Below are 72,089 nucleotides of genomic sequence, written 5' to 3' on the forward strand. Positions count from 1 at the left end.
CTGCTTGGAACACCTAGCTTCATTTGGGACATATTTCATACCAAGATCAGAGAAAACAGCCTGCTGTTAAGAAGGAAGAAAATTTATCCTGTAGAATGAGGTCAGTGTCCTAGGGCTAGCTACTCTGGGTGAAGAACAGAAGGTTGGCACAGCCATATCTGAATGGAATGGCAGAAGTCACAAAGCCAGCACAGCTGATTGACAAAGACCCAGTGAAGCTGAGCCACATGATGGCAGCCATGCCACCTTTGGTTTTCATCTCTACCTGTTACATACTTGGGGCACTTTTAATGTTTGTACAATTTGAGGATGTTGGATTGATGGAAAATTCCCTATGAATCATTTATGCCTTCTCCGAGGAATGCTGCTTCTAAGCTTATCCAGTAAAGTCCTGAACATACTATCCCCCACACACACACTTTGAGGGAGATATCCTTATCTACTTGAAGTTCTTCCTTACGCCTTGGAGGTTGTGACACATAAAGAAGAAGCCAGAGGTCTCTTTATGAGGCTATGAGACATTCTTGAAACATCTGTCCCTGTACTTACACTGGAACAAGATATTCAAAACAAAGTAAATTAAAAAAGGTCAACAAGTTGGCCACAGCTCAGATTACAAGCCTCTTCCCACTGTACACTCAGACAATTACATGACATACAACCCTGCCCCGCATAGAAACATATTGATAAGCAAAGTACAGAGTGAAAAGGTGATAAAAGTATGAGGTGTCAGGACCTCCCTCTTTTAGAAGTTAGCTCATGCAGAGCCACTATAATGTCATATGACCAAGGAACAATGGAATGCCAGGATTAGACATGTAGACCAATTCTATAAAGATATAAATATAAACATTGATTGTATTATGCCAGGATTTGAATAAAAGCAGTAGTTTTAGCCTGAGGATTTTCCCTGAGTACTCTGACCACTAAGAGTTAGTAATACACTGCCTGAGACATGGCAAAATGTCCAGGGTGACTTGAAGACTTTGTTTTGGTCTAATGTCCTTGAAGCAACCAAAACAACCAGCCTGAGCACAGGCTGTCATATGCCTCTAGATTCTCAAAAATTGGGTTATGGTTTTATGAGTAAGAATGATAATTCTGTTTATTAATGATGTCAATACTTGAGGGAAAATGATGAAATGATTAACTCTGTTCTGTCATAGTTTATTAATGATGACTAAAAGATGAGCAAAAGGAAGTGAAACACATGATCAAAAAATGGTATGATTTATGTTTTGGAACATCATGAATGTATCCCTGCTTACTAAATTCTATATAAATAAACACTCTGGCTGCTAGTCAGTCAGGCTGCAAGATTCTCCTGACCACCATGGCCTGGCTCACTTTCTTCTCCTGCTGACTCCTTACACCCTCTGTAGGACCCATCCACCGCCGGGGAATGGCTCCTGGCAGGTGATGGGATAAAACAACCTTTTAAATGTATCTATTGCTATTTCCATATTCCATATGGATCTTGAGAGAAATTATGTAATTTTTCTGAGTTCATACAGGAATTCAAGCCTGGCTCTGCTGCCTCAGCTCCTACTCATAAGGGGTGTGTCTTGTCCCCACTGCTATCCTGGCCTGGATGATAAGCTGATAGTGCTGGCTCAGTTGTCTCCACAGCATGAACTAAGCCCACCTGGGATCTGCAGCCTTTCCCCTGGCTATAGCTGGTAATCAGGAAAAGGCCCAAGATACACAGTGCTAACATCCTCCACCACTTACAGACTCAGTAGAAATAGACCATAGCTTTGGTTCCTTAACTGCCATTCAAAGGGAGCAGATAAACACCCAGAAGTGGCTCCTGTGGGACTTTACCTTCCTATTAGAGACAGAGCCTGACAATTTCCCTTCCCTCCTCTCCCAAGGACTCCCCGGGGCTGTCTCATCCTCCCTGAAGAGTCCTATGTGGTGGGGCAGATGATGCCCCATTTATCAGCCTTCTCTCTCCAATGTTTTCTGTGAGGAAATGCTAAAGCAGCCCTAGACACTGATTCCTGACTCCCACCTCACCCTACTTTGTAGCTGGAAGTTTTCCTGGTCCCATCCAGCTCACAGCTGCTCAGATCCAAATAAACACACAGATGCTTATATTAATTAAAACTGTTTGGCCTAATGGCTCAGCTTCTTGCTAGCTAGATCTTACACTTAAATTAATCCATAATTCTTATTTATGTTTAGACACGTGGCTTGGTACCTTTTCCCAGTTCTGCCTTCACGTCTTGCTTCTCATGGTGGTGGCGGCTGGCAGCATCTCCTGACTCAGCCGTCCACTTCCCAGAATTCTCTTCTCTGCTTGTCCCGCCTATACTATACTTCCTGCCTGGCTAGTGGCCAATCAGCGTTTTATTTATCAATCAACCAGAGCAACACACATTCACAGCACACAGAAAGACATCCCCAGTACCACGCGTCACTCGCTGTCTCTGCTCTGAGTGTGCATAGTCCCAACGAAGCAACAGCTTCAGGTTCCTCCAGAATGCAAGCTATTTACACTTGTAGGATTTTACATCATTGTTCTTAATATTTTCTAAGTGCCTGTGAACCTAGCATACAAAAAAAAAACTATATCTTCAATATACCCTTCATTTAGCCATATGGCCCTACATCTTATTTTCTACCCAAGGAAACCATCATCTGGAATTCCTTCACTTTAAAAAATATATAGTATTGCATTTATATGCATTCCTAAAATGTATCCTTTTTATATTCATTGTTTAAAATCTATGAATTTGGGATATTTACTTTTTTCACTTAGTGTTTACTTCTTAATTGCTAAGCACAGCCACACTTGTGAATTAGTGCAATTCATTTATTTTACTGCCATGTAATACTCAGTTGTACAAATGTAGCACAGTGTACCCTTTTTCCTGCTTATGGGCATTTTCTTTGTTTTCAGGTTTTTGTAGCATGGATGGTATAGCTGTAGCCATTCTTTTACATCTCTCCTTTTCACATCTGTCACTCTCTCTTAGGCCCACCCTCCCATTGTTGGGTCTCCATTCTCACATCTGTCACTCTCTCTTAGGCCCACCTCTCATTTTTGAGTCACATGTAAATGAATGCTTGGCTTTAGGAGATAATGACTAACTATTCTCCAAATTGTTTACACAAATCCATGCCTTTTCTATCACACTGAGTGTTCTCTAAAGTCCAATTGCATTGTCCCACTTGTTCTGACAACTGCCAAAATTGAGAACTGTTGGTTAAAAACTAAATATGTCACATTTCCTCTGGAGGTCTGGACAGGTAGTACTGAGGTTCTTGGGCTGAATCTATGTAGGCCATCTGACTTCCAGAGCTGCACCAGGCCTGAAGGTGCAGGAGGAGGGAACTGGCCCATGCCTTAGAAAAGAACACCATGTGCAACCTGAGTAGTCTCAGGCTTCCAGTTTCTTTTCTTTTCTTTTTTTTTTTTTTAAAAAAAAAAAAGATCTATTTCTTTTTATTTTATGTATATTGTATTGTTGCAAGGTAAGCCCACCAGAGACCACATGGACACTCTTAAAGCCAAGAAGAAAGTGTTCATTGCCAGCTGGCAGCTTCATGGGGAACTTATCCTAATCATGCAGCCCTGAGCCTTAAAGCCCTTTTGTCTCTTATGCACGAACACCACACCCTGGCTGTCACACTTCAGTTAGCAAGAAACAGAACAACAGAGGCAAAAAAGAAAGGTTGGTAGTACATTTAGGGACTGTCCTGGAACTGTGGACTAGGTCTCTGATGGGTTAGGTTTTGCTCCTGCCTTGTCAGGTGCTTGGGCCTGTGTGCTGCGTTCTAAGGTCAGAACAGTGCCTCTAAGATGGCGTCTGTTACAGCAGGAGTGTTTGGTCTGCATATCCGGTGTGTGCACCACCACATGCATGCCCATCATCAGACCCCCTGAAGCTAATGTTATATGTTCTGGAATATTATTTTAAAATGTGTTACATTTGTTTATGCTGTGGAATATTTGTTTAATGATGCAAAGATATGTTGCATTCTTTTATGTTGCATTTGTTTAACTTTGTAAAGCTGTGTTGCTTTGCCTGTCTAAAACACCTGATTGGTCTAATAAAGGGCTGAATAGCCAACAGCAAGGCAGGAGAGAGAAACAGGCAGGGCTGGCAGGCAGAGAGAATGAATAGGAGCAGAAATCTAGGGAAAAGAGAGAAGAGGGAGGGGCGAGAAAAGGAGAAGGAGAGGAGGACACCAAGGGCCAGCCACTCAGCCATCCAGCCATCCACAGAGTAAGAAGGAAAGAAAGATATGTAGAATAAAGAAAGGTAAAAAGCCCAGAGGCAAAACATAGTTAAAGAGAAATGGGATAATTTAAGTTAGAAAAGCTGGCTAGAAACAAGCCAAGCTAAGGCCAAGCATTCATAAATAAGAATAAGTCTCCAGGTATTTATTCAAGAGCTGGGTGGTAGGTCCTCAAAGAGATTAAAAAAAAAATCAACTACAGTTACAGATGGTTGAATCAACATGTGGATGCTGGGAATTGAACCAGGTCCTCTGCAAGAACAACAAGGGCTCAAGGGCTCTTAACCACTAAGCCATCTCTCTACCTGATTCATACACACACACACACACACACACACACACACACACACACACACACACACATATATACACACACACACATATTTCCCCTGCAGGTGAACTAGATAACTCAGGCTAACATTAGAAAACATAAGAAGGCTTCAGAAAGATGGACAGGCATATACCAATCTTGAAGTTAATCAAAGGTACATCATTTCAAGTCCCAACCCCACCGTCACCCCCCAGTATCAGTCTACTATCTCTGTAAATGTTCTGAGAAGCTCAGGCTCTCCTGACTAGGACATTCATTCTTTGGTGAGTCACAGACACATACACCTTTTCCAAAGGCAGGTGCCCTGTCTTCCAAACAAAGCTCTCTTACAATGGATAAAAGTGTCTGTGGAGAGCCTTTCCTCACTCAGCCCTTATCCTTTCCAGTACTGCTGACCTCTACTTGGCTTCATCTCCAAGTTGGCTCCTCTTACAAGCAGCAAGATTGCTTCTAGCTGTTTCAGATCTCTACAGATTGACTATGAGCCCACAGAAAAGGGTACTTTTCTGAAGAGCTAATAAAAACCCAAATATTTCTGTCAGCTCAACTCATTTACATGACCTTCCATAAACCAACCCGTGTTCCCAGTGGGACAAAATATACAGATTAACTGAGCATACCACATACTCAAGCCTAAACCAGAGCACACAAGTAGGAATACTTTGGGATGTGAGGAGAAGGGAATATGTTGCCCTCAAAGGGATGCTGGGCAGACATAAAACTGTGTGCTACTAACAGACCAGAGAACAGTCTTATCTTCCTTTATTTCTCTTTTCGCTAGCAGATAGAAGCCAAAACATATTTTATACTGATTCTCAGTATTCTATTTCTAGTATAACTATCCTTGTAATAGATACAAGTCACACCAAGTGTGGTATCATTTGCCTGTAATCCTAGCACTAGGGAAATAAAGCAAGATCCTGAGTTCAAGGCCAGCCTGGGCTATATAAGGAGGCCAATACTCAATAACTGGACCTCAAATCCAATAAAACAAACAAAAACTGTTAAGTTATCTATCTGACTTCATCTTGTAAGGTTTAGTAATCACATGCTTTCATAAAAGGATGTTTGGGGCAGTGTTTTCAGCCAATCACAGTACACATGCACTGTTCCTTAACACCAAATAGCATCACATCTTAAGGGCATAGTTTACAGTTTTGTGTACTGGCTTCCCACACTCTAGCCATCCTGGCAAGAGAAGAGTATTTTAAAGAGAGACATTATGCTATCAAAACTTCAAATAATTCAAATTTCCCCAGGAAACTTGTAGTAGGCTGAAGTTATTGTACCAGCCAGAGGACAAACTTGCCTCCCCACGTAAGCCTTTTACGTAGTTCTGACAACATATGAGATGCCATTAGGATAGACACAGTCAGGGATGGGTTAGTAATGGGAGGAACCATACCTTGACCAGGACCACTTAGTTCCCCATACCTCTTGCCCTTATTTACATCTAAACCTTCAGTCAAGAGTCTGAAGATCAACTAGATGTTGGATGTGTCAGAGAACCTCTTTCTTTGTTCCTCTTTTCAGTGTGGCCACATTAAAGAATCCCCTTTATTTTCCGAATTACTTGTCTTTTTAGTTAGCATATTGGAGACAACTGGTGGCTGAGTCTCCAGAGCCCAGGCTTTAACCCTAAAAACTCAGATAATAGCACTTCACTCTTATCTTGGGAGCCATTCTGGACTTTTCCCCTCACTTGAGTTATTGATCAACAGCTGATGAAGCTTTCCAATTTGTTTTCTTGTTAATTTTCTTCCCAGGGCCTGGTCATATTCCTTCTGCCTCTCCCTCCTTGTCACTAGTGCTCCATAACCAACTACTTTTCTTTCTTTACCTAGAGTTCTTGATGCCGAAATGTTGGAAAATGTAGCAGAAGCATAGGCATGGTGCTAGGTTGAGAATGACAAACAGAAGTCAGGTCTCAAAATCAAACCACACAGGCAGCTCCATGTGGAGGACGTAGAGTCTGTAGAATTTCAAAGGGCCTGAAAAGTCACAGGATTATTTCTAAGAACCTCCCAAGTCATAGCATTGGATCACATCCATTGTGAAGACTGCAGCCCTCATTAATTCAACTGTTTTACCACAGATTTGTTGAGGATGATCAAATATAGATCAGGAAACAGTGTTTTCTATTCTCCCTTGTAGTCATCACTACTTGACAATATGTTTTCATCGTTTTTTATTACTATTATTGGCCCACTTCTTCCTTTTGGACATAAACTCTTGGAGAGCAAGGATGATGTGGTGTTTCTCCTTGTAGGATCAGGGCTCGTGGTGCCTGGTGCACATGAACGGTTACAAATACTGTAAGGCAGGTCTGCGGCATCCAGTCTCTTCACAGATGGCTGACAACCACTTTCACTACCTGTGCTAATTTGTCTTAGTTTTGCTGTTCTCCTTCCTCAGCACCGAACAGACTCTACCAAGTTCCTAGGAATTCAGCAGCTCTCATGTCGTTTCAAGGCAGCCCAAAGCTTTGCCCTGTAGTTAAACCTACCTTCCTTGGACTGTGCCCCAGACTCTAAGATTCTACTTCAGACTCTTCGTAAAATCACATGAAAGCTTCCATTAGCCTCACTACCAAAAAAAGAAAATCATATGGTTTCCTGTCATACTGTAATAGACCATTTAATGTAATAAACCTCCAAGGTGTTTGTATTTTAAAACATGGGGCTGTTAGCCTGTGATGGCATTTCAGGGTTTAAGTGACAATACAGTACAATAGATAGATGATAAATGGATGTATGAAGGGAGGGAGGGAGGGGGGAGGGAGAGAGACAGACGAGAGAGGAGAGAGAGAGAGAGAATTGCCACAGATGGGTGGTGGTGTGCTCCAACCTTTCCTTATTCTTCCAGGCTTCATCATAAAGATGCCCACCTGCTTTGATCATAAAGTCAAGGTCATGTTAGAAGACTGAGAACAACAGTGAGAGAAACAAGAACCCAGAGAAGTTTAAATACAAAGGATGAAAACCCTGCTTTCTACCCAAGGGAAAATAACACAAACCAAACTAACTGCTTAAAAAAACCGAAGACCAATTCACTTAGCTTATAAGAAAATTACAAATGATTATTGCTTTAAAGACAGACTGAGGGGAGGCTGCCAAGTGTGGTGTCAAATGCTGTAATCAGAGCACTCAGGAAACTAAAACAAGAAGACTGAGTTTAAGGCCAGGCTAGGCCACACTGGAACCCTGCCTCAAAATTGTAGAGCACATGCTTAGCATGGAGGTGCCCTGGGTTAGATCCTGAACACCACAAAACAAAGCAAAAGGTTGAAGTGTAAAAGACGTACAGCTACAAACACAACAAATGTTCAGAGCAGGTTACCCTGAGGGGTCCTTTAAATGGCCATCTCAAGCACATTTATAATTAAATCTAATTGATTTATAATTAGCTTTCTAGAAACCCAGCTAGTATGTGGAGTATTTTCGTCTGCTGCCTAAAGCAATTACATACAAACTTCCACTGTATTCTGTCATTGGTATTTGTATTTTCCTGGTTAGTTTCTGCATTGTCATTTCTATATGTCCCCTCTTCACGTGTTCCAAGAGGATTCTTCTTCTTCTTCTTCTTCTTCTTCTTCTTCTTCTTCTTCTTCTTCTTCTTCTTCTTCTTCTGCTGCTGCTGCTGAGATTATAGACATTTGTGGCTGAAGAAGCCAACATGGAAAGTGATCACTTTTGTGGTCTATTCTTAGTAAATGCTGTGATACCTTTCTGAAGATCATGATGATTCTAATACAAATTCTACAGAGTCAGAATCAGGAGGGCAGGCTATTCTCCAGTCCCATCTGCAGACACAGAAGTCGGGATCCTAAGGCTATCCTGTCCCGCAGGCTTAAAACAAAGGACTTTGTCCACCCAATTCACTGTCCTGGAAAGCTATTCGACTCCATGTTCTCCCTGGCAGAAATCCTGTTCTTTGTGGAATGGCAAACAGGAGAAGCACACCATTCTTAAAAACTGGTTCATGCTGCTTCTCCCCTAATTTCAGAGAAAGCCTTCCATATAGTGCAATATTAAACTTGAAAACTGTTGAAGCCTTCAGGGGCAATTCTGTCTAAAAGAATAAAATGTGGAAGTCCTCTAATAATGATTTCTCAGATAAGTTGCTTCAAACTGGTTTCTACACTCTTCATACTGTTGCATCTTACCAGTGCAGGGAGCCTGCTGAGCTCACTGCCCTGGAGAATGGTTCTGGGAGCAGCCCAGACATTTGTCTTCATTCTCTGGTCCTGATTTATTATCAGAAATATTCAATCGGTGTTAATTGATATATGCAAAATTGGTGGGAAACAAATACCCTCATTACATAGACAATATAAGCCAAAGAAAATTAAATAGTAATGTTCTGGGAAAGCCTGCACAAGTGACAAATGCAGTCAGGACCCAACGGTTTCTGCATTTCAACCCCATGCTTTTGCTGTGTGTAATATCATGCTGCTGTTGCTAACTTGGCTGTCTGCTCTTGGCCATTGTTACCACACTGGGGCCTGAGAGCTCTTTACCAACAGGTTCAGAACACTCTGGTTACTGTGCACATACCAACTAAGCATCTTTCCCTTTCATGTTCTATACTCCTGTCCCAGTGATCTTCCAAACTAAGAGCTCCCCATGTTACTCAGCACTGTTAGAACCTAACCTAACCTTCTGTCTAGTAACACTGCAGACATGTACACTGGTGTGTATGGCCGGTCCTCTAACAATGTTCCCTATCCCCGCCTGCCACACATGGACGACTCTGAGGCTGTATAAGATGTTCCTCTTTCAATCACTATGCTCTATCATGGCCTCCTACCTAGGGAAGCCCTGCACATCTCTGATCAAGCTTTAGTGCTACGTCACTTCTTGTGTGAATCCTTTTCTGAGATTCTTTCTTCCCTTTGAGCCTTGGTTTCCAGATCATCAAGACATGAATCATAATTCTTATCCTTTTTTTAAACTCAATTGTCACATGAAACATGACTGAAAGTTCTCCAAAATGTGTAAAATACTATACAAAAGCCAACTTTTATTTATACAATAAACCCTTTCTCTTTAGAAACTTTAATATTTGTGATTATAAAATTAGCACCTACAAATTAGAACAGTTCCCCTACTTATTCATTGCTTCAGTATAACCCAAGCTTGAAACGTGCTAGGAACTAAGCTCAATTCCAACACAAATAGAAGGAATAGAACTGGATCCATACAGAAACTATTAGAATGACTTTGCTCTGTATGATGTTCAGTCATGGAAAATTTTATTTTCTTTGCCTCCTAAAATTCTAGTCTCAAGTTTTATATTTCTCTCATCAAAAGAAGAGTCTTCTTTATAACTCCCTCTGCCTAATAAAGTATGATCGCCTCACATAGCCTTTTGTTTTAACATTAAGTCTTTGTTGCTTTTTGGCTATCCAATTTGCACATTGATACACCTACTCTTTCTGGGACACAGTGACAGTAAGAGGCTACATTTGCTCAATTCTTTTGCAGTACCAGGAACTCCTTTATCATCATCATCATCATCATCATCATCATCATCATTACATTTATTTATTTGGGGAGGGGCTCAAGTGCCACAACCCTGTGGAGGTCAGAAGACAGCCTCTGGGAGCTGTTTTCTTCTTCTAGCACTTGGTTCCCAGAGATCTAACTCAGGCTATCAGGTTGTCACTGAGCCATCCCACCAGCAACCCTCTCACACACTCCTTTAACTGATCTCTGATTATGAAATTCAAACCTTACTACAACTCTCATTTCCTTTCTGTCAAGTAGGAATGAGGCCATGGAAACCTCGAAGCTCCAACTGACGGGCATGACAGAGTTTAGAGGCAGAGCTTAACCACTCAATTGTACCACTGTTCTAGAGGACCAAAGAAATTTAGAGGACTCTCCAGAGGCCCACAATTAAAGATTGGGGGAGAGGCAGAAAGAGGCAAGGCTGTGCGAGCATATGTCAAATTGTAGAAACAGATCATAACACAATATTGGAACCAGAAACAGGTCCGAGAAGGGTTGGTGCTGGGAAACAGAGGCAGGAAAATCGGCAGTTCAAGGCCAACCTAGACTACTCAATTAAGTTAACGTCCATTAGCTGGTGGCTACAGGGGTCAGGGTAATCTGCCGTGCACTGCATTCTTCTCGTGCACTTTGTTTTGTTTGCAACAGAATGGAAAATAATTTTGTCTTACACACTTCCCTACGCTACTGAACATACCTTTAAAAAAAATCTCCTAAGATTAAATGTGGTTTCCTGGCTTGATCAGAGCAGTAAAACAACATTAGTGGACTACTGATGAAGTTTAAAGATTTCTATAGTTTAGTCAACAATAATATATCAATATTAAATTTATTTTTAATTAATTTTTTCCTGAGACAGAATCTCCTGTAGTACAGGCTGATATTGAACTCCTAATCTTCCCACTTCCATCTCCCAAGTGTTTGGAGTGCAGGTGTGCCACCATGCTCAGCTAATTAAAAACATTTTTTTGGACAAATGTATGGTGGTTACAGAAAGTGTTAACATTAGAGGAAACTGGTTAAAATGTATATAGAACTGTATTTTGTAACTTTTCTGTATGCCAACTATTACTTTAAAATTTGAAGTTTATGGAGCAGGAGAGATGGCTCTGTGGTTAAGAGCACTTAGTGCTGGGGGCCTGGGTTGGGTTCCCAGCTTCCATGTGTAAGTTCACAACCATCTGTAACTCCAGTTCCAATGATGGGAAGAAGGAAGACAGAGTCAGGAGACACCAGCCAGAGGATCTGACACCCTCTTCTGACCTCCATGGGCACCAAGCATGTGCATGGTGTACATACATTCATCCAGGCAAAACACTCACACAAACAAAATCAAACAAAATAAATCTAAAAGAAATATTAAATTTTACAAATTAAAATGTAAATTTAAAATTGCAAGTTTATTTTAAAAAGGCTTTAATTTAATTATTTTGAGATTTACCAAGTTGCCTCAGTTAGGGTTTGTATTGCTGGGAGAAGACACTATGACCAAAATCAACTATGAGAGGCAAAGGTTTATTTCACTTACAGTTCTACAGTATAGTTTATCATTAGAGGAAGTCAGGACAGGATGTCAAATGGCAGAAACCTAGAGGCAGGAGTTGATGTAGGGGCCATGGAGGAGTGCTGTTTATCCCGGCTTGCCCATGGCTTGCTCTGCTTGCTTTCTTACAGTGCCCAGGACCACCAGCCCTGGGATGGCACTGCCAATAGGAAGCACAATCAAGAAAACAGAAGTCGCCGGGCGGTGGTGGCGCACGCCTTTAATCCCAGAACTTGGGAGGCAAAGGCAGGAGGATCTCTTTAAGTTTGAGGCCAGCCTGGTCTACATATCCTGAGTTCCAGGAGACCCTGTCTCATTCTTCATCCCAAGCCCCCCAAAAGAAAAGAAAATGCATCATAGGCTTGTTCTTAGGCCAATCTAGCTTCTTAACTGAGGTTTCTTTTCCAAATGACTCCAGCTTGTGTCAAGCTGACATAAAACTATCCAGAATATAAGCCTACTTAATCAATTTATTGCACAATTAAATGCATGCAGTTATTTTTTCTAAAATTATTGTGGAATCCACTAAAGGAAAAAGTATTTGTATACATAAACAAAACTCGGGTGGGTTTTGAACTTGATGCTAATGCACTCAAAGCTGCTATGGAACAATTTTTTTTGGAACAATCTTTTTCTACACTATGAATGTGTATTACTCTCATTGGTCAATAAAAAGCTGACAGGCTGGTAGCTGGGCAGGAAGGTAGTCAGGAAAGCCAAACTGAGAATGATAGGAAGAAGGAAGACAGAGTCAGGAGACACCAGCCAGCCAGCCACTGAGCAAGCAGGACATGTTAAAAAAAAAAAAAAAAAAAAAAAGGAATAAGCCACGAGCCACATGGCAATACATAGATTAATAGAAATGGGTTAATTTAAATGTAAGAGTTAACTAGTAAGAAGCCTGAGCTATCGGCCGAGCATTTGCAATTAATATAATCCTGAGTGATTATTTGGAACTGGGAGGTTGGGACAGGGAAACACCCATTCACACAAAATACTTTTTTAGGGAAAAAAAAAAGTATTAGTTGGGAATTAATTACAAAGACTCATTTTGCCAATAAGGTACCAGAAATTTTGTATACCCATCAAGAAAAACAAAAGTATATTCTAGCTACCCAATTTCTGTCTAAATGTACCATCCTTTCTGGCCTCTGAACATCTCTAAATCCCAGTGTCACCGTCTGGCAAATGTTTTGTAAACAGCGTAGAGAAGGTAAAACAGTGACAAGTTATTTAGCATCTATATAGATCTATGACACTACTTCAGAGAGGGCAATTCGGCATTACAAGCATTATTTCTATAACTGCCCCCATACAGGAGAAATGGGCCAGTAGCTAAGAGCTCTTACTGCTCTTGCAAGAGACTTAGGTTTGGTTCTTAGCACCCATGTGGCAACTCACAGCCATCTGTATCCCCAGTTCCAAGGGATCTAACTTTTGACACCCTCTTCTGGTTTCCACAGGATCCTGAGCTCATGTGGTACACATATACAATGCAGGCTCATATAATACAAATAAATAAGAGAAATAAATCTTTTTCAAAAAATAAATGAAGAGGAATACACTGTGCACAGAGTTCCTGGCCCTTCCTCTGATCTGAGGAAATGCAGTTGCAGCCAGTGTAGAGTCACCGGCATCTGCAACAGTCCTCCCAGATTTTGAACAGTTATGCTCTCAACAAAATGCTATGCTTACCACTTCTGCTGTGTGCTGTGGGATGGTCTGTATGTCAAGTGTGTTGCTGATTGGTCAATAAATAAATCACTGATTGGCCAGTGGCCAAGCAGGAAGTGTAGGCGGGACAAGGAGGAGAATAAAGCTGGGAAGTGGAAGGCTGAGTCAGAGACATTGCCAGTCACCACGATGACAAACAGCATGTGAAGATGCTGGTAAGCCACGAGCCATGTGGCAAGGTATAGATTTATAGAAATGGATTAATTTAAGCTGTAAGAACAGTTAGCAAGAAGCCTGCCACGGCCATACAGTTTGTAAGCAATATAAGTCTCTGTGTTTACTTGGTCGGGTCTGAGCGGCTGTGGGACTGGCAGGTGATAGAGATTTGTCCTGACTGTGGGCAAGGCAGGAAAACTCTAGCTGCAGCTGTGGGAGCATTCAACGACTCCTACAGCTATCTTTTTAACCACTCAGATATCACTGTCTCTGCCAGCTACTGTCAACTTCGTCCCAGGCAGCAGTACCAGGCCCTATGTGACCAGAGGCTTATGCTTCATTGTGGTTCTGTTCAGTGAGAGCCTGCAAATGAATCCTGACAAGTGATCTGACGGTTCTGCTCACCCTATGTGGTCTCTATATTTAAAAACTAATGGCACAGGACCAATAAAGGGACCCTCTTAAAATTCAAGGACTACATTCTAGCACTATAGATCTCCTAAGAAGCTGTAATAAGATCTTCCTCTGGTGCGTATGAATAAGCAGGAGAGAAAGGAGACAAAAGTAGGAGAGAGGAAATATAATTACAGCTCACAAGTTGATTAAGGCCCAGCCTATCTTAATTCCTGAGACTATAGTAAGTGGAAAAAACAAACAACTGCAACAAAAAAAACCCCAGAGAACTACAAAAGACTGACTTACTAGTTTATGCAATAAATTAATAAAAAAATAGCCAGGGCTGGTGGTGCACACCTTTAATCCCAGCACTTAGGAGGCAGAGGCAGGTGGACCTCTGCATTCAAGGCTAGCCAGAGCAAAAACATAGTGAGATCCTGTCTCAAAACAAAGTAAGAAACAGGGTCTGACTATGTAACCCAGGCTAGACTTCAACCCCTGGACTCAACCTCCATCCTAAACCTGAATAGCTGGGACTAAGACAGATATAGGAACCACTACAACACTTGTACAATTATGTTCATTAAGTTTATATTTTAAAATACTCCTTCCGATGTTCATTCTCCTATAAATTAGCATAGACACTGAGAATGGAGCAATTTGGCTCCCTTCATGAGAGCAAGTGTCTGTTTAATAACCAACAGAACTATTCTCATGCCAGCACTGGGCATCTTGAACAGCCCATGGACAAAGTATGCAAAGATTGCAGCTGACTGCTCTGGTTCTTGGAGGCACACAGCAGGGCTGTTTGAAACAGTTGATATCAGATTTTTTGTTACCTCAAGCCTCAGTGAACTCTAGATGGTCCTGCAATCATCCCTACCATGACCAGACAGGGAGAAATTCCTTGGGGGTCTAGAGAAGAGACCACCTGACTGGTGCTAAGAGACAAATCTGTGTGATTGGCCCAAAGTGCTTTATTTAAAACAAGCACTTGTGGTTGGTCCAAACCGGCTGGACTGGAGGACATAGTCCTCAGGCTGCATAAGAAGGATGTTCAGGCTCACTCGGTTAGCTGAGTCAGAGCTACTCCAGTGTGTTAACTCCTCTCTGAAGTGGCCCTGACCACTTCCAGAGGTGACACAGAGAGGAAGCAGCAGAGACAGAAGCAGTGGCTGCACGACCGACCCCAGCAGCAGTAGCAGGTACCCTGTGTCGACCTACAGTGGCAGAGGTGTAGCAGTCCAGGTGACTGAGTCACTGAAGGGGTTAATAGCCAGCTACATCACAGCCGGAGCAGCTGAGACGTTCAAGACACATCAGGCAGGAAGAAGAAAGGCTGAGGGGGTAGAAAAAGAAAAGGCGGGGGGCCAAGAGCAAAGAATAAAATGTTGTAAGGGCCAGAGAAGAGAAAGGGCAGGCCCTGGTCACCACAAGCGTTCCAGAGACCTGTTAAGCCTTCAGGGCCAAAGGTCTCACCCTGGGCCAAGAGCGGCCAAGGGCTGAGAAACTCAGCGTCCCAGATTTACCAACACCAGTACAGGTTAAGTTCTGAGGACTGAGCACTAGAGGGGGCCAGCTGCTATTGCTCCTGTCTGGGTACAGCCACCAGTCACTGCTGCCTACCGCCAAGAAAGGAAAGCTGCACCACACCAGCTGCTGCTTCCCTGCCTGCCCACAATTCCTATCCACGTATGCACTCAGACGAACCTCAGCCAACTGACTGGTGACAGGACTAAAGAACCATGGGGTACAAATTATTCTGAGCCTCTCAGCACTGTGAAGGTGCAAGGTGTGCACCCTTCCATTCTGTTAGCATCCATCTGATTTTGAAATTACATTGAGTCTACTCTGAATATTTGTTATTTGAAGCAAAAGCTAATAATCCACTCCTGGGTGCCTATCCAGCAGGCCTCGCAGAAAAGAACTTTTTAAAAAGGCTTGAGGAGTGGAATTCACAGAAATAAGAGTGAGGGAGGAGGAAGTGTTAGCTTGGTAGCAGATGTCCACGAGTAGTGTTCAATTCTGATGGAATAATTCAAGGACATTGAGTAAATACAAGTACGGACGTGGAAGCCGGTCCTGGGGTCCTCTCGTGGCAAACCTCTGCCTTCCTTCGCTATCACCATCTTACCATGCATGAAAACAGGCCACTATTCCGGCTCTCCAAAACTCAGGGGATTGAGGAAGCCAGACAAGAGAAGACTAGAAGGGCCTCCCATTCTGGTGGCAGGAGGCGGTGCTACCTAAGGTAAATCATGAAAGAAGAGTTGCCCTTACAGAAGCAAAAACAAACAAAACCTGCCCCCAATGCGGGCCTCGCCAGACGCGGATAGGAGACGCGATGACCTGTGACACCTGCCAAGCCATGCCTTCTCCTGCTCTGGCTCCAACAACTTTTAAAAGCAATGCCCGCAGAAATGTTTGGTGAATCATACTTTCAAGCGCCCTTACACAGGCAGGTTCGCCAGACATCTGTTGTTTTGCAGTAACTCATTTTTAGGGCCCTTCACACGAGCTTTGAAGGGAGGCGTTATCTGTGTTCACACTTCATAAATCGGTCCAAAAGCCGAGAGCATCGTGAAGGCACTGAGACAGGAGGGCGTTGCCGGGGCGGGTTGCAACAGCCACAAAAGGGCATAGCAACGAGAACGCCGCCGGGGTCGCGCTGCGCAGGCGCAGGAACCCCCGCCCCACCCCCGCGCGCTGGCAAAGACCGGAAGGGAGTCTGGGGCCTAGGGAGCGCGTGCGCTGTGGAGAAAGCGCCAGGGCCTGGGCTTCAGGGACCGGGGCGCGGCGCACGCATGGCTTCCAATGCTTACTTAGTTCGCCAGCCGTTCAGCCGGCTGAGTCAGGTGCGGCCGGGGGAGGAGCCAGCCCTTCCCCGCCGCCTCTCAGCCCCGCCTTCACGGGCGCGCCCTCTGGTCTCCCCAGTGACGCTCAACCGCCACCCGCCCCGCCCCTCGGCCGCCCCGGCCCCGCCCCGGCCCCGCCCCCGGCCCCGCCCCGGAGCCCGCCGCCCCGCCCCGCCGCGGCCCCGCCCCCGGCCACCCCCGCCCCGCCCCGGCCGCCGCGGCCCCGCCTGCCCGTCCTCGCCGCCGAGCTGCTCCGGTAGCGCTGCTCCCCTCCTCCGCCCCGCGTCCTGACTCTGTTCCCTCCTTTCCCTCAGAGGATGTCCGCCTTCCAGATCAACCTCAGCCCGCTCAAGGAGCCGCTCGGCTTCATCAAGGTCCTGGAGTGGGTGAGTGCAGCGGGCGACGCGGACGCCGCCCGGCCCAGCGCGGGGCGCCCGGGGAGGCGGGGACCCGGCCGTGAAGAGCCCCGCGCTGGCAGGCCGCGGGGCGGAGATGGCGGCCGCCGTCGAGTCGCCGGTGCGCGAGGCTCGTCCCGGCCGCCCCTGGCCGCGGGGGCGTGGGAGCGGCTCGCTTTTGTCCCGGGCTCCACCGGCAGCCGCAGAGGAAGCCAGGACTTCCTGCTGCGGTCCAACCGAAACCAAGCGCCCCGAGGCCGGCGCCCTCCGCGGGCCGGGCCGGCCCTGCGCTGGGTTAAAAATAGTGTGGTCGCGGCCGCGGAGGCAAGGGCCTGGCCCCGAGCGCGCCCCGCTGCTCGGCCCGTTTAGTACCTTGCCAGCCGTGGACGTCGAGGTTGTTTTTACTTACTTCTGGCAACATCCTGCCTGGAAAGTCAGCTTCCAGCCCTTCTCTGGCAAACAATCATTAACATCAAAGGAGACTTAGAGTTCGACCTTGGTGCTTGAAGCTGGTTTACCCAGCTCTGCGATTTTCCTTCGCACTGCGAGGCCCACTGTAGTTCGGTGCCGGTGTTAACAGTGTTAACGTTGAGCGCTTGGCATGTGTTTGCCCAGTGTGCAGTCAGGTTGTGTTTTTATGGCCAGTACCGTTTAACTCCTTCACAATTCATTTTGACCATGGAAAATTGAGAACTTTGCAGTGTCCTACATGTGTTTTAACTTCACGTTTTCCGATGATACTCTATTTTTTTGTTTTATTTACACTGTATGCCTCCAGTTTTATGAAAACTGGAATGCTGCCGGTTTCTTGCAACTGGCAAAAGACACTTGACTTTGTACAAACCTGTTTATAAGAAAGCGAATATTTTAATTCCAGAAGCAAAAATTATAGGAGAGAAATCAAAGAAATGTAAAGATCAAGAAAAAAAAACTTACATTTAGTGTCATTGAAGGTTACAATTCAGTTTAATAATTTAGATTTTCAGTTAAATGAAGAGGCAGTTTATAACTTTTTCTTGAATATTTTAAAGTAGGGGTGATTTTTTTTGTTGTATTCTGAAATTATCTTTAAGTTTCTTAAGGAGATGCTGTTTTCAGTTTGAAGGCTTTTTATTATGCAGACAGTAATTTTGTAGTAAGACTACATTGTGTTAATGGTGTGGTGAATATTTACCCAATAAATATTTGAGTAGGTATATTCCAGCACTGTGCTAAGCACCAGCAAAACAGACACTAATAAATGATCTTTTTTCTCACGATCATTCAGGGATGGAGTGGAGTATATAAAGACGCCATATGGTAAATTCTGTACTAAAGCTACTTGTTTAGTGTAGTAGAACATTTGAAGGGTGAATACTCACTCATCGGGTGGTGGATACAGATTGGCTTTGTAGGCAAGAGGATCTTATGTTCAATGGGAGGAAAAGTTGAAGCAGCATAGCATTGTGTAAGTAAGTACACTCGGTTGGAACATGGACATATTGGGCAAAAGTACAGTTCTAGATGATTATAACAAGTCGATTTTGAAGCCCTTGCTCCCTCTGAGGTTAGGCTTGAAAAACTGGCCCTTTGTGTACAAAATATCAACTTAGGTTGTATATTGGATAGTGTCCAGTTAAGCTCAGACTTCAGGTGAATCATTGTTTATTTGTAAACAATGTAAAAATGGCCATACATGGAGGGAGACCTGCAGCTTTAGAAGTTATGTGTGCCTAAAATCAGTTGTTGTGAGGATGGAGATGTCTAGAAATTAAAATATATACAGAAGTAGCATTCTTGTGATGACTAGCATATTTCTGGCTTGAGTTGGTAATGGCCTTATAGTCCAAGTCATTAAGAGGAAGAGAAAAATATTTGGATGGTTAATAAGGATATATTGTTGGTGATCTCTTCACATTATGTAAGTTGCAGTGTCCAGGCAGTGATGAGTGGGACACACAGACCTAGCTGTTTAGAATACAGGTCGGCAAAGAAGAAAGAAATGGTTAGGAAAGTGAAGAGAAACATCTAGACATCACTGTTAGAATTTCCAGTAAAGAATACTCAGTAATGTCAGATGCCATGGAGCCAAAGCATGTCCCTTGTTTTTGTAGTCAGAAGACTCTTGATGGCATTAGCAAGAACAGTCTCAGTAAAATCAGAAACCACATTAATGTAGGCTGTGTGGGGTGGTTGTCTGGTGAGGTAATGAACTCAGTGAAGGTTGACCAGTATTTGGGGATACGGGAGAGAGTTGGTGGTATTAGAAAAGTGAAAACTAGTTCCTGTTACAACTCATTTGTTTAAATAATTTGATAAGCAAAAAAAAAAAAAAAAAAACCCAAAACTTGTGTTTTCTACTTCTCTTAAACTATTAAGATTCAGGGCTCAGGTTTAATTTTATTGCTTCATCAAACACTTTTTTCTTTTGGCTTTTAGAGACAGGGTTTCTCTGTGTAGCCCTGGCTGTCCTGGAACTCACTCTGTAGACCAGGCTGGCCTCAAACTCAGATCTGCCTGAGTCTGCCTTCTGAGTGCTAGGATTAAAGGCGTGGGCCACCACTGCCTGCCTATCAAAAATTCTTAAGTCTTTTTTTTTCCCCAAGCTGCTGATACTGCTGATTTTTACTAAAGCCCAGCAGTTTTACCCATCAGTCCATTTGCTCAGTCAGTGCAAGTGTCAATGTTCTAGAATTAATAATAGCTTAGTGTTACTACAAAAATAATTTTGACCTTTGTAGGTTCCTGGAAGAGTCTTGGGAACTCTCAGGGGTCTGCAGGCTGAGATTAATGTTTTACTGTAAGAAAAATATTGTTGGGGACCCCAGAAACATAATACAGTAAAAGCCTCTGGGGGTTTGACATAGATGTGAGTACTTCAGAAAGTAGAGAGAGAGAGACTGGGGAGTTGGCTCAGTGTGGGGAGTGCTTGCTGCAGAAACTGAGGACCTGAGTTTAGAGGCCAACAGGTGCACCTCTGTAATCTCAGTACTGTGTGATAGAGACAGGTGGGGCTCACTGGCCAGCCAATCTAGCAGAAATAATAAGTTCCAGGTTCAGTGAAAACCCTGCATTTAAAAAAAAATACAATGGAGAACAAGAGAACATACCTCCCATTGGCCCTGTGACCCCAACGTGGGCATGCACAAGTTAGTGCACACACTTAAGAAGTGAGAGAGCCACCTAACACCTGAGCCCTGCATCAAATGCCCTGAAACATGAAGAAAACCAATTTTTACTTAACTCAGGATTTATAAGTGGCAACAAATCCTGGTTCTCCATAATAAAACATATTCATGTCAACCCAGCCAGCCAGATTAACAGTGAACATGCTGATTTACTCTAAAGGCCATAAAAATAATTGAAAAGTATTATTATTTATCACATATGGTCCGAGCATAACGTCCTGGAGTTGATTCTCCTTCTACCATATGGGGCCTGGTGATGGAATTCGGGTCATGAGGCGTACTGGCCTGCATCTTAAGCAGCTGAGCCACTGACCCTGAAAATGATTTAAAAGTAAATATGTTTCTATTCCTTGGAGATTTACAGCTGTGTACTCAACCAAACATGTTTAAGAGTAAGGATGACAAAATGCTTTCAGCATAATGACTCAGAATCAGAAAAGACTTGTAGCTACTTCAGCTGTGTCTGAGGAGTCTAAATTCTGAAGGGTTAGGGAACTGTTAGCAGAGGTTCCCTAACTGTTGTGTGGTTGTCTGTACAAGTGGAGAGAGGGTGTGAGAAGCACTTTGATACAGACTTCATTGCTCATTTCATGAGAGTAACTTGAATGTCAGTGCTCTCAGTGTTTGACAGTAAAAACAATAAATGTATTTGGCTTTAGATAGGAATAATCTCGTGCAATGTATTTCCAGGTATGTTTCTGAATGTTTCAGTTGATTCCTTTTAAAACAAAATGTTACACATGAAGAAATTTAGGTGGTGACACTAAATTTAGGTGGTGACACTAAAATAGCAGTGAAGATCCTGCAACTGGAAGTGCTTCATTTCAGCACCCGTAAATGAGATGAATGCCAGTGTTTCCAGGAGAATTCTGAGAGGAAGCAAGGTATAGGAATAGGAGATAGAATTGTGAGTCTGGCTGCAGGATAGATAATTTACTGAAAATATCAGATGTGCCCGAGTTTTTTCTACATGAACTTTTATCAGTGAAAAAGTTGTTGCACAAAGCCCCCTATGCATCTCTAATTTGTGTGTACATTTTAATGTCAGTACCTTAAAGCCTATTGTGTATTTAGAGCAAACTTACATTCATATGTTTTGTTTTCTTTAGCTTGATTTTTGAGATACTTTTTTTTAAATCTATTTTGTTTTTGTTACATAACAAAATACACAAGGGAAATGCTAGTGGTAGAGGTAATACAGAGTGGATTAATGTCTGTAGCAGTCCAGGAGAATAATAGGTTCTGCCATGGTGAATTAAGTAGAAGCTTTAAAAATAAAATGAGAATGGGGGCATTCTCAGAGGAATATGTACACAGCTAAGGCATAAACACTGGTGTGTTTAAAAAACAGTACAATGTGACAATCATAACAGTACCTGGCAGAGAATATAGTTCAGCTAAATCTAGAAAGAAAAAGTTGTGGCTGCATTAGCCATGCCATTTATGCCAAATTTGGCAAGTGTTTTGTTTTGTTTCTTAAGTACAGACCTGAAGAGCAATGGACTCCTTTTAAACCAGGTTACATGATCAGATTGCTATTTCAGGTTAGTGTGGCATCATTACTAAAGTAACATTGTCCAAACAAATAAAACAGAGCAAACAAAAACATACAAGTTACAGAGTAGTTTAATGATGTATTAGCCATAAAGGTGAAATTAATTTTTTACTTAACTCTATATCATCTTTTTTCTTTTTGTTTTTTGAGATAATCTTGTGACCTTGAAGTTCCTGTATAGCCAAGGATGACCTTGGACTTTCTGATCCACCCTTTACTCAGAATGCTAGAATTACAGGCATGCATCACTACATCCAGTTTATGCAGTACTGGGGATTAAACCCAGGATTTAGTGCATGATGGGCAAACTCCCTTAACAACTGTGCTGGCTGATCTTATGTCAACTTGCCACACAAACTAGAGTTATCTGAAAGAAGGGAACCTCAGTTGAGAAAATGCCTCCATAAAATCTGGCTGTAAGGCATTTTCTTTTCTTTTCTTTTTTTTTTTTTTTTTTTTTTTTTTGTTTTGTTTTGTTTTGTTTTTCGAGACAGGGTTTCTGTGTGTAGCCTTGCGCCTTTTCCTGGAACTCACTTGGTAGCCCAGGCTGGCCTTGAACTCACAGAGATCCGCCTGTCTCTGCCTCCCGAGTGCTGGGATTAAAGGCGTGTGCCACCACCGCCCGGCTAGGCATTTTCTTAATTAGCGATTGATGGTGGAGAGCCCAGCCCTTTGGATCGTGCCATCCCTGTGCTGTTGGTCCTGGGTTCTATAAGAAAGCAGGCTGGTAAGCCATGGGAAGCAAGCCAGTAAGCAGCACTCCTCCAGGACCTCTGCATCAGCTCCTTGCCTCCTGAATCGTGCCCTGTTTGAGTTCCTGTCCTGACTTCCTTTGATGATGAACAGTAATGTGGAAGTACTGAATAAATCCTTTCTTCCCCAACTTGCTTTTTTGATCGTGGTATTTTGCTGCAGTAATAGAAACTCGAACTAAGACAACTACATTCCCAGCCCCAGTTTATATATGTTTATATTAAATCTTTGAAATCTATAGTATATTTTACACTTACAGCATATCACAATTTAGATGGCAGCATTCATGGTTCAGCAACCATCAGTAGTGTCTGAGGGCTATTTTATCAGCTGCTGTAGCTTTGGAGCCCACACAATAGAAGATGTGTGATGATTGGAATGAAATTAGAAACAGGAAAAGTTGGTTGAGTGAATCCAGTGAAAACCAGTAAGGGCTTAAAAAACAGAGAGAGTGGTAGATGTGATACAAGCAGCTTTTAGAAAATGGTTCCAGACTGGATATGCTGGTGCAAGTCAAAACACAGGAAGTTGGAGACATAGAGTTATGTGAGTTGAAGGACAGCCTTTTTTCTTTGAAAACTTTTTTTAAAGTTTTCATGTTCTGTATAGTCTTACACAACCTGATTTTTTTTTTTAATTTAGCATTAGGTTTCTGCATCTCCTCTATATTGATGTGGCAAGCTATAGTTCTTGTATCTTTTTTCTTTATTTTATTTTTTAAGAATGATGGGTTGGAGAGATGGCTCCGCTGTTAAGGGCACTTGCTCTTGTAAAGGACCCAGGTTTGATTCCCAGCACCCATGTGGCAGCTCACAACCATCTATGATTCCAGTTCCAGGGGATCAATCACCCTCTTCTGACCTTTGAGGGCTCTAGGCACTCACGTGGTACACAGACACATGCAAGCAAAACTTTTGACACATGCACACAAATTTTTTAAAAAAATGGTCTGAGGGCACTGTAAGAGGGCAGGGAGCAGAGCAGTAACTAGAGTATCCCTTTTGATATGTTCCTATTGCTTTTCCCTCCCTGCTTTGATAGAGCGTTGCTGTGAACATTCATAAGGAAATCCCAGTACACGAGGAACCATTTCCTCTTAGATCTGTGGACTAGTGGGTCCTTTGAGACATTTTTATTACAAGCATTTCACCTACTTTGTAGCTTGCTTTATATTCAAAAGTTGATTTTTGATTTTAAAGTTCTATAGTTGAAATTAACTATCTTTTATGTTTAGTGCTTTTTTAAAGAGTCTTAAATCCTTCTACATGGTCACAGATTTTCTTTTTTAAAAGCTTTTTCATATAAGTTGCAGCTCATTTGATTAGCCTTTTACTAGTTATCTGTTACTGTACGGTAAACTGCCCCAGCTTAGCAACTTACAACAGCAGATACTTATTATCTTTCTAGGTGGAAGGAATCCGAGGGTTTGGGTTCAGGACTTCTGAGGTTCTTGTCAGTTATTCGCCACGGTTGTACTAATCTCACAGCCTCTGGCTCACTCGTGACTGCTGGCCTCCATGGTTCCATTTCCAAACTCGGTCGTGTGGTTTTAGTCAGACCTTGGTCCCATGTCCTTTAAGTCTCTAAAATGTGCCTGAGGGGGTTGAGGGTATGGTGGCAGAACACAGCATAGCATGCTCAAGGCCTTGAGTTCAATCCCTAGCATGTGGTATGGAAGACACACATACTGGATATAGTGGCTCATGCCTGTGTTTCCAGCACTCAAGGAGGATCACCATGAGCTCCAGGATACCCTGGGCTACATGTATGAGACTCTTTGTCAAAAACAAAAGCACAAAGGTTGTCTGAATAGTCTGAGTATCCTTCCAACATAGCAGTGAGCTTCTTGAAGTAATGAGAAAGTTCAAAAGAATACAAAAAAGAAAAATAAGTTGGAGGTGGGAAGGTTGTTTACTTGTTTTAGGTAAAGTCTTATCTATCTCTGCTGGCCAAGACTCACTGTGTAGCCAAAGGTGTCCTTCAGTTTATAATCCTCCTTCCTCTACCTCCCAAGTGATGGGATCACAGGTATGACCATCTTATTCAGTGTTGGGGATCAAGCCCAGGGTTTTTTGCATGGTAGGCAAGCAAGCTACCACTTGAGCTATATCCACAGGCCAGAAATAGCCGTCCTATTACAATGTAATCTTAAAAGGAACCTGTTTCTTCTGTTATATTCAGTACTCTGTGTAGTTCAAATTCAAGGGAAATTAAGCTCTTCCTCTTGATAGAAGTTGTGCCAAAGTATCTGGATGTACCTTATGGTCACCACAGGCCTTGCACAGTGATGTGCAGTGGCAACTCTGTCAGTTAAAAATTTGCCAGACTCCAGTCTGTTTCTGGCCTCTTTAGTTTGATCTATTGGTTCAGTTTGTTTACATCATGTTTCTTTTTTTCTAAACTTAAATGTGAGTTTACTCCCAAGTTTCAGTTCTTGCTTTTCTCCCACTCAATGTATTCATGTATTTTTATTCTAAGAGAATATCCGTATGCCTTGGTACCTATGGAATCTTAACAGAAGATCTCAAACTGTATGTAGACATTACATCAGGCTCTTCATATCTGATATATATATTTCTTCTTTGGAGAAACCTTCAATTATTATTATGATACTATCATGAGAAACAATGTCTAGTGTGTTAGTTTTCCATTGTTTAATATAATTGAGAATAATCCACCTAAAAGAAGAAACTGTTTTAGATTCATGGTTTCCATGGTTTTGGTCCATTTTGGCTGGCTCGGTTCGTTTTGGGCCTGTGGTAAATAGTACATGGTTTAACAACTCTGCTTCAGGACAACCCAGAAGCAGAAAGAGACAGATAAGGCCAGGTTCCCAATATTTCTTTGAAAAGAATGACTTTTCTTTCAGTAAGACCCACTTCCTAAAGGTTCTACTACTTCCTCATCATGCTGTAGGCTGGCAGCATGTCCTGGTGTCTAGGGAACACTCAGCTAGACTGTAGTATCCCGTATTTAACACTATAGGCTTTGATAGGAATTGTACACAGAAGTGTTTCTGCTGCTTGATGTGTGTAGCTATCAGCAGAGAGACCCACATCTCTTTAGTTTTCTATTCTAGGGAAGGACGGTCAATAAGTGTGGTTGTAACACAAATCTTAAAAGGTCTTATTAATAAAAAGAAAAAAAAAACTGGAGCCAGATATTGGGGTGAATGCTGAAAAATCAGAGAAACAGAACAAGCTACAGCCAATCACACCTCACCAACTCCTCAACCGATCCTGTTTCCACAAATCCTCAGATTGAAAGCCTCTTAAGTCCTCACCCCTGAGGGTCTCAGTTGAACTGCTGCTAAAAAAACCTCTAGTTCCTGGTCCTCACGCTCTATATACCTTTCTGTTTCCTGCCATCACTTCCTGGGATTAAAAGTGTGTGTGTCCTTCCCAAGCAAAGCCGTAAGATCTCAAGTGCTGGGATTAAAGGTGTGTGCCACCACCCTTGGCTCTGTTTCCAGTGTGGCTTTGAACTCACAGAGATCCAGATGGATCTCTGCCTTTGAGTGATAGGATTAAAGGTGTGTGCCACCATGCCTGACCTCTATGTCTAAATTTGGTGGCTGGCTCTGTCCTCTGATCCCCAGATAAGTTTTATTGGAGTGCACAAATAAAATATCACCACATATGGTACCTTAGGCAATCTTACATATGAGGAAGAAGACATAAAACAGTATAGTTAGTATTAGAGGAGGGCAGCAAAGGTTACATGTGGGAGTGAACATGTGTTACAGGCAAAGGGACTAGCCAATGAAGACCCTGAAGGAGTTGTCTAATGACTAGACAGCAGATATGCAATATGTAGGAAGTTAAGGGAAAGGAACAAATAGCAACATATGAGAGTTAAAGATATAAGGGAAGTAAAGGATATTCAAGAATTCAGGAGCTGTTTGAGGGCGTTGAGCAGAGGGAATCTATTCTGCCTTATATTTGTGTTTAAACTGCAGAGGCTGTTATATAAGTAGTGCACTGAAATTGTGGCAAAGAAGGAATCAGGAATCAAGGCCAAGATGTGATGTGATAGTCGTTTAGATTAGAACTGGTGATAAGTAGATTGCACATGTATTTTGAAAATAAGAACTATTGACATTTACTGAATTACTGAATTTTCAAATATGATAGCACCCAAAACTAAGTATTTTTGTTGTGGAAAAAATTTAGAAGACAAAAAGAAATTAAATCTTGTATCTTGTGTTGCACTGAGAGATGACCACTATTAAAATTTTTCATGTATAACCCTTCTGGGTTTTACCCTCTTTGTATGTAAATGTGGATACACATATAGTGTATTGTATGAACAAATTCTGTATGTAGTGAGCATGTTGCTATTTTATTAAGTGATCTCTAATATTTTAGCAGTTAAAAGCTTATTATTCTGTTATATAAATGAATTCTAGTTTATGTGACTCTCTAATAATACTTAGGATGCTTCTGGGTTTTTCTGTTATAAATAGAATTTACGGAAGCATATGCATAGTTGAGAAAAAAATCGAATTGCTTTTTGAAACCTAGAAATACGTGAAAGTGATGTTTCACAAGTTCAGAAAGTAGAAAAGAATCTCTTCCTTTATAACCTCTTGTTTTCAACAGTTCACTGATTACTTGAGCCCCAAACAAAAACACCTTCCATTTACTCGTGTTTAAAATTTTGATAGGGAAAAATGAGTCTTATTTGCATTTCTTTGCTTTTTGTTTTTGTTTGTTTTTAAGACAGGGTCTTTATTACCTCTGGCTGTCCTGGAATTCTCTGAGTCTATGTAGACCAGGCTGGCCTTGAATTCAAAGCAATCTACCTGCCTCTGCCACCATGCCCAGCAAGTCTTCTCTGAATTTCATATTGTATGGGCTGGTGTGTTTTATTTTATACTTGGGAAAATAGAATCACATTTGTTGACATTCACACATTTTTTAATGTTTTTAGTCTATGGCTAGTAATTTCTAGAGTATTTCTGAGCCAGCTTTTAATGATCAGTGTACTTAGGTTTTAACGGCCTTGGTTCAGGTTGCAGTAATGCTTTTCTCTTCTCTGTTTTTTGGTCTCATTTTATGTAGTTTGCTTCCATCTTTGCTTTTGCCACCTGCGGCGGGTTTAAGGGCAAAACGGAAATTCAAGTGAGTTGTCCTAAAGGTGACAATAGGACGGTTACAGCTGCTTTTGGTTATCCATTCAGGTGAGTTGTTTTTTTTTTAATTATTTAACAACTGTTTCTAACTTCATGTTTAGTCACTAGGGTTTCTACCTGGTCTGGACTCAGTGGCAGAAGCCTGTGCTCTGAGCAGTCACAGCACTTGCAGGAGTCCGTGTCAAGACGGCTGGTCTGGGGAGCAGAGGCTGCCTCGGCTCTCACATGCGTGCACTTAGACATGTCTTCCAGCATTTATTCATGGAAGGTGTACAATAGTTTAGATTTGCATCTTCATTTGGGACTTTTACTCAGACTATGGTACAGACCAGTGCCTCTCTGTAAACCTTTTCTGGTCTCTAATGAGGGAAATATACAAGGGGAATATATTTATTACTTCCTAGCTGCTGAGACCAAATACCTGACAGAAATAAGACAGGGAAGAATTGCTTTGGTCCACAGTTTCAGGAAGCTGTACCACGGTAAGTTGGCTTTATGAACTTGGGCAGAAAATCATGGTAGTGAAAATTTGTGGCAAAGGTGGTTGGTTCTTCATCTCATGGTGAAGCAAGCATGTCCCCAAATGTTCTCGTCTAACAAAGCCCCTTGCTAAAGTTTCCAGAACCTGCCAAGCATTCATTACATGAGTTTATACGAGACATTTCATATTAAAATCATAACAGAGAGGCCAGGTGTGCTGTCACATGCCTTTAACCTCAGCACTCAGGAGGCAAACGCAGATGGGTCTCAATGAGTTTGAAGACTGCCTTGGTCTACATAACAAGTTCCAGGATAGTCAAGGGAATAGAGAGAGAGAGAGAGACCCTGGAGAGAGTGGGGGTGTGGGGTGTGGGGGGGAGAGATATCGATCAAATGATAGAAAGCAAACATTTAGAAACTTAGAGTCCTATGACATTGTCTTGACTTTCTGTCCTATCACAGTAGATCAGATACGGGGAAATGGGTACTCTTCTATTACTACCAAGGAGCAAACTTAGTTTCTCAAGATACACATTTCTCATGTTTCTGCATTACTGAACTAATAGTGTTTTATGTCATTTTCAGACATATATAAAGTATACTTGTTTCTTAAGTATAAAACCATATTTATTTTACTTTTAAAGGAAAATAAACAGTAGCAGGTCTCTTCTGTGCTATTTCAGTTTCCACTGAAAAGTCTATTGTGAATATCTATGTCTAAGATATGAATCTTCTGCTTAGCTTTGCTTTAGTTGACCTCTCAAAGACTCAATTTTCTAACCAATACATTGGAAATAAAATATTTTAAGGATGTTTTGATAGTTAAAAACTTTTTTTGAGGCAAGATTTCACTATGTAGCCCTGGTTGGTCAGGAACTTGCTATGTAGACCAGGCTAGCCCAAGAACTCGTAGAGATCTGCCTTTCTCTGTTTCCTGAGTGCTAGAACTAAAGGCCTGCACTACTACACTCTGCAAATAAAATATTACATTAAAGATCCATATATCCTGAGAGCTTGCTAATCATCAAAGCCTTTCTATCTCTTACCCGTTCATTTTGTTACAGTAACCATCATCTTTAATGATAATTGGTTTTCTAATTTACAAATGGGTAAATGTAAGGCCATGTGAATTTTCCTTTAGCAGCTCATTAATCAAGGGCTGAAATACGAATCATGAGGCTGAAGAGATGGCTCAGCAGTTAAGAACACTAGCTGCTCTTTCCGAGGACCTAGGTTCAGTTCCCAGCACCAACACATGGCTCACAATTGTCTGAACTCTGGTTCCAGAGGATCTGATGCCTTCCTCTGGCCTCTGCAGGTGTGAAGCACACAGGTGGTGCACAGACGTTGATGCAGGCAAAACATCCATACACATAAAATATAAATTAAAACCAGGTCTCTGCGTTGGTTGAAAATATCTTTTTAAAAAAGGAAGAAGAAAAATATCATTGTAATTGTTTCTCCTAGAACTAGTGACACACACCTCTGCCTCCTAGCATAGAAATGTGAGTTGTAAAAGACTTTTTTATAATCTCTTCTAATATTATACATTCTTATTGCAGGAAGATAGTGTCTAAATGTTAGAACTGTTTGACTCCATTTATATTCAATCTGCCATAAACCTATTACTAAATAAATTTATGGTTATATGTAGTATGAAATTTTTGGTTTAGCTAAGTATTTGAATCTTTTCTAAAAAGAAAATGTTTGTAGTTATTTGGGGAATATATTTTGAAATGTCAGTATTTTGCTTAAGTATTTCTCTGTTAAGAGTCCAGTGATTCCTGTATTTATTTAAGTCTTTTTTAATAGGTTGAATCAGGCATCGTTCCATTCACCCCCAAATGTCAATGTGTGTGATGTGAAATGGGAGAACCACGTCCTCATAGGTGACTACTCCTCCTCCGCACAGTTCTATGTCACGTTCGCTGTCTTTATGTTCCTGTACTGCATTGCGGCCCTTGTGCTCTATGTAGGCTACACGAACCTCTACCGGGACAGTCGCAAACTCCCCATGATTGTAAGTAATCAGCTTATGTCTCTACAGAAATAATGTGGCCAAGTATAAGCTAAGTTACATTTAAAGGTAAATAGAGGATTACCCACCTAAGTGTGTTTGACATGAGGAGAGCTTTCTTCAGTTATTAAGTTTAATCCAATTTTCATAGCCTGTTTATAATTCAGAGAGAGTTGGTTTTGGTTTTATAAACCTGGAAAACCTTTGAATATTTGATTAAATCATTAAGTTTTAAGTAGCTAAAGGTTAAGAGTTTAAGAAATTAGTATCTTAGCCGGGCGGTGGTGGAGCACACTTTTAATCCCAGCACTCGGAAGGCAGAGGCAGGCGAATCTCTGTGAGTTCGAGGCCAGCCTGAGCTACAGAGTGAGTTCCAGGAAAGGTGCCAAAGCTACACAGAGAAACCCTGTCTTGAATAAAACCAAACAAAAAAAGAAATTAATATCTCTAATTTGAAGAATTGCAGATTGTACTAGTCAGATCTTTACTTCTCACCTCTTTTCTCTTTCCTCAAAACTCCTCTTATGCCACTATCATTTTTTAGCGAGCTTAATTTTCTTTATCGGCAAAGCGTGGCCCAAAGATCAAATCTGAATTTTTTAAATAAAATGTTGTTTAGCTCCACCTTATGCATTGTATACGACTACTTTTATGCTTAACTCTGACTCAGATAATTCTTATTCATCATCACTGGGATCAGCAAGTTACATTTGATCCTTTGAGATGCCAACAAAGGATTTGGATTTGAAAACTTGATACTTTTCTTAGAGCTTCTGAGTCTACTGATCTAGAAATCACATAATCTTCGAGGTTAAGGGAGTAGCCTGTCCTTCCTGGATTATCAGTGCCAAGTCCAGAGATAAGCCATGGTTTTATGTTAGACCTCCACTATAAAGGAATAGCTTTAAAGTCAGTGGTAGTGTGCAGGTTCTTGTGATGCTAGACATTTTGTACCTATGAGAAGAAGCACTGAAGTCTTTGAAGAAGTTGTGAATTTACTTAAAGAGAAAGCTACTTTAATATGAAGGAATTATTAAGATAAGTTATACTTACCAATTTATTTTTAATTTTTGCTGCTTGGATCATAGGAATGTAAATGGTAAGTAAAGAACAAAATAGTTTTATATCATGCATATTTACTATTTCTTTTGTCTGGAAAAGTATAAGAAAGCTAGTTTTCATAAAATGTTTCTGGTATTAACATTTTAAAGTGTTTATTCATTACAAAATAGTAATCTAAAGCTTTGGACATTTCAGCTTTGCCTTAAAAGTGACCAGATTGGTCATACTGGTAATATTTTTATTTTTTGTTTGTTTGTTTTGTTTTTCGAGACAGGGTTTCTCTGTGTAGTCCTGGCTGTCCTGGAACTTGCTCTTTAGACAAGTCTAACCTCGAACTCAAAGAAATCCACCTGCCTCTGCTTCCCAAAAAAATCTTTTTTTTTTTTTGCATTTTGTCATTATGCCAACAAATTCCTTTTTACTAAGTAAAACAATGAGCCCTTTCTTGCATTTTATCTAATAATTTAAAAATTATTGCACTTAAGTCGGTATTTAAGGTCTAGTTGTAAAGAGCTTTCTTTGTGATAAAACTAAAACAATCTAGTTGTATATCATTTAGGGAGTCAGAATATTTTTCTGTATTAGAATGATGTTATTGGGCATACAGATATTTCAGAGTTGGTTTCATCAATGGTTTTTGCTAGTATAATGTAGGATGAGTACTTTTTTGTTTTGCTGTTTTTGAGACAGGCCTCATGTAGCATAGGCTGATCTGCTAACTAGCCAAAGATAAACTTGAACCTTCTGAACCTCTTAAACCTTCTACCTCTGCAGTGCTGGGAATACAGGTCTATGCTACCATGCCCAGCAAAATGGATGCTTTTTTTTTTTTCATATTTATTTATTTATTTATTTATTTATTTATTTATTTATTTATTTTTCTATTATCAGCTTGATACAGTATAAATTCTTATCCTAGTAGTGAAATGTTTCATTGAGGCTTGCCCAGTAATTGAGTAAAGCCAAAGCTTATTATAAGCCACAGTCATCCTAGGGTCCCCCTGCTATATAGCCTCCCTGGTTCTGTGGGTTGCAGTCTGATTGTTCTTTGCTTTATATCTAGTATCCACTTATGAGTGAGTACATACCATGTTTGTTCTTCTGGGTTTGGGTTATCTCCCTCAGGATGATGTTTTCTAGTTCCATCCATGCTTCTTATCTATAAAAGTAAAACTCAGTAGCTGGCGAGATGGCTCAGCAGTTAAGAGCACATACTGTTCTTCTGGAAGGCCTGAGTTCAGTTCCCAGCACCCATGTTAGGATGCACATAACTCTCCATAACTCCAGCTCCAGCGGGATCCAGTACCTCCTAATGGCCTCCCTGACCCTCCCTAGACACACACACACACACACGCACACGCACACACACACACACAAATTTAAAATAATAAAAGCATTTTTTTTACATTTTATTTTGTTTAAAAATTCTTTTTCATTTTACATACCAACCATAGTTCCTCCTCCCTCCCATTCTCTTAATTCACCACCACCACCCACTCCACCACGCCTCATCTACTCCTCATAGTGGGTAAGGCCTCCTTTGGATAGTTAGTCAACACAGCCTGGCATATCAAATTGGGACAGGACCAAGCTCCTCCCCGCTGGATCAAGGCTAAGCAGGTCATCCCACCATAGGGAATGAGCTCTAAAAAGCCAGTTCATGTACCCGGGATAAGTCCTGGTCCTTCTGCCAGGGGCCCCACAAACAGATTAAGCTACACAACTGTCACTCACATTCAGAGGGCCTAGTTTGGTCTCATGCAGGCATCCCAGCTGTCAACCCAGAGTCTGCGAGCTCCCACTAGCTTGGGTCAACTGTCTCTATGGTTTTCCCCATCATGATCTTGACACACACACACCACACACACACACACACACACCACACACACACACACACACACACACACACACACACACACACACACACACCTTGCTCCTATAATCCTCCTCCCTCTCTTCAACTGAACTCCAGGAGCTTGGCCAAAGGTCTCTGCATCTGCTTCTATCAGTCACTGGATATAGGTTCTAGATGACAGCTAGGGTAGACACCAATCTGAGTGCAGGGGAAGGCTAGTTCAGGCATCCTCTCCACCATTGCTAAGAGTCTTGGCTGGGGTCATCCTTGAGGGTTTCTGGGGATTTCCTTAGAACCAGATTCCTCCCTAACCCCCAATGGCTCCCTCTGTCCAGATATCTCTTTCATTACTCTCCTTCTCAGTCCCTCCCACAACTTGGCCATCTGTATCCCTCATGTTCCCACCCCCCTCCATTCCCTCCCCACTACCCTTCCTCCCAGTTTATCCAGGAGGACTTGGCCATTTCTCCTTCCTGGGGCGATCAAAGCATGACCCTTTTAGGGTCCTCCTCTTTACCCAGCTTCTCTGGGGTTGTGGGTTGTAGCCTGGTTATCCTTTGCTTTGTGTCTAATATCCATTTACGAGTGAGTACATACCATGTTTGTCTTTCTGGGTCTGGGTTACCTCACTCAGGATGATTTTTTTTCTAGTTCCATCCATTTGCCTTCAGATTTCCTGGTGTCCTTGTTTTTAACAGCTGAGTAATACTCCATTGTGTAAATGTACCACATTTACTTTATTCATTTATCGATTGAGGAGCATCTAGATTGTTTCCAGCTTCTGGCTATTACAAATAATGCTGCTATGAGCATAGTTGAGCATGTGTTCTTGTGGTATGGTTGAGCATCTTTTGGGTATATGCCCAAGAGTGGTATTGCTGGGTCTTGAGGTAGGTTGATTCCCAATTTTCTAAGAAATCACCATACTGATTTCCAGAGTGGCTGTACAAGATTGCACTCCCACCAGCAGTGGAGGAGTGTTCCCCTTTCTCCACATCCTCTCCAAAAAATTGTCATCAATATTTTTGATCTTAGCCATTCTGACAAGTATAAGATGGAATCTCAGAGTCGTTTTGATTTGCATCTCCCTGATGACTAAGGATGTTGAGCACTTCCTTAAATGTCTTTTGGCCATTTGAGATTCTTCTGTTGAGAATTCTCTGTTTAGATCTGTACCCCATTTTTTAATTGGATTATTTAGTATTTTTGAAATCTACTTTCTTGAGTTCTTTATATATTTTGGAGATCAGCCTTCTGTCAGATGTGGGGTTCGTAAAGATCTTTTCTCATTCTGTAGGCTGCCATTTTGTCCCATTGACTGTATCCTTTGCCTTACTAAAGCTTCTCAGTTTCAGGAGGTCCCATTTATTAACTGTTGTTCCCAGTGACTGTGCTACTGGTGTTATATTTAGGAAGTGGTCTCCTGTGCCAATGCGTTCAAGACTACTTCCCACTTTCTCTTCTGTCAGGTTCAGAGTAACTGGATTTATGTTGTGGTCTTTGATCCACTTGGACTTAAGTTTTGTGCATGGTGACAAATATGGATCTATTTTCAGTCTTCTGCTTGTTGACATCCAGTTATGCCAGCACCATTTGTTGAAGATGCTTTCTTTTTTCCATTGTACAATTTTGGATTCTTTGTCAAAAATCAGGTGTTCTAGGTGTGTGGAACAATGTCAGGGTATTCAGTTCGATTCCATTGATTCATGTGTCTGGTTTTATGCCAATACAAAGCTGTTTTTACTATAGCTCTATAGTAGAGCTTGAAGTCAGGGATGGTGATGCCTCCAGAAGTTCCCTTATTGTATAGGATTGTTTTAGCATATGAAGTTGAGTATTGTTCTTTCCAGGTCTGTGAAGAATTGTGTTGGGATTTTGATGGAGATTGCATTGAATCTGTAGATTGCTTTTGGTAAGATTGCCATTTTTACTGTGTTGATCCTACCTATCCAAGAGCATGGGTGATCTTTCCATTTCCTGGGATTTTTTTCAAAAACAAAAACTTAAAGTTCTTGTCATATGGGTCTTTCGCTTGTTTGATTAGAGTTACCCCCAAGATATTTTATGTTATTTGTAGCTGTTATGAAGGGTGATGTTTCTCTGATTTCTTTCTCAGCCTGTTTATCATTTGTATATAGGAGGGCTACTGATTTATTATTTTTTTTTTTTGAGTTAATCTTCTATCCTGCCACATTACTGAAGGTGTTTATCAGCTGTAGAAGTTTCCTGGTAGAATTTTTGGGGTCACTTGTATATACTATCATATCATCTACAAATAGTGAAAGTTTGACTTCTTCCTTTTCAATTTGTATCCCTTTGATCTCCTTTTGTTGTCTTACTGCTTCTAGCTAGAACTTTGAGTACTTACTATATTGAATAGATATGGAGAGAGTGTACAGCCTTGTCTTGTTCCTAATTTTAGTGGAATCGCTTTTAGTGGAATCGCTTTGAGTTTCTCTCCATTTAGTTTGGTGTTGGCTGTTGGCTTGCTATATATGGCCTTTATTATGTTTAGGTATGTTCCTTGTATCCCTGATGTCTCTAAGACCTTTATCATGAAGGGGCGTTGGATTTTGTCAAGGGCTTTTTCAGCATCTAATGAGATGATCATGTGGTTTTTTTTTTTTTCCTTTCAGTTTGTTTATATGGTGGGTTACATTAACAGATTTTCGAATGTTGAACCATCTCAGCATCTCTAGGATGAAGCCTACTTGATCATGGTGGATGTTTTTTTTGTTTTTTGTTTTTTTGTTTTTTTTTTTGAGGGGGAGATGTGTTTTTGGATTCGGTTTCCCAATATTTTATTGAATATTTTTGTACCATTGTTCATGAGAGTGATTGGTCTGTAATTCTCTTTCTTAGTTACTTCTTTGTGTGGTTTGGGTATCAGTGTATTTGTAGCCTAGTAAAAAGAGTTTGGCAATGTTCCTTCTGTTTCTATTGTGTGGAACAATTTGTGGAGTATTGGTATTAGCTCTTTGAAATTCTGGTAGAATTCTGTGCTGAAACCATTTGGCCCTGGGCTTTTTTTGGTTGAGAGACTTTTAATGACTGTCTATTTCCTTAGGGGTTTATAGGTCTATTTAAATTGTTTATCTGATCATGATTTAATTTTGGTATATGGTGCCTCTCCAGAAAATTGTTCATTTCTTTTAGATTTTCCAGTTTTGTGGAGTACAAGTTTTTGAAGTGTGACCTAATGAATCTCTGGATTTCCTCAGTTTTATCCCCTTTTTTGTTTCTGATTATGTTAATTTGGATATTCTCTCGCCTTTTGGTTAGTTTGTGTAAGGGTTTGTCTATCTTCTTGATATTCTCAAAGAACCAACTCTTTGCTTCATTAATTCTTTGTATTGTTCTCTTTGTTTCTATTTTATTGATTTCACCCCTCTATTTCATTATTTCCTCTTGTCTACTCTTCCTGGGTGACGTTCCTTCTTTTTGTTCTAGAGCTTTCAGGTGTGCTGTTAAGTCACTTGTGTGAGATTTCTCCAAATTCTTTATGTAGGCACTTAGTGCAATGAACTTTCCTCTTAGCACTGCTTTCATAGTGTCCCATAAGTTTAGGTATGTTGTGCATTCATTTTCATTGAATTCTAGGAAGTCTTTAATTTTTTTCTTTATTTCTTCCTTGACCCAGTGATGATTTAGATGAGCATTGTTCACTTTCCATGAGTTTGTAGGCTTTCTGCAATTTGTGTTGTTGTTGAATTCTAACTTTAAGCCATGGTGATCTGATAAGATACAGAGGGTTGTTCCAATTTTTTGTATCTGTTGAGGTTTGCTTTTTGACCGAGTATGTGGTCGATTTTAGGGAATGAATGTCCCATGAGGTGCTGAGAAAAAGATATATTCTTTTGTGTTTGGGTGAAATGTTCTGTAGATATCTGTTAAGTCCATTGAGTCATAACATCTGGTATTTCTCTGTTAAGTTTCTGCCTGGCAGACCTATCCATTGGTGAGAGTGGGGTGTTGAAGTCTTCCACTGTTAGGGTGCGGGGGTTTGATGTGTGATTAGTAAAGTTTCTTTTACAGATGTAGGTGCCCTTGTATTTGGGGCATAAATGTTCAGAATTGAGACTTATCTTGATGGATTTTTCCTGTGATGAATATGAAATGTCCTTCTCCATCTCTTTTGATTAATTTTAGTTTGAAGTGTATTTTGTTAGATATTAGGATAGCTACACCATCTATTGTTTCTTAGGTCCATTTGATTGGAAAATCTTTTCCCAACCCTTTACTCTGAGATGATGTCTGTCTTTGAGGTTGAGGTGTGTTTCTTTTTTTTTTGTTTGTTTGTTTTTTTTGTTTTTTTTGAGACAGGGTTTCTCTGTGTAGCTTTACGCCTTTCCTGGAACTCACTTGGTAGTCCAGACTGGCCTCGAACTCACAGAGATCCGCCTGTCTCTGCCTCCCGAGTGCTGGGATTAAAGGCGTGCACCACCACCGCCTGGTGAGGTGGTGTATGCAGCAGAAGGATGGATACTGTTTTCATACCCATTATGTTAGCCTGTGTCTTTTTATAGGTGAGTGCATTGATACTAAGAGATATTAATGACCAGTGATTGATAATTCCTGTTACTTTCGGTTTTGGTGGTGTGGGTGGTAGTGTGTGTGTGTGTGTGTGTGTGTGTGTTTCTCTTCTTTAGGATTTGCTGGTGTGAGGTTTATCTATTGCCTGTATTTTTGTGGGTGCAGCTAACTTTCTTGAGTTGGAGTTTTTTTTTCTAGTACTTTCTATAGGGCTGAAATTGTGGGTATGTATTGTTTAAATCTGGTTTTGTCATGGAATATCTTGTTTTCTCTGTCTATGGTGATTGAAAGTTTTGCTGGGTATTGTAGTCTGGGCTGGCATCTGTGGTCTCTTAGTGTCTGCAGAAAGTCTGTCCAGGACTTTCTGGCTTTCAGAGTTTCCATTCAGAAGTCAGGTGTAATTCTGATAGGTCTGCCTTTGTATGTTACTTGGCCTTTTTCCTCTGCTGCTGTGTATATTCTTTATTTGTTCTGTATGTTTAGTGGTTTGATTTTTTTTTTTTCTTCTTTGGTCCAGTCTATTTTGTGTTCTATAAGCTTCTTGTCTTTTCATAAGCATGTCCTTCTTTAGGTTGGGAAAGTTTTCTTCTGTGATTTTGTTGAATATATTTTCTGTGCCTTTGAGCTGGAATTCTCCTTCTTCTATTACTATTATTCTTAGGTTTGATCTTTTATTGTGTCCCAGATTTTCTGGATGTTTTGTGTTAAAAAATTTGCTGGATTTAACATTTTCATTGATCGGTGAATCTATTTCCTCATCATATCCTTAATGCCTGAGAGTCTCTCTTCCATGTCTTGTATTCTGTTGGCTATGCTTGCATCTGCAGTTTCTGTTCATTTACTCAGATTTTCCTTTTCCAGAATTCCCTCAGTTTATGTTTTCTTTATTGCCTATATTTCAATTTTCAGGTCTTGAACTGCTTCCTTCACTTGTTTGATTTTTTTTTTTTTCTTAGCTTTCTGTACAGGATTTATTGACTTCTTCTAATTTTTGGTCTTTTCCTCTATTTCTTAAAGGGAATTTTTCATTTCCCCTTTATGGCCTCTATCATCTTCATAAAGTTATTATTAAGGTAGTTTTCTTTTGCTTCATCCATGTTGGGGTGTTCAGGTCTTGCTGTTATAGAACCACTAGTTTCTGGTGGTGCCATATTGCTCTTTATGTTTTTAGTGTATTCTTACACTGCCATCTAGCTATTTCTTCCTCCAATTTGTACAGGTGGAGCTTGTGATTCCAGGAGTTCCTCTTCTTCTAGTTGTTACAGGTGGGGCCTGTGGCTCTGGTGGTTGCTGGTGCCATGCTGTATGAGATGGTTGGCAAGGGATGGGGAGGATGCTGCTGCCAGTATCTAAGACTGGGATGTGGGGGGTTGGGGCACAGTATGTGCCCCTGGAGGCCTAGGGTCTAGATAGCTGGGCTGTCCAGGCGGGGCCTTGGGGACCCACCCCTTATTCCCAGTCAGTGGAGGTGGGGCCTGTGTAATAAAAGTAAATTTTTATATACTCAAATTTTAAATGTTAAATTGACTTTTAGGTGCTATTGATTAATAAGAATAAGTTTGTTGTTGATTAGCATTATTCTGAATTTTGCACTAAAGGATTTTAAGTATTTCAGTTTCAGATTTTTGAGTCTAAGTTTTCTTTTTTAATATAGTACTTTTTATATTAAGTAGCAGATGATTTAATGGTACAACAAATCAGGAATATCAAGAATAAAACACAGAAAAAAAAAGATTTCCAAATTCTAAAGTCTTTCATGAATCATATTTTAACTTACTGGTTGCAGGTCTCTAGGTTGAACGATTCACTTAGACTGCTATATAACTAGAGTCTAGGAGGATGAGTCTAATTTGTAGGGACCACAGTAACCTCTCACTTTTCTTCTACCATAGTTTATTTCCTGTATCATGTTTAGGGAAGTTCCTACTTTTGAAGTATGTGGCTGTTAACGTTAATCTAGTTATCAGCAAATCAGATTTAAAGAGCATAACCAGTGGGCTGGGAAGATGCCTCAATTGGTAGAGTACTTGCTATGCAGGTGTTGTGGATCTGAGTTCACATAGAAATACAAATATGTAACCCCAGGACTAGCGGTGTGGCGTTCACTGACCAGGCAGTCTAGCCAAATGAGTGAGCTCCAGGCCCAATGAAAAACCTTGTCTCAGAAAATAGAGAATAGCTGTGAAATACACCTGACACTCAGTTCTGGCCTCCACACACGTTACACACAGCATTTATATACACATATACAAAATTAAGCAAGACCAGAAGAAAAACTGATATTTTAGCCAAGAATTCAAAAGGAAGAAAATAACTGAAAATTAAGATATTTGACATATTTTGGTCAAAGCTCTAACTTTAACCTTGAGGGAATTTTTTAGTGGTGTTTTATCAGGTTTCTAAAGACAAGTTTTTAGGAAATATCTGTTTGCAGCAAAAGTAGAGCAGAGGAGAGGAGTAAAGAGGGGAGTGTTCCCCAATGCAGAGTGTCAGCCACACTATTTCTTTTCTCTGATGAACACGGTTTAGTTTCAATGGACAAGAGGAAGTAGAGAGCTCAAATGCAAATACCATGCTTGTGTAATTAACCCTTGGTTTTGTCCTCTAAGCACAAATATTTATTCACTGTATGACTAAAAGGTGGCTGGTAAGATAATTAAAATCTTTTAAAAATTTTAACATTTATTTTTTGTGGGTGTATGTGTGAGTATACGTGTGTGCACATGCAATGGTGCCCATGTGGAGGTCAGAGGACAGCTTGTGTGAGTCTGTTCTCCTTCCACCTGGTGGGTCCCTGGATCTAACTCAGGTTGTCAGCCTTGCTGACAAGCACCTTTACCTGTTGAGTCATCTCTCTGGTCCAAGATAATTAAAATGTAATTTCATTAATTTTTTTTTCTTATTTTAAAGAATTCTTCCATGATAAGCCTTAAAACTCACTTCTGGGTTTGGAGTAACTGGTTTTGGGTTAGCTTTGCTGTTAACATACACTAGCTGATGTCTTATAGTGCTTAGAGGCACACGTAGTGCCATTCCCACTTAGTTCATGAATTCACAGGAAGACCAGATAAGTAAGGTGAGACTTAAAATAAACTTCACATTACACAGATTCATACTCACAGTGTCTTTGTAACCAGTCCAGTGGATACTTTTTAGTTCCCCAACAGGAAAGATTGGGTAAGGAGATTTTTCTTCTTTTTCTCTCTGTTACTTCTATAAGAAAATATTCAGAACATTAAAACCTTCATGTTTATTTTTGGGAATGTAATAATTAACAGAATTTAATAGAAAACTACTCAAGTTCAAAAGATACTGTTTCATCTTTTTGTTAATAAAATGAACATTGTTTTTATAATTTTTGTAATTTTTTGAAATTATAATTACATCATTTCCCCTCTTCTCTTTCCTACCTCCAACCCTTCCCATGTATCCCCCCCCCTTACTCTCTTTCAAATTCATGGCCTCTTTTTCTTTGATTGTTATTATATTTTTTTTCCCTAAATATATGAATAGAACTTGCTCAGTTCATATGATGCTACTTGTATGTGGATGATTTCAGGACTGACCACTTGGTATTGGATAACCAATCAGGGGCCTCTTTATTGGAAAGACTATTTCTCCTACTCTGAACATTCCTTAGTTGTCTATAGTTCTCTGTCTAGGCTTGAGACCTCCTCAGCTCTCTTCCTTACATAATAGCATGTCTACTTGTTCAAATCTTTAGACAGCCATGTTGATGAGGTTTCATGGGCATAGTTTCTCTGACATTTATAGGAGGCATGATCTCACAGCAAATCTCCTGTCCCCTGGCTCTTAGATTCTTTCTGTCTCCTCTTCTGCAAGATCCCTGAGCCTTGGATGCAGGAGCTATATTATAGACGTATTGGCTGTGGTTTTCTGTGATGGTCTCTGCCTGCTGTAAAGAAAAGTTTCTTTATCTGTGGGTATAGAGGTAGATATTTAGAATGTAGTTAGGAATTATGCTGGTTTATTTAGCAGAGTAGCAGTTGTAGGTTTCCTTCAAGATCCATGATTTCTCTAGCTCTGGGTAGTTGGCTTGGCTTCCAGTACCAGGCATGATTTCCCTCTTGTTGAAGAGGCCTAACATCCAATTAAATAGCTGTTGGTTTCTGCCACAGTGTGCATGCCATGCTGGTCATTGTGATTCATAGGCATCATAGCTGAATAAGACCATTGGTTGTTTCCTCCCTTGGAAGTTCGCATGGTGCCTTCTGGTACCATGAAAGCTAGTCCTCAGGGAGGAAACTCTCGGTTCAGATCTAGCTCAGGTCCTCTGGGTTCTGTGTCAGAAATGCACAGTATCTTCAGCAATAGGAACTTACCTTGCATCTCTAGGGGGCAAGCAACAGCAACAGCAATAGCATGTAATGTTGGGGGGGTCTCTTGGACAACTCTAGGCCTGGTGTTAGCGTTTCTGTTAGCAAGTCTATGGCTTTTGGATCTTGAGGAGAACATTGTTGACCTAGATAGGAAATTTTCATTTAAACTGTATATATTGTGTGTGTGTTTGTGTGTGTGTATACACACACACGTATTATATATAATTATATGTATTATATGTAATTTTATATAGTTAGAGAATATGGTTTTTACATTTTTACATGTATAGGTATTTTGTCTGCATATATGTCTGTGCACCACATGCATTTAGGGCCCACAGAGACCAGAAGAGGGTGTCAGATACTCAGAAACTGGAATTTCAGGACGTTATGAACCACCATATGGGTGCTGGGAGTTGAACTTGGGTCCTCTGGAAGAACAGCCAGTGTTCTTAACCGTTGAACCATTTCTCTAGCCCCTAATGAACATTCTTACAGTTCAGTCATGAAACTTAAAAGACTTGGTTGTGTTGTCTTCTTTTTTTTTTAACCACTTCATTAATCCATCTCTTGGACAATTGTTTTTAACAAGACTGAGAATTTTATCTGAACATAGAAGCAAGTAGGAGGATAGGGAGTTTATATTGTGTGTGCAAGGGATTATAACTTAGAATATAAGTGACTCGAGGGAAGTGAGGGGCAGTTAAAAAGAAAAAATGGTGGGGTTGGTTTATAGGTCTAAGCTGGATCAAAGGCTTTTGTAGTTGGGATGAAAAAAACACCTGGTCTGGTGGTGTACACCTTTAATCCCAGCACTTTAATTCTCAGGAAGCAGAGGCAGGTGGATCTCTGAGTTCAGGGCCAGCCTAGTCAATACATCCAGTTCCAGGCCAGCCAATGCTACACTGTAAGACTGTGTCTCAAAAAGAAAAACAGAACAAAGATTATGGAGAAATGCACTTGTTGTTGACAACAGGGTGAAGTATGAGTCTCAGAATACATGGCTAAGATTATGGTGACATCTTGGGAAGCTGCCTTTTTGTGTAATAAAAAGTGGACTTCAGAGCTAGAGAGACGGCTTAAGGGATGAAGCACTTAGGAAAGCCAGAGGATCCGAGTCCCGTCTCCAGCGCATGTACAGTTTGGGCATGGGCATAAGTGTCTGCAGTTTCAGTGTTACATACAGAGATGATAGGTAGGTCTTGGGGGCTTGCTGGCTGGACAGCCTGTCTGAAATTGTGAGCCTCAGCTTTGGTGAGGGACCCTGTCTCAAACAATAGAGAAGACACTTGACCTACTTCTTGTTCTCCATGTGTACATGTAGGCATACACACATATACCAAAGTTAAAACTTTTTTTTTTTAAAGGAACACACAGCCATTCTTGCAAGAAGACAAAAAGATTGCTTTGAGTTCAAGACTAGCAAAACCCTGCCTCAAAAATAAATAAGATTTAGGTTGTAGCCGGGCGGTGGTGGCGCACGCCTTTAATCCCAGCACTCGGGAGGCAGAGCCAGGCGGATCTCTGTGAGTTCGAGGCCAGCCTGGGCTACCAAGTGAGTTCCAGGAAAAGGCGCAAAGCTACACAGAGAAACCCTGTCTCGAAAAACCAAAAAAAAAAAAAAAAAAAAAAAAAAAAAGATTTAGGTTGTAAACTTCTAAGGAGATGATTAAGTCTTACTGTGTCTCCGGCATGGTGTTAGAAACAGTGAACACCAATGGTGATTAGACTGAATGACCTTTTATATAAAGTACATTGTGAGGACCATTTCTTGATACCATGGGATTAAACATAATCCTTATTTCTTTATTGCTTATAGGAAATGTGCTGCTTTTAAATTCATTGCTTACTAACTGGTGCTTATTTTTGCTCTAGGACTTTATTGTTACTCTTGTGGCCACTTTTTTGTGGTTGGTGAGTTCCTCAGCCTGGGCTAAAGCTCTTACAGATATTAAAATAGCTACTGGACACAATATTATTAAGGAACTTGATCCTTGTGTGTCAAAAGTGTCGTGTCAGTTTGGTTCCGTGACTAGTATGGGATCCCTAAATGTATCCGTGGTAAGTATCTGATGCTTGCACAGTTTCATTTACTAGAACAACATTTAAGAAAGTAACTTTCAATAATCTCTGTGTGAGTAAATTGATTCTTATTTTACTAAGCTACTTGGGTTCTAATTCAGATACACACACACACACACACACACACACACATCTATTTATTTATTTATGGAAAGCATTACCTGTTAAAGACTAAAAGACACTAATAATGGTAACTTGTATTGAAAAGATGTGCTAACCATTGTGCTATAGTATCTGTGAAGTTACTCAGCCATTCTGAGAGGAATATGAGAAGCAGCATTGTTAGCTTTGTTGTACAGCTAAGAAGCGTATGTGTTACAGTTCTCTGAGGAGATACAACTTTTGAACCAGATCTGACTTTGTGCCTGTTCTCTTAACATTTGCTTTACTTGGAGTATATAAAACGAACACTTTTAAGAGTTTCTTAAATCTGTAAAATTTAACATATGTGATTCATTATATTCATCAATTTCATCAAATTGAAGTTGATTGTCAGTAACATTGAATATATTCTATTTTGGAACACTTTTTCCAGAAAATGCTTTTCCATAAGAGGAACTCAATATTGCTTTTTAAAGCAGTTTGCCCACATTCTTGATAATAACTCTGTAATGTAAACGTCAATACTTACAGTTTTTATTGATAGGTAGTTCTGTGAGTGGGACAATTTCATAAAAATTTTGTGTGCACTTACACAAAACTGTGAAGCATTTGCTTTTTAGTTACGTAGTTCCTCAGCTTCTTACCCACTCTTAACTTCGTAAGTCACCGTCACTGATCACTGAAGGGCTTTGTTAAATAAGGTGGGTAGGCTCATCAGTCCTGTGTGTGTGGGGGAAGAAAACTCCTGTGTGTTGATGAGTGCAGGGTATGAAGTGGAATTCTGGCTGCAGGTGTTGGAATAGCAGAGGGCGGTCAGAAGAGAGAATGGAAGAAAAGTGAAAACCTTAAGAGATACAGACTCGGCTTCCTGCTGAGCCTTTTCACCCTGGAATACCAAAGTCTAAATTCAGAATAATAAAAGGGAGTTACCGCTTTTCTCAAATGTAATCCTATGTGCAGAAGTAAAAAGTTTTCATTTTTGTTGTTTTATGTGACAGATTTAGAGTATTAGCATGTTGAATATAGTAAGTCATTATGCACCAGGCAGACCGGCGCATGGTCCCAAAGCTACACAGAAACCCTGTCTTGAAAAACCAAAAAAAAAAAAAAAAAAAAAAAAAAAGTCATTATGCATCCAAAATTTGTACGATGGACTGTATGTATAGACTTAGTTTTTTATTCTGCTTTGTATGTATATTAAAGCAAATATTAGATTTTTATATTTTTTTTCCCTCTTTCATAGATCTTTGGCTTTCTGAATATGATACTTTGGGGAGGAAATGCTTGGTTTGTATACAAGGAGACCAGCTTACATAGTCCATCAAATACGTCAGCTTCCCACAGCCAAGGAGGCATCCCACCCCCTTCTGGAATATAATTAAATGGGGGAAATATACTGTATGAAATGTGTGCTATACTATGCCTTGTTGCCAACATCTTGAGAAGCATTATTGTTTCTAATAAAAAGTAATGGCTTTTTCAGTAAATTGGTGGGTTTAAAATTTTGCTGCTTTTCTATATAAAACGTGCCTTTTCTAGAAATGCAAGATGTAAATGCATTTTAAATGTAAGTTTGAACATTCAGGAGCCTGTTTATGAGATGATACTTATTTTTAAGTGAACAATAATTTCACTAAGTTACCTTCTAAAGTGTTTACACCTTAAGCCTTAACATAAACCTTCATTCAGAAAAGTTATGTCATATCATAATATAGGAATAATGAGTTTGGAATATACACTACTGATAGTTTGTACACATTGTTCCCCTAAGGCTTGGCTTGTTTAAGAAAACCTTGATTGCATAAATTGTATTTAGGAAAAAAGATTAGTATAAATTTTATATCTGAATATTGTTCATGTTAAAATTTTTTGAATTGCAAAGAATGGGTATATATTTTGTTTCTGTTTTTCTAAATGACCTGCTGTACTTATTAGGTGTACTGAAATTGTCTTAGGAGCAAGGACTTGAAAATTCTAACAAACATGTAGAGTTAACTTTGTGCTTCTGTTGCCTGAGGTATATTCATTATTTCTGGTGGTTTCTTAGGCTTGCTATGTTAGAAAGAGCATGGTTCCCACAATAGCTCTATTTATATGTGGACATTCTTAATGATAATGGTTTGCTATCCTTGTTCACAAGAGAGAAAAATCTACCTGTTTTCTTCAAGACCCTGTTAGAGGGTTAGAAAAAATTAAGGTTGCCTTTCACTTTAGAAACATTAAAATTTAGTCAATGAAGTTGTTTCTTTTGAGTTTAACATTGATATTGTGAAAATAAGTGCAGTTCAGATTTCATATTTCTTAATATTCATTCTTCACAAAAGGATGATTAAGGAATTATGCTATAAAGGAACCTCAGTAAACTGTATTGTGTATGTGCTGTCTTTACACACACATTTGGGTATGTTGAGAATACAATGCTTTTGTTGTACAGGGATCCAGTCCTTACAAGATGATGTTTGTATGAGAAGCACATCTTGAGATATTGCCTTATTTTTATTGCTTTATTCGTGGCAAAGTGTCTATGTAAGAATGTATGTTTAATACAGCAAACAATAAAGAAGTTACAATAAAGATGCCCCAGTGTGACAGTAACTCCCCATCCTCAGGTATGAGCAGCACAGAATGGAACTGGTTTTCAAAGCAGGAGGTAGAATTACAATAGTGTTTTTAAGTTTAGAACAGAATGAAGTGCTTTGGGCATTTCATTCTCATTTGAAAGCATAACTCGTACATTGTTTTCCTGGTAAACATTTTCTAATTGGTCACTCAAATAGTAAACATTACTGATTGAGAAGATACAACTTCTGTAACTGGTTTTATAACACACTGGGTAGACTGCTTGTCTTGCATACATGAGGCCCTGGTTTTAATCCCTGCACTACATAACCCAGCTGTGGCAGCCCAAGCCTCTAATCTCAGCACTGCAGTTTAAGGTCATCCTTGGCTACCTGGGGAATCCAAGGCCAATCTGGGATGTGTGAGTCAGGCACACTCATTTCCTGCTCGCCGGGTGCACTCAGTGTGTGTGTGTGTGTGTGTGTGTGTGTGTGTGTGTGTGTGTGTGTGTCCGTCCGTCTGTCTGTCTGTCTGCCTCTCCTCTGTTTCTCTGTGTGTGTATGTCTCATCTCTGTCTCTCCCTCTGTGTGTGTCTATATGTGTGTGTATGTGTCTCTCATCTCTGTCTCTTTGTGTGTGTGTGTGTGTGTGTGTATACACATACATGTCTGTCTATGTCTCTTTTTCTCTCTGTCTCCCCACACCCTCTTTCCGTTCCTCCCTCCTCCTCTTTCTCCCCTACCCTGGAGCTAAACTGCATGGTTTTGAACCTAGCCTTGACCATTCACTAGCTGTTTAACAAGATGAAATACCCTCTCTACCACCATTTGTATCTGAAAACAAGGAAATAAAAGTACTGACCTTGGGCCGGAGAGATGGCTCAGGGCTTAGGAGCACTGACTTCTCTTCCAGAGGGCCAGTTTCAATTCTCAGCACCTACATGACAGCTAATAACCAACTATAACTCCAAGGAGATCCAGTGTTCTCTTCTGGCTTCCACTGGTACTACGTTTATACATAGACACACACATGCAGGCAAAATGCTCATATGTAGCTGAAGTTTTCCTGTGTCCTGCCTAGTCCACAGCCACTCAGACCCAAGTAAACACACAGAGACTTATATTAATTAAAACTGCTTGGCCATTAGATCAGGCTTACTACTAACTAGCTATTATACTTAAACTTAGCCCATTTTTGTTAATCTATATGTCACCACATTTTCTGTGACTTTACCTATATGCCATTACATGCTGCTCCCTGGATGGTGGGCTGGCGTGTTTTGCCCCAGCCTTCCTCTTTCCAGAATTTTTCTTGTCTATTTATCCCATCTATACTTCCTGCCTGGCTACTGGCCAATCTTATTTATCAACCAATCAGAGCAACACATTCACATCATACAGAATATCCCATGGCACCTCCCCTTTTTTGTCTAATCGAAAAAGAAGGGTTTAACTTTAACATAGTAAAATTACATATTATATAACAATTATCAAGCAAGAATTAACAGTTACAATATCTAGTCTATTTATATTTGGCAAAATTAAAATATTTTATCCTCTATTTGTGAGTCTAAAGTTTTATATCTAATTTATCTTTTATCATAACCAAGGAAAATTATAACTAATTTTCAACTACATTGAAGACCCTAGAAGGATATAATACTACCTAAGTAAACAGGAAGAACATGGTAAGCAACTTTCAAACATCTAGAATGACAGAGACAGCTGTCTTCCTGGATAGTCATCGAAAGTTCCTCTGTACTGTTGGGGCATCCATCTTTAGCCCATAGGCCTAGAGTCTCTGTGTCCTGTAGAGTGTCTGGCAGTTTCTTCTTCGAAGCAGGAACCTGAAGACCATTTTGCCTTGCAAAAGTTCTGTGGTTACCTTCCTATGGGTCCTGTAAGTCCAGTTTATACAACATATTGTCAAGCAGTCGACACAAGGGCACTTTTTGCCCAATGGCTAACTTTTGCCACAAGAAAACTCCATAATGAGTTTCTTTAATGTTCATTATCTTCTCTGAAGTAGATTGGGGCTACCAGGAGCAGACATGTCTCAATGTCCAGAAAGTCAAAGTTGTTAAAACATTTTAAATGCCGTATTTTGTAAGTCTTTGAAGTGTTTGAAGATTACCTACCTAATTGAAATATATCTATGTATACCTAGAAAACTTAACTAACATGATTATAAGTTTGATTATCATAGATGACTAATTATACATTACAATTTCAAATGAGCTGCACAAACATAATATCTTAAACAAGAGTAGAAATATACATACAGTATAACAAAATTCACTTTAAATTTATATCAATAAACTAAAATCTATACCAATGTAAAACATTTTAAACAAATTGCTCTTTAAAAGTAGATTCAACAATCTACCCTTTTATCCTATCATATCTATACTATCTTTTTTTTTAGAAAGAGATTGCATTTATAATCAACCTGTTTTAAATAAAAATAAACATTTATAAACAATATTTTGGGAATTTGGGTGTAGTTTCTCATACTACTTCCTGCTGGATGAGGGCGCTGGTAATCTAATGGAGATCCTGAGAAAATTATGGTCAAGTCCTGACTGGAGTAGTCTGTGAGGCTGCATTGTCTGAGCCAGCTGCCTTGACACAGTTCTGGATGTTGGATCATCTGGGCTATGTTGTCATCAGAGACCTCTTAGGGGGTCTTGACTGGTCAAACCATATTAGCCTGTAAGCAATCCACAGGTTCTCGTCTTCTGTGGAAACAAAAGCAGAACCTCTTTTCCAAAGCAACATGTCCATAGACATAAATTTTGAAATCAAGATATCTTTAAAATATATACATTGGTTTAACTGAGTAGCCTTTTTCTGCTGTTAAAAATTCCAAACACAATATAATTGACTTTCTGTGTAATATCCATCTTTATGTGGCTTAATTTTTATATTACCTTTATTGTCTCTTTAAAGACTTTATGTTTTAAAACTTTTTGTTTCTTTATATAACTGCAGGCAAAACACTTATATGTCTTTTTTTAAAAAAACTGACTTCAGAAATTATATGAAAAGCAAATGGCTGTGGAAACATGTTCAGCACATAAGTCCTCTGTAAATGTTAGCTATGACTGAGACTGTTAGCCTGGAGTCCATGGGCTGGAGAAGCAAGAAGAGCTCCAAGCTAACAAGCCCCTCCCTTGGTAGTGTTTACAGTTTGATTTCTCCTAACCACTCCTAAGTGACTTTTTCTGTTTTTGGTAGATATTGGAGGTTAATAAAATAAGGTAATAGTCTGTTAAAATTAGAGTAAACTTAGAAAGGGCTCCTGTCTCCTCCCCTTCACACTGCTTTTTAGTGAACATTACAGAGACAATTTCTAGAACAAATGCAATCAAAGCTTTCACTTCCCAGAGACAGGCTGCAGACAGCTGTATAGAAACAGACTCATTGCTAATGTTTGTAAATAAAGTTCACATGGATAAAGATCATTTTCAATCTGTTAAAGGTAAGGGCAGCAGTACATGATATTTTATTTTGAGCATAGTTACATTTTTATATATTTCAAAAGAATGGGTGAACGTATAAACTCTTACAGAACAGTTGCTCTATATAAACCAGATTTTTAAAAGAAAATATTACAAGAACAGCCTTTTCCCTACTGAGATACAGTTGGTACAGATAGCTCAGAAATGAATATTCTTACCAATACTTGATGCTACCAGGGTTTTCTGTGAGAATTTCTTCCTGTGGATATAAGCAGTGCCCAAGTCATCTTGGTAGTAACCCGGGGCATTTACATAGGCTGCAGTTTTCTCCCATCTCTGGCTTGTATTTTCACTGGATTTTTGTTATAAGTTTGTTCATTTCAATGGTATGTAACTATCTTCCTCATGGCTCTTAGTTTTCCACAGTGGCTTTGGCCATGGTGAAGTCATGTATTCTTGTATACATTTTAGGATCAACTTGTCAAGTTCCTAAAGACCTTTGTGAAGTTGCATTTGGAAAGAATTGCATTGAATTTATAAATCCATTTGTGGAGAATTGTCAAGTTTATAATGCCACAGTTTTGTATTTATAATCATGGTATATTTCTGCACTTAGTAGATTTTCTATGCTTTTCAATAAAAGTTATTTTTGTTTTCCATGTAAAGATGATTATACTTAGCCTCAAAAGTGTTCATGTTGTTTACATAGTTACATTAGATTATATTCTGAATTGAGTTGAAATTGTTTATTGCTGTTATACATAAACATCATATGTGGATTTTTATCTACTGGTATTAATAGAAGTTGACAGGTTTTCAAACCTTGAATTTTAATATGTAAATTATTCTGATATTTAATGTATATCATCTACAAATATTGATGATTTTATTATGTTTGGAAGTTAGACTAAACTTTGTAGTTATTCTTTAATTATATAGTAATTGTCAAGACAATCTATTTTAAAAGTAGAAAATACTTATTTACCTGACATACTGATAACTGCTCAGTGCAGCACTTGTAACCACATATTATACTGTTGTATATTGGTAGCTGTGTAACATAAATTCTGATTAGTATCAATTGTTTCTTTGTAGCATTGACAGCTTATTGGGAAATACTGATTGGATTAAACTGGTCACAGTAAGAATGGTCATATAAGTCTCTTATGTTGGAATTTGTTTGACTTTGCTTGGATAAGAATGGCATTTTAGAGCTGGGCAGTGGTGGCTCACACTTTTAATCTGCTTTGGAGGCAGAGACAGGTGGATCTCTCTGAGTTTGTTCCAGGACAACCAGGGCTACACAGAGAAACGCTATCTGGAAAAACATTTTAAAATAAACAGGCATTTATAGTTGACACATAAACATGTATACATAAACATGTCTTAGGTATACAAATTAATATTGAAATGCATCTGATGAAGCTCACCACATCTAGATAATGAACCAGTATCAGTTACTGCTCAGAGTGGCCCCTACTCTTCTGACCTACGCACTCCAGCAACTATTGTCACTGGATATTTTCTAGAATTTGGTGTAAATAAGTTCATCCTAGTACATAATACATGTATTTTTTTTAAATTTTTAAGTGTTCTGTGTGTGAATTACCACTATTTGCTTATATGCCTCTGTTGGTGAAGAGGCTGCTGGAACTTTGGGCCAATGACTGTCTGTGAATATTCATGAGTCCTTTCGCTAGGTGTAGTGGTACATACCTACAACCTCAGACTTGGGAGGCTGAGGCAGAAGGATCTTGAGTTGGAAGAAAGGCTAGACTACATAATGAAACCCTATTTCAAAGGGGAAAAAAACAAAAATGACAAAAAAAATGTTAGTGATGGCACACACCTTTAGACTCCACACCCAGGAGGCAGAAATAAGCAGATCTTGATGAATTCAAGGCTAGCCTGGTCTACATGGTGAGTTCAAGATCAGTCAAGGCTATATAGTCTGCTGGCTAGCTTTATGTCAACTTGTCACAAGCTAGAGTCTTCATAGAGGAGGAACTCAGTTGAGAAAATGTCTCTGTAATATCTGGCCATAAGTCATTTTCTTAATTAGTGATTGATGGGAAGGGCCCAGCCCATTGTGGGTGGGGCTACCCCAGGGTTGATGGTCCTGGGTTCTATAACAAAGTGAGCTAAGAAAGCTATGGGGAGCAGTCCAATAAGCAGCACCCCTCCATGGCTTCTGATCAGTTCCTGCCTCCAGGTTCCTGCTCTGCTTGAGTTCCTGTCCTGATTTCCTTTGATGATGAACAGTGATGTAGAAGTGTAAGCCAAATAAACCCTTTCCTCCCCAGGTTGTTTTTGGTCTTTTTTTTTTAATCACAGCAATAGAGACTGTAACTAGGACACATAGTGAGACCCTGCCTCAACAATTAAAAAAAAACTTATTGTGTATATACTATAATAGTAAATACATGGGCAGGGTCCATGCCTGTCATTTCCATCATTTAGGAGGTAGGAGGTAGAAACGAGAACTGGGTTAAAGGCCAGCCTCAGTTACAGGACACCAACTTTCCCAAAACACACACACACACACACAGAGAGAGAGAGAGAGAGAGAGAGAGAGAGAGAGAGAGGGGAAGGGAGGGAGGGAGGGAGGGAGGGAGGGAAGAAGGAGGAGAAGGAGGAGGTCTGGAGACGTGGCTCAGCAGTTAAGAACACCTCAGTTTCCAGCATCTGTATCAGCCATCTAGCCCCTGTTCCAGTGCCCTATTCTGGCTTCCATGGGTACTGCACATGCATACATGTGAACACATACATACTTGTGGACACACATCTGTAAATTTTTTTTTTTAATTTTAAAAGGCAATGACTAGTAGAACAGCTGGATCACATAGTAGTGATATTTTAACTTGAGAAGCTGCCAGAGTGGTTGTGTACCGACAGTGTCTGAGACTGGTTTCTTGACATCTTCCATCAGTAGGTGGCATGGTCAGAATTTGGAACGGAGCTGTTTTCATAGGTGTGTGGTAGTGCCATTGTCCTAATTCTAAAAGTAAATCTATTGGATTTTTCTTCATTTTGTCTTTCAAAGAACAAATTTAATTGTTTTGTGTTGGGAATTTTTAATTTGATCATATTTTTCTATGGATTTACTTTTGATGTGTTTATAAAATCTTTCTTTAATAATCCAAGCTCTCAGATATCTTTTGGAGTTCACGGTTTGAGTTTTACCACCAATAATCTGCATTTTAATAAGTTCCACAAACAGCTTGTACTCTTTCAAGCTTGAGAACCAGCAGCTCCTGTTGACAAAAGGCGCCACGGAAATCCTTTGCTTTGGGGCGCACCTTAAAAGTTAATGGGCTCTGCTAGCTATCCAAAGGAAGTCCTAAGCAGCTTGGTCATATACCAACATGAAGGTGATCTGGACATTTTTACACTGCTTTCACCTCTAAGTCATCTTAGACCGGTGCTTACTGGTCACTATCAGAACTGAAAAGGAGGCTCTGTGACCTTAAGATCTCAGAACGTGAGCAGCGTATAATAACCGTATGGTTCTCTGGACCTGGGTAGTCCCCGTGCTTCTACATGACACTTCATTCACCCATTTCTAGGCTGCTTTACCTAATTGTCTCTGAAGGTTTTCAGCTGATACTTCCCACTGCAACTGTTCCTTGGTCGTACTGGGGTTCACTGGTTTCCTTACTCCCTCCACCTCGTCTAGTCACCTTTCACTTGCTTCTCTACTTAGTAAATAGCCATGAGTAAAGCTGTGCATAGTGTGATGCCTATTCTCCACCTCCGTGCCTATCTAGTGAAAGCCCAGCCAGTCATCACATCAGAAGTAAAGCCTGTTTTCTTCTAAATTAAAGGTGTCAGGGAGCTCACGTTCCCTGCAGAGAACCAGAGAAGACTCCCTGCATTTCTTTCAAGTGGTTACTGTCTTCCAGGGCTAGCAGCCACTCTGCCCCATTCTCTACCACTCTTCACATCATCTTACATGTGTATATAAATCTCGCTTTGTTCAACCTGGGTTTTTTGGCTTATTGGGACAGGGCCTTGCTATTTAGACCAGGCTAGCCTGAAATTTACTATGTAGCTCAGGCTTGCTTTCAGCATGATCTTCCTGTTGAGCCTCCTGCGTGCTGGGCCTGTAGCACCATGCTCAGCTTACCTTCGCCTTTTTAAAAATTAACATTATTATAATAATGTAATTTTCCTCCATTCCCTTTCTCTTAAAGACAATTTTGATGGCATCATAGATAGATAGTTCATCACAACTGCAGAGATAATTTCCACATAAGGCAGTATTTGAACGTTCTTAGGGTAAAGATTTGGTATTTTAAGGGTGACCAGATATCCTATTTTGTACTATTCAAAATAATTTTTTTAGAGTATACATAAATATATATGATGGGGCTGGAGAGGACTCAGTCTGAAGAGTCTTGCTGCTTTTACAAAGACCCAAATTAGGTTCCCAGCACCCATGTTGGACAGCTCAAAACTGCCTGTGACTCCAGCCTAGGGGATTCAACACCCTCTTCTGGCCTCTGTGGGCACACATGTGTGGAACATGTACACACGCATACACAAGGTGTGGGGGAGGGGGAAGATGTACGTGTGCACATAAATTAAAAAAATACATGGAAATATGTGTACAGTTCTCAGACTGACATTGCCAGTGCCTGAAGTTGGTGTCAGTTCCGAATGATGTGTTCATCTCTTGTAGTTTTTACTGCCTTAGCACACGAGTGACTGTTGACTTCTGAAAGTTATCTTTAAAAATCATTTTATTTGCTATTTTTAAAAATGTATGTTGATGGATTTAGCTGTGTTGTTGATCCTCACAGTTGATGTTTCATTATAAATATGTTGTTGTTCTCGTATCTATCCTATTGACAGTATCTGAGTTGTTGCAAATGTCTGCTGCTGTGAAGCAATACAGTGAGATTGCTGGGCTGTGGAAACATTAAGATTGCCAAACAGGGCCGGGCGTTGGTGGCGCACGCCTTTAATCCCGCACTCGGGAGGCAGAGCCAGGCAGATCTCTGTGAGTTCGAGGCCAGCCTGGGCTACCAAGTGAGTCCCAGGAAAGGCGCAAAGCTACACAGAGAAACCCTGCCTCGAAAAACCAAAAAAAAAGATTGCCAAACAAGTTCTCAGAATAGGTGTGCCAGTGCACTCCCCTCAGCTGGATGATGGGAGTCATTATCCCCTGGCTTAATTTTGCTAATTTGGTGAATATGAGGTGTTTCATACTGGTTTTAATTTTCTTATGAGTGAATGAATGAGCTTAAACATTTTTTTCCTTTTTCAGTCTAGAGTTTGAATCCAGGGTTGTAAGTGACCGGGCAAGTGCTACTGTGTCATCACCTACAGCCTGCCTTCCACATCATGTTCATAGTCTTCTGTAGAATCACTGTAACTAGGCATTGAACTCAGTGACTTGTTCTCCTAGAATAATCTGGATACTGTTCCTTCGTATCTCTGTTGTCTGCCCCCAGGCCCGTGCCATGAACCAAGAAATGTTTGCCCTTATTTATCACTCTGAGATAATTTGTTTATGATTGGGATGTTTTTGTTCCTTGAAATATGTAACGGGATTCACTAGTCTTCTGTTGCAACCTGAAATTCTGTCTGTAGGAAAATGACTTCTGGGTTACTGATGCAATCTCGCTTGGGATTGCAGGACAGTTCAAATTTCTATTCTTAGGCCATGTTTTCCAGAGTTTTCCCACATCATGAGTATTCACATTTACTAGCACAAAGCTCTTGTCTCTTAGTCGTATTTTTAATATCTGCAGCTATGTTCCTTTTATTTCTGTCATTTTTGAGCCCTTTTTTGTCAATTTTGTCAGAGGTTTGCCCGTCTTTCAGTAGGCCAAGTTTGACCTGCTGTTCTGCATCTGCTTTCTTTAACTCCTGCCCCATCTTCATTGGTTCTGGTCACTTTTGCCTCCCTCTAACTTGAAATGGTACTCAGCACATTCATTTTTCAACCTGTCTCTTCCTCTTAACATGTATGTTTGAGTTTTAAATTTCCACAACTTACACTGTATCCCACGAGTCTGGGGCAGTGTTTTTGTTTTTGTTTTGTTTTTTATCACAGTTCAAAATGCAGTTACCTATTATAATTCTTTAATTTTTTGTGGATAAAAGTGTTTCAGATAAGAGTGTTTGCCTGTGTGTATGTATATGTACCAAGTATGGGATATACCCACGGAGGCCTGGAACTACAATCACAAATGGTTGTAAGCCACCACGTGGGTGCTGGGAACTGAACCCATGTCCTCTGTAAAAGCAGCATGTGTTCTAAACTGCTGAGCCAACTCTTCAGCCCCCAATTTTATTTATCACAATTCTGAAATCAATTAGTAATGTTTCTAAACATATGAGACCTTATCATTTTTTTTAACTATTGAAATAACAATGTTGTGATCTCTGCAATATCCAGTCTCCTGAAATTCCATGAATTTTTTTGGGGGTGGGGGTCTAGTTATAAGTCATAATTTTAACCACCATTACATACCACATGACATAACCATCATTAACAGACCACATAGTCTAGGTGTACAGTGTCATACACAGTCCAGGTTTGTGTGCGTATGTTCTGATGTTTGCATGATGGAGAGATATCTTCCCGTGCATCTCTCTAAATGCATTACGTCCCTGCCATTAAGTGACTCATGCCTTGTATTTCCTGAGTGTGAATGGGAATGCTCTAGCGTGTCATTCTGTTTGCAGGGTATGCCAGGTCACTGATTTTGTAGTTTAAATCTTTCATATTTTTATAAGGTGCTTATAAAATAAGGGTACAGTAAGTTGATAACACTGAGAACAAGTTTCCTCACTTTGGAGTTTGGATCAGTTTCTCGAATCTGGAGCAGAGGTCTATATCTTTACAAGATTTGGGGGTTTGGGGCACTGCTCTGATACGTCTTTTCCTCCTGGCCTTTTAGGGCTTTAACAACAATGTTAGATTTTTGGTTGGAGCCCCACAAGTCTCTGAAACATATTCACTTTGAGTCTATTTTCTCTCTAGAAATTGGACAACTTCTATTCTCTTCCAAGTCATTGATTTTGTTGCTGAATCCATCAGCTGGGCTTTGGTAAGTTTTTATTTCTGAAATTTCCATAGGTTTACCCACATTTTATATTTCTTTGCTGAGACTCTATTTCCCCTTTGCTTCAAGCATAACTGTAATAGCTTGGTAAACATGTTCTATGATTGGCTTGCCAGGCTTTCTAGATCATTCTGACATCAGAGGCACTGTCGTCATTATGTGATTTTCCTTTGGCTGAAGGTCACATTGGCCTGAAGAGTAGCGAGTAATGGTGATTATGACCATTTTGAGTATTATATTGAGTTTTCAGGTCCTGCACCTTGCTTCAGTAGGCTTCCTGTGACTCCACTCCTCCAGGTAGAGGAAGGACCCCTGGCACAGCCTGGCACAGCCTGGCACAGCCTGGCACAGCTGGAAGTGTCAGTCGTACATATGACCTCCACTCACATGTAAGTCAATAAGAACAGGCTTTCCCTATGGTATATGGCTGGGATAGGTGACTTCTCTGTCTTGCCTGGCTGTCCCTGTCCTCATCCTTTGCTGGAGAGTCCACTTTTAGGAGAGGATATGTGGTGGTTTGAAAGAAAATGGACCCCAAAGGGAGTGGCACTATTAGGAGGTGTGGCCTTGTTGAAGGAAGTGTGTCTCTGTGGGAGCGGGCTTTGAGGTCTCTTTTGCTCAAGCTTCCCTCAGTATGATACTAAGTCCACTTCCTGTGTTAGGGAGTTTGATAACCACAGGAAAAGACCACAGACTCACTCCAGGTTATAATTAGTTAAATTTATTGATTCTGCTAGCAGGACAGCAGTCTTTGAGCCAAATTAGAAACTGCCACATGAAGGGGCGAGGGAAGGATTTATAAATGCAAAAACCACAAGAAGACCTTGAGTGTCTTCACAAGCAAGTCGAGAGCTGTTCTGCTCTGTCAAGATTAGGTAATCAAGATGACCTAAAATAGTCCTTGAATGTTTGCACAAGCAGATTACAGAAGCCAAAAAAAAAAGCACTTATTCATGTCCTAACAAATACATGGTCACAACTGTGCATGTTTGGGTGGGGGTCAAGGAATAGAACTTATCTTCCAGGAACTAGAGTCAGAGACAAATGGCTAGTGGGTACCAAGATGGATGTCGAGCACAAGACGGAATTTCATTAGTCATCAAGATAGCAATAAAGAAGTAAGACACCAGGTTTCCTCTATCTCTCTACCTTTGGGGATTTTTATTTCTTTATATATAATGACTCCCCCCCCCCAAGCAAAGAAGTAGGGAAAGTATAGCTTCTCTGGCTTTTGGGAACAAGTCCTCCCTCTTCTTGCTGAGTAAAGTTTCTGCCGAACTGTGTACTCAGCAAGCAGAGGGAGGCTGGGTGAGGAGAGTGTATCTTTGCCTCTCAGTATTTGTTTCCCCATGCTTAGCACAAAGCTACTAGAAAAACCATGTAAGCGTAGAAATAGTTTTGACATGGAATTTCCTTTCCCAGGATTTCAAATGGCAAAATAGTCTATGTGTAGTTTCATTTTAAAATAGAAGTTGTCTTCATGCTACTAGTTCTATGCAATACGTAAGAAATAAGTCTAAATCAAGTGCAGAACATCAGCATTGGAAGATTCAATTCCCTCACTTTATAAATCCGATCTAGAGTTAAGCTTGAGAGAGCATGGCATCCACACTATTCCCAAAGTAGAAGTGTATCTGGATCTCCAGTCCAGCCCCATTTAGCCAGCATATTTAGGCCAGACACCACGTCCTGAATCAGGACATCGAATGTCTCTACAGCTCTCTCTGGGGCAGACTGAGAAGCAAACTGTACTGTGTAGCTGTTTGTTTATTGTCTCTTTGACTCTTTTGGGGGGGGCTGCCACCCAGCTCCCAAGTAAATCAAATAGAGGCTTATTCTTTTTTATGAATGCCCAGCCTTAGCTTGGCTTGTTTCTAGCCAGCTTTTCTTAACTTAAAATATCCCAACTTCCTTTTGTCTCTGGGCTTTTAGCTTTCTCTATTCTATATACCATTCTCTACTTCTTACTCTGTGGCCAGTTGTGTGGCTGGGTGGCTGGCCCCTGATGTCATCCTTCTCCTTTTCTCGTTCCTTCTTCCCTTCCCAGATTTCTCCTCCTATTTATTCTCTCTGCCTGCCAGCCCCACCTATCCTTTCTCTGCCCAGCTATCGGTCATTCAGCTCTTTATTAGACCATTAAGTGTTTTAGACAAGCAAAGTATCACAGCTTCACAGAGTTAAACAAATGAAATATAAAAGAATGCAACACATCTTTGCATCATTAGAACAAATGTTCCACAGCATGAACAAATGTAACACATCTTAAAATAATATTCCACAACAGTACTGGGACAGTTCTCAGTTGTGGGACCTGGCTTCTTCATCCTCTTTGTCAAACACCCTATGCTGAACTAAACAGTGTGATGTGAAACTTCCTGCCACCCACAAAAGCTATAAAAAGTCAGACCTTTCCTTTGAGGGATTGGCCTGAGATCCCTGGTAGAGGTGCAGGGAGATGCTCTGTAGAGCTCCTCACCTGCTCCACCCCCATCCTTCTCATGCCCGCTTTATCTCCCCATCTCTCATGAATGAAGCATCGCTCCAGGGTTTAAAGAGAAGCTGCTCCTTCCTTCTAAGGCCCCATTAAGTTTAGCTCTCCCTACATTATATTGCTCCCTCCCATCTGAGTCTCCTCATTGAAGGGAAGTGTGTTGGCCACCTCTGTAAGCCAACAGCTATTGCCTTACACACACACGCACGTGTATACACACACACACACACACACACACACACACACACACACGTCCCCCACCACCACATTTCTTCTAACACACTACAAATTTTTAATTAGCAAGGAAGGCGTTTTTTTGCCAATAACAGAAAGTTATTTGTATCATATTAACCAAATGCCTTACTGTTTTGAGAAAAAAAAAATCAATGAAGAAGTCCTCCCAGGCATTTACACCCTCCTCACATGGCCAGGAGGTCGGCTCTGCCATCTGCTGCTGAGACAGTAAGTACTAATAGCACTAGGGGTGAGACCCACTGCATCTGTTTGACAACGTGTTGGTTATTATCCTTAGCAGGGGCAATTTCAATGGAGTTTTAGGGACAATAGCCTAATCAGAGTAGCACGGGAAAGAATAATTTGGGAGAGGATGACATGAGCAAATGTGGATGACTCTTCGGAGGCACTCTGCTGTGGGGAGAAGCAGAGAACTGGAGTAGAGGGTTTTGTCTTTTAAGCTGAAAAAAAAAATTGATTCTCTTTAGAGCTAGAAAATCCTTACTGATCCAGAGAGGAGGAAAGGCAGGGATCCTGAACCTGAGGGAGGGCACACACAATCCATTATATCAGGACAGTGTGTTTGTGTGTCTGTGCACATGCGTGTGCCTGTGTGTATGACGAAGTGCATGTGTATGTGAATGTATGTGGAGGTCAAATGGTTGATGTCCTGTGTTTTCCTCAGTCACTCTCCACGCTGAACCTGAAGTTCACTGATTCTTTTAGGTTGTCTGGACAGCAAGTCCCAAAGATCCTTCCAGCCTCTGCTGCCCCCATGCTGGCACTACAACCATACTCTGGCTTTTTCACATGCGTGGTGGGGATTGAACTGAGATTCCCATGCCCAGTGAGCCATCTCCTGGCTCTGCCAAAAACAGAGTTTTTAAACAAGTTGCTTAGATTTAGTGACAAAGAATGTTCTCTTTAATTGCAACCGTGTTCTGAAAAAAAGCAAGATCATCACATGAGAATAAGTAGGAGGGCAATGTACAGACTCAGTGGGCAGGAGGTGAGGAGAAGTAGAATGTTTACATTAAAAGGCTTTGCCAAGCATGGCAGACACCTGTAATCCCAGCACGTGGGAGGCTATAGTGAGGCCCCATCTCAAAAACCTAATGGCTGGGATGGAGCGTGCTTAGAGCCATAGTGCTGATTCTGAGGATTGTTCTAGGGATTCTAGCCAACACACCAGGATGAGAAAAACTGCAAAAGGAGAAACTAAGCTGTTATTATTAATAGATAACAAGTCCAGGTAGGAGACCCAAGATGAGCTCCAACCACCGGAAGTAGCTTAGAGAAAGCGGGATGGAAGATAATACACCAAAACTGCACAAGCAATTATTCTAAGACTTCAAGAAAGGTTGTGGACTAGAAGCTGCCACTGTGAGAGCCAGCAAAAAAGTCAGATGAGAAGAAAATAGACTACCCCAAGGGGAAAAGAAGGAAGAGCTTCGACAATGGAAAGTTATGGTAGAATAACTGAGTGTAAAACTGCACTACACACTGAAACTCAAGTCAAGCTGGACACAGCCCAACTGTGCAGCTCCCTGGCACAGGGAGAGCAAGTGGAAACCAAAGTTGCAGGTTGGGTGAGATTGTAATTCCTTTAGCCAGAAGTCAGGAAGCATCCCGCATTATCTGTCTATGTGACTCAGAGAGCAGTGGCCAGGCACCATTTTAACAGAGAATCTATTGCGTAAAAGTGAGCTACCCTGGTAACCAGATAATAGGAACAAACACAAGTCAGGAAGACTGAACTTAATGTGCCAGGACCCCAGGCTGAGAGTCAGGCATGGGACTGTTGTATAGAGCAGGGGTGGGGGAAGTGGGGGGGCAGGGGAGTTGCAGGTGCTGAACAGCTGGAAAATATAGGCAGCAGGAGGCTGTTTGGGCAATGAAGTGCACAGGGAAAGGTGACAGATTCCTCAGCAGGGAATAACTGGAGTCTGACAGCCCTGGGCCTGAGGTTGGGGTGATATAAATGGAATTCTTAGCTGCTGTTCACTGCTCTGAAGCTCCACAGCCAAGACTGCATTTCTATAGCAGGGTTGCCAACACTCAGGAGGCTTTGGAAACCAGAGAGACAGGTCTTCCACCGACACAGACTCCAGTGCTGTGGTCTTCCCCACATCCAGTCACTAGGAAGACACCTACCTCCATATAGCACATCTGCCACAAATGTATGATCTGGGGAGTCTCAGGAAGGTGGGTGTCTTAGTCACTGTCCAATTGCTGTGAAGAGACACCATGACCAGGGCAAGTCTTGTACAATAAAGCATTTAATTGGGAGCTGGCTTACAATTTCAGAGGTTTAGTCCATTATCATCAAAGCCAGGAGCATGGCACCACACAGGCAGACATAGTGCTGGAGAAGTAGCTGAGAGATACACCCTGATCCACAAGCAACAGGAAGAGAGAGCCACTGGGCCTGGCTTGGGCTTTTGAAACCTCAAAGCCCATCCCTAGTGACACACTTCCTCCAATAAGGCCACACCTATTCCAACAAGGCCACACCTCCTAATCCTTCTCAAGTAGTGCCATTCCCTGATAACTAAGCATTCAAATCTATGAGCCTATGGGGTCCATTCTTATTCAGACCACCACAGTGGGATGATCTGCCTGGCCCATAGACTGCAAACCTAGATGTGGCCAAGAGGGTATTCTGACATACAAAGAGGAACAACTACTAAAGACAGTTCTGGCAGACACTGAGCACCTACCTGTCCTATACAGACTCAACACAAGCATAAATCACAGGAAAGACACGTCGCAGCTTATGTTAAAGCAATCTGTCAAGAAAATATCACAATTGTAAGTATATACACTAAATGCTGGGACTCACAATTTTATAAAACGACCATTTATGACATAGAAGATCACGTGGGTCCTGACATGAGAGCAGTAGGTGACTTGAATACTCTAATGATATACCTCAGGGTCTCAAACACAAGAGCAGAACATCAAAACAGAATACAAATCAGAGCAGAGGGCTGGAGAAATGGCTCAGTGGTTAGAAGTATTTGTTGCTCTTCCAGAGGACCCAAATTTGCATCCCAGCACCCACATGTGGCTCACAGCTACCTTTAACTCCAGTTCCAAGGGATCCAGCATCCTCTTCCAGTCTCTGTGGGTACAAGGCACATACTTGGTATACAGACACAGATTTAAACAAAACAACCATACACATAAAATAATAAAAGATTTTACAAAATTTAAATCAGTGCAGAAAATTATTAAATGGAAACTATGAGAATAACACATATAGTCAATCAAAGAAAAGTTATTTGAAAAAAGAAATAAGACCAGCAAACCCTGAAAGAAAAGAAAGATCCAAACTAATAAAATTGCATAAGAAACAGAAAAAGGAGTGATTACAGAAGGTTCCAATGACATTCAGAGAACCACTGGGCAGTGTTTTGAAAATATATTTCAAAAATGTAAAAAATCTAGAAGAAATGGATAAATGTCTAGATACATATGACCTACAAAATTAAATCAGGATGTTAACTTCAGTGGGTACATTTCAAGCCACAAAATCGAAGCAGTAACAAAAAAACAAAAAAAAAAAACAAAACAAAAAAAAAAAAAAAAACAACCTCTCAACAAAGAATAACCCAGGACCGGACAGGTCTGTTATCAAATGCTATTAAAGCATTAAAGAAAGCCCCTCCCACTGTTCCTAAGGTAGAAAGGCAGGGGCACGGCCAAACTCACTCAACAAAGCTGCCATACCTGGGACACCAGAACCAGAGAAAGGCAAACAAATAAAACTGTTCATCAATTTCCTTGATAAACAAACACAAAAGTTCTCAATAAGATTCTTGCAAATTGGGGCTGGAAAGATGACTCAGAGGTTAAGAGCATTGACTGCTCTTCCAGATGTCCTGAGTTCAATTCCAAGCCACCACATGGTGGCTCACAACCATCTATAATGGGATCTGATGCCCTCTTCTGGTGTGCAAGCAAACATGCAGACAGAGCACTGTATACATATTAAATAAATAAATCTTTTTTAAAAAAATTCTTGCGAACTGAATTAAAGAAGGCATTAATTGTCAACCAATAGCTGAGGAGCCCCCACGGTACTGGACTGGGCCCTCTGGATGGGCGAGACAGTTGTTTGGCTTGAACTGTATAAGGGGCCCCCAGGGAGTGGGATCAGAACCTGTCCCTAGTGCATGAGCTGGCCTTTTGGAACCTAGTGCCTATGGTGGGACACTTTGTGCAGCCTTGGTGCAGGGAGGAGGGGCTTGGACCTGCCTCAACTGAAGGTACCAGGCTCTGCTGACTCCCCGGGGGAGACCTTGCAGATGGGGGGTGGACTGGGGGAAAGGCTGGGGGGCAGGAGGAGGGAGGACAGGGGAATCTGTGATTGGTATGTAAAATGAATAGAAAATCTCTTAATAAAAAATAAATAAATAAATAAATAAATAAATAAATAAATAAAATCCCAAAGACAACACACACACACACACACACACACACACACACACACACACACACACACACAAGAGCATATGCGATAGCCAAGTAGTTTTCACCCCAGAGAAGCACAGATGGTTCAAAATACATAAATCGATAAGTGTAATACAGCACAGGAATAGTCTGAAGGACAGAAATCACATGATCATCTCAGTAGTTGCAGAAAAGACCTTTAATGATGCTTGATAAAAGCCCTGAGAAAATGAGGACAGAAAAGAAATACTCGGCATAGAATCTGAAGCATTAGCTAGAGTACTAAAGGAAAGAAGTAAAAGGGGTGTAAACAGGAAAGGAAGAAGTTAAATCATCCCAGTTTACAGAGAACATGATGCTGTATTTACAAGACCCTAACCACTCCATAAGAAAACTCTTAGTAACAAGATATAAAATCAATGTATAAAAGTTAGTAGCTTTTCTATATACCAATAATGAACTTGTTGGGAAATAGATCAAGAAAAAAATCATTCACACTAGCTTTTTTTTAAAAAAAAATCAAATAATAAATCTAATCAAGGAAGTAAAACACCTTTACAGTGAAAATTTTAAGACATTGAAGAAATTGAAAGATAGAAAGACCTTCCATGTTAATGGGCAGGCAGAATTAATATTGTGAAAATGGCTATATCATCTAAAGCAATCTGCAGATTTAATGTAATTCCCATGAAAATTCCAATGAAGCCCATTACAAAAGTAGAAAAAAATGACAACCCTGCAATTTGTATGGAAACACAGAAGGTCCCAAATAGACAAAGCAGTCCTGCAGTCATCACAATACCTGAGCTTAAACTATGCTGCAGAGCCATAGTAACAAAAGCAGTAGGTACCAGCATAAAAACACCACATACTTTGGTCAGAGAACATGGGTTAATCAAATTTCCCCAAGGAAGTCAGGAAGCTTCCTCTCTGCCAACTAGATTTCATGGTACCAGAAGGTGTTGTGTAAGCTGATGTGAGGGAAAAGCCACCAGCAGTCTTATCCAGCTGTGAGCTATGACAGGCATGACAACATATGCCCATGGCTGCAATGGTGGCAGGAGTTTTATAAGGAAAACAACTGCTTCTTTAAATTGGATTTACAGACCACCCCACAGGAGGCAACTCATGCCTAAAACTCATGCCTTCCAAGGCACATGGTTGGGGAGTTCAAAGACTCCAGAATGAACCTGCTACTATTATTTTACTAAATGAACATAATATCAAACTTCCCTCTAAATTTATGTCTCTCTACCCATAGATTAATGCAGCTCTCAGACATTATTGCAGAATTTCTTTGTGCAGTGGACAATGGGTAATGCAGACACTCATAACTGATCAAAGTGCAGAGAATGGGTGTCAGTGGAGTTGGCAGCCACAGATGGACATCTGCATCCCCTACCCACAGCTCAGGGACCATCTCTGAAGAAGGGATGGAAAGATTTTAAGAGCCAGAGGTCAGGGAGGACCAAAGAGAAACTGTCTTCTGAACATGAAGGGGCCACTGCTGTCATGAACTCATAGAAGCTGTGTTGCCTGCACAAGACCTACCCAAGCGGTTGAGTGTCCCTTATTTAAAATGCCTGGGACCAAGTGGTTTGGATTCTAATATTTTGATTAGATAGACGGTCAAGGCATGCCTCAGTAAAAAGTTGAACACTTCAAGAGAGTACACGGATGTTTGGTCTTGCCGTATCTAAAAAGGGAGTGTCTTGGCAGAGGGAAAGGCCAGGCAAGGGTGCAGAGCTGAGAACACAGGCACCAGAGATCGTTCAGGGCAGCACCATGTGAGTGTCATGGAATATGGCATTTACTTAAAAGACTAGGCCTGAAGTCATGGTGAGAAACCGATGAAAGAGTGCTTCTGCCTTGAGTGATAGATCCAAAGTCCTGGTTGACCAGCAGTCTGGAAGCAGAGCTGAACATGCAGCAGGGGAACTGAAAACTGGACAGAAAACTGGAGTCTGTGAAGTCAAATTAGAGAACCCATGAGAACTTAGATGGACACCTTAGAGCCCACCCAGTCCCTGTGCTTCCCCCTCAGTCGCACATGAGAACTTCGGGTGCCATCTATGCCCTTCATCATAGAGCTCCGTGTACCAGGCTCAGGATGCAGGGAAGATGAAGGCAGTCTGACAGCAGCTGCCCCACATCCACATCCACAGCAGATCACCAGCAAGCTGTGTGAGCAGCTGCAGAGCCTGGCTTACTGCAATGACCTGCACAGCATCCTACAACTGTTTTGTTGCTGCATTCCCAATCTCACACCCTTTTCTCGAGAGCCAGGAGGAATTCTGGGAAACGTAGCTCAAGCTTAACCAAAATGACACACCTTCAAATGAGGAGTGGAAAAGATATGGTTGTAGCCAGACGGGGGTGAGTTTGGGACTAAGTGGTAAAGGATGACTACAGAGTATGTTCTGAATAAACCACACCTGAGCATGAACTCAAATGACTTCCTCTGACTGTGTCTAAAAATAGCTCACTAAATGTAGTTGGTGTAGTTTTCCAAGCTGAAGAAAAGCCATCACGAAGCTTAGGTAGAGGGGTAACAAACAACACTGGTGATTGAAATTTTAACAAATGTTAGAATTTCCCTTTGGAAACCTTGGTATCTAACTGAAAAGAAGCGACCATTGATTTGATCCTAAATAATAGAGGATTGGGGGGTGGGGATGGCCTGGAACAGGAAATGGGACTAATCCATGAGTTAGGGCAAGATTTTTTCGCCCCATTTTTTGTAATGTCACTTGCTTTTATAAGTTCGTGGGAAGGCCTAAGGCATTGTGTCTCACAGATATCTATTTGAGACTAGTCTGGTGGCCTAGCTTGGTGTCAGGACAACGTCAGCAAGATATAGTAGAGCTCAGTGGCCCCGACTGTGTACTTCCCAGATTCACTTGCAGCTATGTGTGGCTTTGTGGCTAAGTGGTGGCCTCTTTGGTGCTGACATTATGAGGCACGTCACCATGGTGGCTTTTTAATGTGGGTTCAGGGAGCTGAAGTCAGATTCTCTCACTGGCTAGGCAAATGCTTTACAAAAACATCTTTTCTCATCCTCAGTGAGTTTATTTTTTAAATGTTAAAAATTATTTGTTTGAGGCCACCCTAACTGGCCCAGACCTTGTGGCCCTCCTTCCTCAACCTCCTGAGAATTGGCGTTATGGGCATGTGCCATGTGCCATGTGCCATGTACCCAGCTTGTAAATTCATTTTTAAAAGCAGTGAATATCAGACACCAGTGTAGAAGAGAGGCTGATGTGAGAGAGACAGGTCAGGACAAAGTCAGGCCGTTGCCTTTCCTCGGGTGGAGGTAAAATGGCGCTGATGGGCTAGCTCTGGGTTGGGTGTTGGTCTCATTGTGTTCATTATCACATGAGGGTGATGTAAAGGCAACAGGCCAGGTGTGGACTAGTGGACAGTGTACCATCCACTGAGAATGTTTATCGGTGGTGTTCTGCACACTTCAGTGCATTTTCCAAAAAGCACTTGCCCATGAGAATTGTAAAAGAATTTTCCTTAATCCCACTACCCAAACACAGCAAACAGCTCTTTAAACGTCTCGGCTAATGACCTGGAGCACATTTTCATGGCTTTCCAATGAAGTGTGAAGTGTTGCAGTTCTCCTCAGCACATTGCCAAGTGAGCCCTGGGACACTCTCAGCAGTTAAGGCCAGGGGAAAGATCTAGAAAACCTTGGCTCTGAACTTCAGAAAAGAAATAACAACAGCAAAAAAATGTCATGTAAGGCTTCTAAGGATAGGTTTCCATTTGTTGACTTTAAAATTGAGCTGCAAAATGCTCATCTAAATTCTAGGAGTAGAAAGTATTGCAGGGTAAATATTAAGTGCTAACATTTGTTTTCGATCATGTTCATACTGTCGTATGTTTTATATCTTTCTTCTGTGTGACTGCTTACCAAAGTTTTCTTTATATTATACACCCTTCATTTTACATACCGTAACATAGAAAGTGTTAGCATTCAGGCATTACCTAGCGTGCCCCGTGGGGACCTGGCAGGATGCATCATCCCTGTACACATGTGTGCTTGCCAGTATTCAGGCAGGTACGCTGGCCAGCCCAGGGTCCTACAGCCACTATGTCACTATGTAGTTTGTGCACATGCATTATGTTGCTACAGTGGTCTCTGTGCACATGCACAGTGTCCCCTCATAAAAGGCAGGCCCCATCCGCCTTCCCTTTTTCTCTCCTCAGCTCTTGTCTCCAGAGGTCACACTCTTCCTTCCCTTCCCCCAATAAACCCTCCATGAGCCCTGTTGCATGGTCTGTCTGTCTGCTCTCGCACGCTGTTTTTAAACTATAACATTGGTGCCATGAGACTCAGCAGGCCCTTCTGACGCTTCTTCCTGCCCACCGGCAGTCTGAGGCATGCCAGGACCCTGGAATCCGATCTGCCTGCAACCGTCTTACTTTTCCAAGTAACGGATCGCAGGCCCTCCATCCAATACGATTAGTGAGTTTCCCTTCTCCACCTCTGGCCATTTCCCACGAGTGAGGATTCGTCTCTCAACGGTGGTTTCGCGCCTCTTGGCCCCACCAACAAGCCCTAGTTCTGGGCAACCCATTTTTTTTCTCAGACTCAGAGCACTGGCCCCTGCTCCGTGTGTGACGACTCACTGAGCATCCTGTGCCTCCTCAGTTGATCCTTGCTGAATTTCTGGGACGCTAGAAATTCCAGGCCTTTGGATCTTACTTCTCTACCTCGCTCATGGAAAAATGCCTCTAGAATCCTATCTCCAAGCTCCCCAAACCTTAGACCTCTATATCTAGCACCTGACTTAAGGGCTTAACTTATCCGCATTTGCAGTCAGAACTGGTCCCAATACCCCTTAGATATCAATCCAAACGGCCGCTTACTGGCACCCTACATCCCGATATTTCATGGGACCTTTGTAGCTTCTGCCAGCGATCCGATGGACGGAAGGGGGTACCCTGTTTTCAAGCTTTCTCTTACCTTTGCTCCAAGCTCTGACTCTGTTCCTTCTTCTTTATAAAGACTATTAAGCTGCATTTCCCCTCTCATTAGGTGAACTCTCTCAAATAGTTCTTTCGTTAAAAAATTCCAATGTTAGTTTCTGTAGCAGCAGCAGCAGCAGCAGCAGCAGCAGCAACAGCAGCAGCCTGCCTCTGCTAAAGCAGTTACATCATACCCGTCACCAGGTCCCTTTCCACAGCCAGCTATGTGACATGTACACCCCTTGAAAGTGGCCACCAGGCAGAGCTCATTCTCTTGCCTCTTGCTCCTCTCCTTGTCTCTCATTTCCTCCCTTGCCTCCTTTCTCTCTCTTGCTTCTCTTCCTTCTCATCTGCCTGCCTCTCTCAGGTCCCCACTGACGCCGTCTCCCACTCATTCACTCTCTGTTGCATGTGGCATGTTTGTTTAGTGGCATACTTTGGCAGGGCACACCAAAGCTACTCACTTCATGCTGGGACCCTACCTGGCTGCTCCACCCACAACAGATCTGCTCTCTTCCATCTGCAACACATCTGCTTTCTCATTCACCAATGGCTTTGCCTTTCATTCAATACAGGCAAATGGGTCCCTAGTGGGGTAGCCTGCCCCTGACCTAGATGTGAGACTGGCCTCAGTATTCCTTGGACCAGGCAGCTGGGGAGCTGAGAATGAATTCTCCACTCTCTTTTTCTTAGCTCCCAAACCTGCTTGACTCTGTCTGTTCTCCTCTCTAAATGTCCTGTCTAGGTCTGCTGCAATGTGGGAGTCAGAGATGGAAAAGCCAGCTTCGTTTCACTCAGCACACACTGGTTTTCCCTTTAATTTATTCAACTCCTGTTTGAGATGTGTGTGTGTGTGTGTGTGTGTGTGTGTGTGTGTGTGTATACATGTGTATGACTTGGATTTAACTCTATATGTGTGGACGTAAGCTAGCTTTATCTCTGTGTGTATGTGTATGTAACTTGGATTCAGCTGTGCATATATGTGCATGTAACTATTGTTTAGAAACACATTTATTAAGCAGCAACCACGTGGCTCTTCTCCATCTTGGCTGGTGACCTCATCATGATGTAGGCAGCCACATGGCTGGCAGCCATCTTTTACTAAGGTTAAAGAGTACATTTCTTAGTCCTAATGAGTTCTCTGTTCATTGTATCTCCCTCTAGGCTAAGGACACAACAAGTCTCAAATATTTTGGATTGGTATGAACTTTTATATGATGATAAAAATATATGGTTAGATTTATTGCAACATACTGTATATGTGATTCAACTCTGGTTTAAAATATACTCTATATGGTGATAAAAATTTAAGGTTATGAAGATCTACTCATATTAACAAAAGCTAACTTCGAGACTTATACCTGAGTAGTTATGTCTTTGTCAAGCTTCTAGAGAACTTAAATAAGTGGCCACATGTGTTTGATAAATAAGGTATTTGATAAACAAGATATATATTCTATAATGAAATGACTGGTCCCCAGAGAAGGTCCTTTTCCCAGAGTTGGGCATTTGGGCAGAAGCCCCCATGGCCTGTCAAGGACAGTGCTACCCTCTGTGTTCCTTTAGTCCCTGCTCATGGGCCCCACCCCAACTCACAAGCCCCCTTTCTCCTGTTCCCATTTCTCCCTGGGATCTTTCCTTTGTCATTTTCCTTGCCTTCCTAGGAGGCAGCCTTAACAGCTCTGTACAAACTTGTTCTATTTTTACCCACAGAATGGCTCTTTTAGTTTCTTTACTGAGCCCATTACCTATGGTTAAAAGGTTTTAGTTTGATACTAGAAGAGCTTTAATTCAAAATCATTATTTTTAAGGCTAAAGCTGACAGGAATAGAATGTAAAGTCCTAGTCTTATGAAAGGTGCTAACTTATTGCAGACTGTTAGGGAACACAAGTTAACAATCATCCTTATAAATGATCAAGTTCTTTAATTATAGTCATGCTAAGTACTAATATAATTAATTACAGGGATAAGCCTTTAGTCTCCTGTATGTATTTTCTAAGTTAAGCTTAAAACAAGTAACTAGAAACAAAGTTTATCCATTCTGATATACCTAATAGACAGACAGTCCTCAAATACTCAGAGATCTGTAGAAGATGGCATTTAAAATATTTAATTAAAAAGCCTTTCATGTTAGAGAGACATGCCAGCTCCTGGCAGCAACCCTGTCTCCTCCAAAGAAGATGGGTGGGCACAGAAGAACCTCCACCTGGAAACTTGCTTCAAGTGTGGCAACGCCAGCCACCAAGCAAAAACCTGCCTTTCACCTCAACTGCTCCCAAGACCCTCTCCAGGCTGTGGACAACAGGACACTGGGGACACCTCAACTGCCTTGAGTTGCCTTGACAAGGTAGGCTAGTCCTGGTCCCCACAAGTTCCTACTCCAGAGGAAGTCTGTTGGATCTCCTGGCCCTGGCAGTGGAAGACTGATGCTGCCCTGACACCTCTTCCCTCAGTGACCATGGAGGACCCTGGGTGGCTGTCTAGGTAGCCAACAAGTAAGTCTCTGTCATTTCATTTGCTAATTCAGGTAAGCTTTACCCTTCTCAGAACTCTGATGCTGTCTGACGACCAGGCCAGTGGTAGCT

General features: G+C 41.1%; 1 protein-coding gene across 2 annotated transcripts; it reads left to right on the forward strand.

Moving 5' to 3' along the window:
* Nucleotides 1-16,153: 16,153 nt before the first annotated feature.
* Nucleotides 16,154-45,738, forward strand: Sypl1 (synaptophysin like 1). Of its 2 annotated transcripts, none has more exons than XM_059279898.1 (6): nucleotides 16,154-16,172; nucleotides 17,091-17,162; nucleotides 27,710-27,828; nucleotides 30,073-30,280; nucleotides 43,943-44,128; nucleotides 45,495-45,738. In XM_059279898.1, the coding sequence occupies exons 2-6, from the start codon at nucleotides 17,094-17,096 to the stop codon at nucleotides 45,627-45,629; spliced, it is 717 nt and encodes a 238-aa protein (XP_059135881.1). In that variant the 5' UTR covers nucleotides 16,154-16,172; nucleotides 17,091-17,093; the 3' UTR covers nucleotides 45,630-45,738. The 2 variants fall into 2 exon arrangements, with proteins under 2 accessions (XP_059135881.1, XP_059135880.1); XM_059279897.1 differs by lacking the exon at nucleotides 16,154-16,172 and adding an exon at nucleotides 16,608-16,776.
* Nucleotides 45,739-72,089: the final 26,351 nt, after the last annotated feature.

This window comes from Peromyscus eremicus, chromosome 14 (assembly GCF_949786415.1).
Source record: "Peromyscus eremicus chromosome 14, PerEre_H2_v1, whole genome shotgun sequence".
In the NCBI taxonomy this organism is placed as follows: domain Eukaryota; kingdom Metazoa; phylum Chordata; class Mammalia; order Rodentia; family Cricetidae; genus Peromyscus; species Peromyscus eremicus.

What these genes read in the sequence shown, in the direction of transcription:
- Sypl1 (XM_059279897.1), top strand. Translation starts at nt 16,726, where the DNA reads ATGGCTTCCAATGCTTACTTAGTTCGCCAGCCGTTCAGCCGGCTGAGT. An exon ending in GCTTTTGGTTATCCATTCAG is followed by an intron (nt 27,829 to 30,072) that starts GTGAGTTGTTTT and finishes CTTTTTTAATAG; the next exon opens with GTTGAATCAGGCATCGTTCC. An exon ending in GTCGCAAACTCCCCATGATT is followed by an intron (nt 30,281 to 43,942) that starts GTAAGTAATCAG and finishes TTTTTGCTCTAG; the next exon opens with GACTTTATTGTTACTCTTGT.